This window comes from Peromyscus maniculatus, chromosome 19 (assembly GCF_049852395.1).
Source record: "Peromyscus maniculatus bairdii isolate BWxNUB_F1_BW_parent chromosome 19, HU_Pman_BW_mat_3.1, whole genome shotgun sequence".
NCBI classification, from domain to species: Eukaryota; Metazoa; Chordata; class Mammalia; order Rodentia; family Cricetidae; genus Peromyscus; species Peromyscus maniculatus.
This window is the reverse complement of record NC_134870.1, coordinates 10,489,988-10,542,834: the sequence shown is the minus strand read 5'-3', so window position 1 is coordinate 10,542,834 and position 52,847 is coordinate 10,489,988. Positions and strand designations below refer to the sequence as shown.

The window sequence follows — 52,847 nt, the reverse complement described above, 5'->3', positions numbered from 1 at the left end:
AGGCTGGCCTCGAACTCACAGAGATCCACTTGGCTCTGTCTCCCGAGTGCTGGGATTAAAGGCGTGTGCCACCACCGCCTAGCTTATTTTCTGATTTTTAATAACAGAGTTATTTTAGGGTCACATGAGATGCTTAACAAATTATTGTCAGTTAAATTTGCTGAAAGATTAGGAATTTGGGTCAAAGTCATGCTCTCCTGTCATGACTGTCCATGAAAATCATTTAGAAATTTAAAAAGATATTAACAAAACAAACCACCAACACAGAGATCCTCGTTGGACCAACCACTAAAGTATTAGACAAGTTCTCTAAATACTTTCGATATGTGTGTCTAGACTAGTGTTTGAGAGAGCTAGGTGTTGAAGCACACACTTGTTTGCTTTCCACGATGGTTGGGTAGGAAATAGACCAAAGCATCCAGCTGAAATAGCTACTATGTCCAGTTACACAGAGAACAAAATCATACTTATACTGGGGAAACAGTTTGAATTTCAAGCTGCTTTCTTCTAGGTTTTCTGTTGTCATAATTTCATTATAGACTATGTAAGAAAGCCCATGAACTTCTGATAGTAAAAGGCATGAATCATTAAATATTCTCTGGGGGGCAGGGCCTCGTGTAGTTCAGAGTGACCTCTACCTAGTGATCCTCATGCCTCTGCCTCCCAAGCGCCATGACCATAGACCATGCTGCCATACCTGTCTTGGCCATTGACTTGTGTAGGTCCTTACAGCTGGTACCCTGTACAAAATGGCTGCTAGAACATTAAAAATAGTGACCTGGTGTTTTGATTAAGTTCTGAATGAATACCCAACAGAAACCATTGAAGGCCACTCTTATTTTCAGGGTTATAAGGATCTCATGTTGTTTTGTATCCAAGAATAACGTTAAAGGACAGAGACCACAGCACTTGGGATTGATCAAATGCTACCAATAGCCTTGTGCCAGGCAGAATCATAGGCCAAGATTGAACTGTAGAGGGAACATTTCATGGAGGATTTTGTGAACCCCAATGATCCAAGACCATTTCTTTTCTCATCTTAATTGTGTCCTTGCTCATTAGTTCTGTGAGATCCATAATAAAAACACCAAGAAAGATATTTGTGATTGTGTCACTTTGATTGTGTGAGTGTGGTGTATGTATATGTTGTATGCATGTGTGGTGTACATGAATATGCACATGGAGGCTAAAGTAGGGTGTTGGGTGTCCTGCTGTCTGACTCTCCATCTTGTGCTTTTTTTTTTTTTTTTTTTTTTGGTTTTTCAAGACAGGGTTTCTCTGCGTAGCTTTGCACCTTTCCTGGGACTCACTTGGTAGCCCAGGCTGGCCTCGAACTCACAGAGATCCGCCTGGCTCTGCCTTCCGAGTGCTGGGATTAAAGGCGTGTGCCACCACCGCCCGGCCACCTTGTGCTTTTGAGGCAGGGTTTCTCACTGAAACTACTACTAGGATGGTGTCCTTCAAGTCCCCGAGATTCTCCTGTTTCTGTCCCTGCCACCATCACTGTGGTTACAGGAACATGTAGTCACACCAGGATTGTTTGTTTGTTTGTTTTTGTTTTTTTTGAGACATGGTTTGTCTGTGTATAGCTCTGCTGTCCTGGAACTCACTCTGTAGACCAGGCTGGCCTTGAACCCACAGAGATCCACTTGCCTCTGGTTCTCGAGTGCACCAGGCTTTTTACTTAGGTGTTGGGAGCCAAACTCTGGTTCTCATGCCTACACAGCAAGCACTCTTACCTTCTGAGCCAACTCAGCAGCCTCTGGGTCACTTTGTGACATCCCAGTTAGACCAGAGGAGTAAACCTTGGACCCCCAGGAACATTCATTAATGATGGTGTGTATGTTCTCTCCTTAACCTTCTTCATCTCCTTGAGATCACTGCCCTCCCCTTGCTGACCAATTCTCCTTCTTTTTACCTCCATGGCTATAGGATGATATTTTAATTATAATATCCTCATCAAGTTGTGAGTGGCTCAAAAAAAGAAATGCAAAGTCTTCATACGATGGATTTAAATAACTATTTAAGAATATTCATTTCTCTACTGGTGAAGGCACAGGTTGTTCTGTTATAGGAGTGACTGGGACAAAGAAGCACAATAGCTCCAGTCAACGGCGGAGTCCTTATCCTGTCACCCATGGGCCTCTTCTCTCTTTCCTAGTTCTATGTTCTGTGATGTAAGTTTTTCTTTTCAACGCTAACAGTATGGACTGTGTTTCTATAACTTGTGTATAAATAAACATTCAAAATGTCCCGTGTTTCACATCCTACTTGGGGAAAACCCACAATCTTTACTTTTCTTACATAATGCTGGGGAGAGGGAGAGATGGCTCTGACAATTCTGTTATTGGCAGTTCCCACAGAAGTTTCTATTGCTGGAGAGTCTGCAAAGACAAGAAGGCAAGAGGATGGTCACACAGCTGCAAAAGCATCTTTGACTGACATGTGGATTCAGCCAAGAGGAGAAACGAGACAGCCGGTCCCAGTGATGTCACCATTCTGTAGTTCGTCGTTGTCATTTTGTACAACCAGAGCTACAGTGGTAATAGAGTAAATTAATACTGTAATTGAAGTCCAAAGTGCCAGTAATTGGGGATATGATTATATTTGATGTAGCCATGTTAAGCATTTTCTTTCTGAGACAGGGTCTCATGTAGTCCAGGCTGGTCTCATACTCACTGTGTAGCCAAGGGTGACCTTGAACTCTAAATCCTTTTGCCTCTGCCTCTTGGAGGCTGGGATTACAGTTATCCTTTGCTGGGAATGGAAGGCAGGGCTTTGTGCATGCCTGATAAGCACTCTAACAACCGAACTGCATCCCTATCACACAGAACAAATGTTTTCTACCTTTCAGACAGTAAAAATGTCCACCTAAGCCTCAGGTGTTGACAGCAGTTTAGCACACTTGTAGGTTTTGGTGACTGGTCAAGTGAAACTTGGGATGAGCATGGTGATGCTGAGACACGGTGTGTTTTTATTTGGATTAATCTGGTTGACACAGTCTTTTTCAGTTCCTGTGTCTGTAATCCAAAAGCTTGAGTCATTTCATAGACCCAATCCATTTTTCTTTGAGTTTGCTGAGGTCCTGTTTCTTGCGTCATATGAAGACATGAATAATATGTTGTATGGCCACAGCTGCTGCAGACTGGAGTGCCAGTTTCTGCTTGTGACTGGCATGGGAAAATCTACAGGAATGTGTTTGCATTTGTAGTCACCAAATACTGAGCACACACAGTATGCTATGCTTGGCATTTGACAGAGGGATTGTGGGATGGCTGAAATGAACATGGGGAATGGTAGCTTTATGTTAACACACACAGCCTCATCAGAAAACACAAGGTTTATTTATACTTTTCATTGATTTTGATTAGAAGTTTAGAAAAGGAAAAGGTAGTCCAGATTGATTTTTCTGAGAAACACAGGAATTTTGAGGTACTGAAATGAGTGATGTATCAGGCAGAACAAAATGAAGATTCCTGGTCCTGGGTGCTCCTTGAAGTGGAAACTTCCTATATAAGAATATGCTGATGAGGAAGGGGCTCATGAGTCTCACCCTAGCCGAGGCACTTTTCACAGTCTATGGCTGCCAGGGAAGGGAGAGTCAGTTTTCTTTAAGGAGGTGGCCCTTGTAGGTGGACTGTGCTTCAGTGGATGGCCCCATATCCATTCAAACACATGCAGTACTAATTGAACTTACTGGGATATTAGGGAAAAAGAGAGGACATGAAGTTGAGAGGGGTCTAGGTAGGAAGTGGGTCCAAGAGGAGTCAGGGGGCAGATTGCGAAATGATGCAAACACATTGTATGCACCTACAAAATTTTCCAAGAATGAATAAAAATATTATAATAAAAACTAAATTAGAAATTAAGATTAAATGATTAATTTGGCAGTATTTGGCCTGAAGAGTGGCAGGGAAGTCTGTCTTCTGAGGCTCCTCATTGCCTTGTAGGCTGTTTAGTTAGAATATTCATTGTGTTTAGCTGAGATGAATCTGAACAGAGAGCGTTGGCCCTCTCTGGTTAAGTGCCTGCTGTCTGCAGATGCAAGGATGCTCACTCAACCGGGTGAGTAGGGAGGAGGAGCACCGGGGTCTTTGAAGCACCCTGAAATTGTTGGGGAGCCCTCATGCTGCTGAGAACTTGAGAAGGTGAGCATGAAACTTTGATAGTCCTACATTTATTTGGAGCAATTCATTGTAAAATTTTCTTTCATTATGATCAAAAGGGAAGAAATGAATGAATAGAGACTTTTAAGTTCTGGAACATTTCCCAGGCTTCTTGTAGGGTACAGAGATGAATGTATCCTCAGGTATCACTGCACTGAACCACTCCAGAAAACTATTTAGTGGGTACCATTTTTTTGCATTCTTTACTGGATTTTTGGACAGGGTAAGCACAGCTGGCCATTGACCACCATACACTGTTGCTTGCTAGTTCTTTTCTTTTAAAGATGAGTCTTTAGATGTGGAACTCTGCAGTTACATTAATCTGTAAATTTGTACCCAATCTAGAATACTTTTGGGAATGTCAAGGCCTAATATCATAATTATGTGCCCCCCAAAAGTATATACTAACACTATCTGTGTACACCTGGACTTCTGATCACCATCACTTAAGGGCATCATGGAGTTCTTGCTAAGAGCAGACTCACTTAGAGACTGGAGAGTCATTGTACCCAGTCCCCACTCTCAGGACCTCTGTCTCTGTAGTGTGGGGAAATGTCATCTTACAATTTGTGCTGAAAAAATTTTCCCATTTTTCTAAGGAATGACTTTTCCGAGAAACTCACCGGGGTTCTGCACAGAACTCCAAGAAAGAAATCATTTTTCCAACAGCCCCAGAACAGAAGTCAAGATGTAGTTTAGTCATAGTGCCTCTGCTCATAGGGTGGGGCTCCCTTTGATGGGACATTCCCTCAGTTTCTCAAGGTTGGATGGGCCAGGAGTGTTATTTAAACTCTATTGAGTCCCCTGAGATTGCTATGCCTTCATATCTCCGGAAAAGGCAAAATGACTGTAGAATCCCTTTGAGGTCCCTGGTGAGAGATGACTTGATAGTGTAAAGTACCATTATAACAAATAGACCCTGAGATCCTGTCTATGAGTGATACTAGAGTCAACATTAACATCGAGAGGAGAATGACTTCAAACCTCCATTGGATCAGGTTTTTCCTAATGATGCTCATTGTACTATATCAGTCAATGTTTTCTCAATCCAGAGTGAGGATTACTTTTTTGTGAAGATGACTTAAGGGGAAACTGAAACCTGTTCTATCCGCAAAGACGGGATGAATCAGGTTCTGACATGGAGTAATCACTGACACAGGCAGAGGCTTGTTCAATGACACATGCTGGATGAGGCCGACACCACACAGGAGACTCTAAATTTGTCAGCATTTCCCAAAGGACCCCAGATTTGATAATATTAATGTGCCAGAGCCCTTTAACATTCATAAGCCTAAAAGAAATTGTAATGTTCTGTGTTAAATGGAAGAACAAGGAATTCAGTGTTGGCTTTATTATACAGGTAATTATATATATATTCAATTATAGAATGCACAGGGACAGAATGAATTGATTATTTTAAGCAGTCTATTTTCTTTAATTCTTATGATTCAGCTTGTAGATTTGAGAATCATTTCTCAGATTCCACTGTGTTCGGATGCTCTGAAGGGGTTTGTTGACATGATGAGTGACAGAATCATAACATACCACTTAACTTAGCAACAGATATTTATGCCATGAACTTTTTTTTTTATGGTTTGGTGTGAGAAAAATATTTCAAAGTGCAAAGTGTATTTTACGTTAATTACTTGGTCAGAAGGCTGTGTAGTGAGATGTTCGCAATAGTATTTTTTACGTTGAGAAAGACACTTTAGATAACCTTGAAATACTAACAGAAGGCTGTGTAACAGCAGACAAAAGGACTTTCTATGCTGTTAAACTCTCTGCATATGGGTTCCGTGGGGGTGTGGTTAGTTACACCGATCCTTTTTATAGGTAACTTTCCTTCTTATCAGTAGGAAATGAGGCTGGGTTTTCCAGCCTATTTCCCACAGCAAAGGGGAAATGGTCCACAAGCTCCTTCTTTTTGAGTGTAACCTGAAGTGTTGGGGATTTAGCTCAGTGGTTGAGCATTTGCCTAGCAAGCACAAGGGTCTGGGTTTGGTAAGGTCCTCAGCTGGTTGGGGTGGGGGTGGTGGGAAATGACTGTAACCTGATCCCTGGAGTCAGAGGAGAACTGCCACCCGGAGACCCTTCCCCTCTGGAGCCACAGCTGAACTTCCCGAAGAACAAAGAACGGTTGCAAAAGCTTCAGCTTGCATCAGTGCTGCTCTCCAAACTCCAAGTTTCCTTGATCTGGCCCTTTCCCATCTCAGCATGGCTCTTTTTGTCTGGCTTGAGAGCAGGAATTTCTGGTTTTCTGAGAGCAACTGGTTGTTTCCCAACGTGCTTAATCTAGATGCTACTCAGAGAAATGCTCCAAGTCATCACACACTAGAACCTGGGCTAGGGAGTCAAGTGCAATGCCATAAGGTAGCAGTGTATGCTGTTTCTCATCGCTCTGTCTATGGTGTTGGGAAACCTGTAAAACAAAGGCTGGGAAGTTTTATTTGCTTGTTTTCCTGCCTCATTTCTTCAGCTCAGGCACGTACACCCTAGCTTCACCCCTTCAGGTTAGACCCTGCTTATCCTCATCTCTTCAGAATGCTATCTATTGTGATTTTACAAAAGTCCATTTCCCAGAGTGAAACTTCAATTACTTTAGAATATTCTTGGAATGTATTTCCTCTCTCATTTGAGAGAAGGAAGTTTAGTCCAGTGGCTAAGTCACACTGCCTGGATTCAAATGCCTCCTGTATCATCGACTGGCTGTGTGTCCTCTAAGAGTCACTTTATGCCCTAGGTTTATTGTCTTTAAGGTGGGATAATAACAGCATCTATCCTATGTCTGCTAATATATCCACTCCTCACAGTTCCCCAACTTTGTGAGGGGTGAATAAATTAACAGGTGCAAAACATCTGGGACACGGAATGAACCTGTTAAAATCATGTACATGTTACATATTATTTGTTGTGTTTATAAGACCACTGGGCCATTTCTCTGGCCCTAACTACTTGATGTAAAGAGTTTTACTCTCGGATTTAGGAAAATGAAGAGTATTCTCTTCTTTAATCTTTAGGAACCATTGACTTATTTACAGAGAGATAAAGATATAAATGCACTACAGAAAAACCTCAGCCAATCAATACACAGAGTTGTGGAGTCCAGTCCCAAAGGACGCACCTACAAAACACTCCCATGGGAACACTATGGAAGAGGCACAGAGAGACTGTAAGAGCCAGACAATCAGGGGCTTTCCTGTAATAGTATGTCTCCTAGGAATATCAGAAGCTACACTTGTAAAAAGTCTCACTGCCATGATCACCCAAATGTGAGCTGAATGAAGAAGACACCATCAAACCCAAGGAAAAGCCCACAGGGCCTCAACCCTACACAAAGAACTACAGGCAACTGAGGAAAATTGGTTGTCTAGTGCCAAATGGTCAGCACTGAAAATATACATACAAGTGATATTATAGGCTACATTTAGGAATATGTATGCATGTACAAATACATATGTGCATTCAATAACAATTGATGAAAAAATGAATTTGAAAGAGAGCAGGGAGGGGTATATGGGAGGGCTTGAGGGGAGGAAAGGGAAAGGAGAAATGTAATTAAAATACAGTCTCAAAAATAAAAAATGATAAAAATAAAAAACACAATGAGGTTAAAGAAATCTCGGGAGAAGTGTGACAGCACAAACATGTTATTTGTAAGTGAAGCTGAGCCTTATTTACCCACATAGAAAAGTGAATTCAGAAGATTCTCATGCACACAATTTACCAGCTACTCCTAATAACACCGTGTTTCATTCATTCATTCATTCATTCATTCATTCATTCATTCATTCATTCGGACAAGGTCTTGTTACATAGCTTTGGGTGACTTGGAACTCACTATGAGAACCAAAACTAGCTTTGAACTTGAGATGTTCCTCTTGCCTTCATCTCTTGCTTGCTGGGATCACAGGCTTGAGCCACCACACCCAGCATACTTCCTGAAACGTCTAAAGAGAAGTGCACTGTCTTATCATTAACAACGTTTTATCAGTTCCAAAGGTAAATAACTTCATACTTATCTGATTGTCTCCTCAGGGCCTCTGCGGTGGTGCCGGTGCCTTCTCCTTGGCGCTGAGATTATCTTTGCATTTTTCAAATTAAACTTTGCGTTAAGAGTGAATACCTTTGTTTAGGGGAAGGCCTTGATAAGCTTATTGGTGACATAGAAGGAGGATTTGAAGAAACAAGAGTAGAAATAGACAAGGAAACAAAGGTATGGGTAACTCGCTCACCTCTTTCCATTAGCTATAACCGCATATCACCCCTGCTCCCCGCAACCAGATGGCAAGACCCCCGTTGCTGAAGATAGCACTCACTGTTGTTGTGGGACATGGAGAAATAAATGTGCACTGAACCAGAAGCTTCTTCCCGGCTGCATAGCTCTCATAGTACTGGGGGATGCTATGCAGGCTCGTGGGGAAAAGTCATCAATGACCTTAACCAGCGGTAGACGCCGAGTCGGCAATACATACCTGCCAGGCTGGAGGTGCTCACTGGTGGGATAGTGGTAAAAGCTCAACCAACCTTTCTGACAGACTTGAGGCCTACTTCCCACTAGAGAATTCGTATCCGGTACTGTAAACCCCATCAAAAGCCCTTGGCTCAAGAGAGTATAGGCCCCAGGGGAACGTACTACTGTTGTTTTGTTAAATGGACATGTTGTCAAACTGCCTCATAAATATTTGTGTTTATAGCCGTAAATTAGTGCTGATGTCAGCCTTGGTCAGAGAAGTTTCTGTGTGTAGTGGGAGATGGTTAATGCTGAGATGGTCACGGTGCTGAGAATACGTGAGTGTTGAGTACTCAGTTTTAAAGAGGGCCTCTAGGTCACCCCTCCAAAACTCAGAGGGTGTCATAGATTTGAAGAGCTGGAGCTTGAGGAGGAAGGTTGTGAAATGGTGTCTGTGGATATGATATGGCTGGTGAACTCACAAACTCACAGCAACTGTGGTTGTCAGCACAAGGCTTGGACAAGATGGGGCCAGTCAACAGTCCATCATGGATGGGGCCATGGTTCATAATGCCCCATCCTTGGTGGGGAGCCATTGTTAGGCCACTCTTCCCCATATACTTTTGCCAGGGGAAGAAGAATCATTTTATTCAGTATTATAGCTGAATAAGTTGTCCTTGCTCAAGTAAATAAGCCCCCACCAAGCTCCTATAAGCAACTTTAATTGAACTCAGTAGGTCACAAAACAAGCAAGCAAACAAAAAAGAACAAAATAAATAAGAGGGGGACTTGTTGGGCTGGAGAGATGGCTCATCAGTTAGGAGCACTGGCTGCTCTTCCAGAGGTCCTGAGTTCAATTCCCAGCAACCACATGGTGGCTCACAACCATCTGCAATGAGATCTGGTGCCCTCTTCTGATCTGCAGGCCAACACGCAGCCAGAACACTGTAGACATAATAAATAAATAAATAAATAAATAAATAAATAAATAAATAAATAAATAAATAAATATCTTTAAAAAAAGAGGGGGACTTGTTGAGAAATAGGACCTCAGCAGGATTTGGGGGGAGGGGAGAGCATAATGGGGTGAAATGACAGAAACACACTAAATACATGTATGAAAGTGCCTATATGCTGTGGATATCACTCTGTATAAATAAAATGCTGATTGACCAGTAGCAGTCAGGAAGTATAGGCGGGACAAGCAGAGAAGAGAATTCTGGGAGGAGGAAGGCTGAGACAGAGAGATGCTGCCAGCTGCCATGATGAGAAGCAGATGTTTAGATACCGGTAACCCATGAGCCATGTGGCAACATATAGATTAATAGAAATGGGTTAATTTAAGATATAAGAACAGATAGCAAGAAGCCTGCCATGGCCATACAGTTTATAAGTAATATAAGTCTCTGAGCATTTACTCAGTTGGGTCTGAGCGGCCGTGGGACTGGCAGGTGAGAGAGATTTGTCCTGACAGTGGGCCAGGCAGGACCAGGAAAACTATAGCTGCACCTGTATTAGTTCCTTTACTGTTGATGCAATAACATTCAGTGACTAAAGTAACTTGGAGACAAAATTGTTCAGTTTTGTTTAGAGTTTTGGAGAAATAAGAGTCTATCATGGCGCAGAGGCCGGGCAGGCAGTCGCAGGAGGAGAAAGGCTAGAGACCACATCTCCGCTACAGACAGGAAACAGAAGCCTGGAAATGGGATGAGGCTAAACTCCCAAATCCCAACCCCAGTGATTCATCCTCCAACAAAACTCCATGCTCTAAAGTTCCATGACCTCCCCAAACAGGCCACCAAATGAAGATCAAGTATTCAAGCAATGAGCCAATGGAAATTTCTCATTCAAACCACTACAGTGTCAAAGAATCATTACACACACACACACACACACACACACACACACACACACACACACACACACACACACACACACACCATGGAACCAGAGGAAGAGAGAAAACAACAGGAGCCCAGAACCTCAGTAGAAAAGTGAAGAAACCCCTGACTAAGAGCTTGAGAGTGGCATAAGCCAGCCACTCAGCTGTCCCCAAGACTGACTGGGCAGATTGCAGGATTTTCACAGGTGTTCCTAATATCGAAAGGTTTTTGTTTTGCTTTCTAGTGCCCATCAACTACTCTCATCTCTCTAAACTCCTAGTGAACCCTGATATAGCCCTTTCTCTGCCCTTCCCTCAGTAGGATAATTTTGTGGTCTTTAAAGAGACCAGACTATGGAAGACTGTACCCTTGACCACACCCTAATACACACACACACACACACACACACACGCACGCACGCACGCACGCACGCACGCACGCACGCACGCACGCACGCACACACACGCATGCACAGAGACTGCAGACTGATTCTGAAATTCCAGGTGCTAAATATCTGGGAGGCATATGACAGGTTAAGGAAAGACTGGGAGCAGAATGGAAAGCTGCTTCCTGGTGGTCCTGCAGATGGGAAGGCCACCTCCCTTCTTCCCTGCTTAGTCAACCACACATAGTGGCCATGTACTTCAAGTCACACACTAACCATATAATTTGCACATATTATCCCATGTTCCACAAAAAACACCAGGTGGAGGCTATTATTATGCCTTGAGATGGATAAGAAAACAAAGGCAAAGTCACATTAATTCTTTAGTTCAAGATCTCACAGCTGAGAAGACCCAGGATGGCACAATCAGTGTGAGAAGAAGCGCTCCCAGATGTCAGATACCCGTGACACTCTTGGCACCATAAGCCTTTGCTGACCTTGGGGATGGGGGGAAGACAATGACCTTTTCGTGTCTGAGGGCAGGAAAGTTGAACCTTGAGTAGAGTGGGCTTCAAGTTGGAACCAGATCAATATATATATATATATATATATATATATATATATATATATATATATATATATACACTTTGTGTATACAGGGAGCCTGTTCAGGAAGTATGACTAGTGGCCAAGGCCATCATCCTCATGAAACCCATGGTTTGCTCTTTTCTAGGCTTTTGCCTATTGCTGGGTCATTATGCCATTGAAAAACAACTCCATTTAGATCATTCCAATGAGGAAGTACTTAAAGGTGAAGCATGGGCATTAAGATTAAAATAAAAACAAGTGAGACAGGCTTCATTTCACTGTCACTTAAGAGTATTGTGAGAGATGAAAAAGACTCCAAACAAAATATAAGACAGAAAATTGGAAGAATTGAAAAGGAATACAGAAAAGGAAACCTTCTATTTGTGACCGACATTTAAATCATCACATTGCTGAACACTGAATCAGCAAACAAGAGAGTGCTTTTTACAGAGGAAACTTTGTTAAACATAGCTTTATAATTTATTTTATTTAAATATTTATATTCAGATGACTCTAGGTCTGATTTCTGCACACAAGCTTAGTTGATCTCAATATTTTCTTTTGTCTTCTTTACAAAGTTCTTAACAATATCCTCAAGGTACTGTTAATCAAGTACTTGATCTTGATGGGTCAACATTAACCCTTCATATTTTTCTGTTTTATGGTAGACCTTTGTCCCAAGCAAATATCATCATAAACTGAAAAATAAAAATATTTCCAGTTCAACATCTCTCTGTCTCTGTCTCTGTCTCTCTCTGTCTCTCTGTCTCTGTCTCTGTCTCTCTCTTACTTACACACACACACACACACACACACACACACACACACACACACACACACACAGACACCACATGTCATATATATGGTGGTGGGGATCAAAATGCTAGGCAAGTACTCTGCTGACTGACCTACATTCCCAGGGAAGTATTCTGGTCTAAGAGACATCTTTACAGTTCTCCCTAGCCTAGGCTGTGGAACACAGTAATAAACACACACACACACACACACACACACACACACACACACGTATACATATATGTGTGTAATATATACATAATGGTATCTAGGTGGTTTTGTATGAAACAAAACAAAAAAAAAAAAAGAAACTTACTTCTAGGAGACAAAGTTTCCCACCAGAACAAAATATGATATAACAGTATAGCCATATCTTCTGTTCACCCCCACTGGCTTCCTTTACACAGGGACAAACTCAAACATATTTAGTTTATATTTAGTTTATAAATAGTCACTATAAAATAGAATGAACATAAAATGACCAAAATAAAAAATATACAGTATCTATATACAGAAGATTATGCACACTTACTAGTTTTTATAAAATTATTGGTTGGCATCATAGCTTATTCTTGAATTGGAAGATGGAAATGTCTAAGAAGTCAATTGTTTGTGTAAGCATCGATGGAGTAAGAAACTTTGAACCAAATTACTGTGTTCTACAGCTCAGACTAGGGAGAATTGTAGATGTCCCTGAGACCAGAAAACTGCCCTGGGGATGTAGGTCAGTTGGTAGTTATGGTCTAGTGTTTTGATCTCTATCACCACATGGTAACACATGGGATCTGCCTGTCTCTCCTCTCAAATGCTGAGGTTACAGACAAACATAACTTTTTTTTTAACATGAGTTCTGGGGATTCACACTCAAGTCCTCATGCTTAGCAAGTGCTCTTACTCACTGAACCACCTCCTCAACCCCGATCACAACAATTTTATTCCAGTTATGGAGGCCTAGCTGGTATCAGGAGGATCAGATTCGTGTCACCACTTACCAGCTCTCTGACTGGACATTAGTTCAATTCTATGGGTCTCAATTTACTTCCTATAAAATGTGATAATAACAGGACCCATTTCATGGACTTGTTATGAGCATGAATTGAGATAATACATATAAAGAATTTAACAGTGTGTTTGATGCATAGGAGTCAAATAATAAACGATAGTCATAATTAGGGTGGTGTTTGTGGTAGTGGTGATGATTTTAGTCTAGTTCACCAACTCTCTTACCTTTGACCCTTGGTTTCTGTTGAATATGACCAAAAAACCTCAAATATCCATTTACCATCTCTTCATTTCAATTGGGTTATTGAGTAACTCTAGACATAATTACTCAAACAGAAAGTATTGGAGCTTCTGCTTTTTATGGTCCCTATCTAGAGGAACTTCTGTTTTTCACACAGTGGTTGCGGCAAAGATTCACCATATTCACTGTCTTCTACATTATCTTATTTAGAAGTGAAGCTATTATTCTGAGAAAATCTGAAATCAAGACTTCGAGGACCCCAAACCATCTTCGTTGTTTTGCTTCAGGTCCATAGCATCTACATCAGTCTCGCCATGTCCTATGATCCAAGTTTAAGAATTCAATAGCTGCTCTGTTCCCTGCCTCCTCTGGTCTCCTAGCAGTACTGCATCAAAGCATCGATCCTGTCATTACTTACATGTGCCAAGTGTGACAATCTTGCCTCTAAAGACCTCCCCAAGCTGGCTGCTTCAGTTTGAACCTCTGCTCTGAACCTTCCGTCAATGTTAACTATAACAAGTCATTTCTTTCTTGATGTTTTCAGTTAATCTAGTGCCTGTAAAGTGCTTAGAACATGGCTTAGATTCTAACGGCTATGTAAGAAACAGCTCGTCTTCTTCATGTAGAAGATATACTCCTTGAGAGGCCTTGTGGGAGGCAGAGCAAAATGCAGACAGCTTCTCTCCCCACCTTCTGGTATCCTGAACGAGCAGACAGTCAATAGTTTTGAACAAGTTGCTATTGGAACTCCAAGCTATGAGCCTGGGTTTGGGATGGCAGTGTCAAATGTCCTGTGTGATGTTGCTAGTGGTAGCATCCTAGACAAATGGTCTCAGTGGCAGATCATCCTTTCTACTTTCTTAGGGTGAAATCTCCCTGGCCACCTCCAGTTTTATGAACCTAGCTCATCTGCTTTTCTACTGTGATGTGCCTGAAATTATGTCAATGAATTACTTTTCTAGTTTGCTAGCGCTGGTGTCTACTTCTCTGTTGGAGCCAGCAGTCTGGACAAGCGCAGTGGCTAGCATGGCTTCTTTTACTGGAGAAAAGTTCTCGTGTAGCCTAGGTTAGCTTTGAGCTTGCACTTTTGATCCTCCTGTGTTCAGCTCCCGAGTCCTGGGATTAGAGGAAAGTAGTGGTACTTCCTGGTGTTGGGAATCAATCCCGGACTTCCTGCATGGCAGGTGAGCACTCAGCTCTGAGCTTTATCCCTAGACTCCATTAACAGCTTCTTGAAACTTGTTTAGGACACACGATTTCTTTATTCCTATCCAGATGCTCCTTAGCTTCATGTTTCTGTGGTGTCTCTGACAAATTTATTTTTTCTCCCTCCTCCATCTCTCTCTCTCTCTCAGTCGTCTTAAGAGAAGTTCTCCTTATGTAGCATAGCTTCCATCTGCCAGTGCTGGGTTGATCTGTCCAGTCACGTAATTTCATCCTGTTTCTCCATCCCCTTCTTAGATTTAACATCCCCCCAGTCCATCAGAACCCTCCCTTGATGGAGTTCATCCATGTCAAAATCTTCAACTACCTTGACTTGACTATAAACCATGCCTTGTAAGTTTTGTTAACTTCCAGAGTCTTACTAGTATCTTATCTTCCTCCAGGATGGTACGTTTCAATTGGGAACAAATAGGTACATATATGGGTCTTTAAATTAATAACTTTGGAAGGTCTCTACAACTGATTGAAATATTTAGATCTGATGCAGGTTATTCATGGACACTACCTTGGTGCCACACAAGCACACTGACCTGAGTTTAGACCCATGGCATAAAAATCTGGGCACTACAAAGCATGCCTATAATTCCAGTGCTAAAGAGGTGGAAACACAAAGATCCTTGGGGCTTGCTGGACAGCTAGCCTGGTGGAAGCAGCTCCAGGTTCAGTGGGAGACTATATAAAATCATAAGGTGGAAAAGTGATTAAAGAAGACATTCTGGCCTCTACATGCAGGAGTACACACATGCATGCACACTTGCACATACACATACACACACAAGAAGATGAACACACACACTACACACAGAAGAATTCACATTCCTTGCATATTGTTTTGAGAATCTGACTCAGTAAGTCTGTGATGGATCAAGGAAAGCTATACTTTCCACAACCCAAACCTCTCTGATTCTGTCTCTGGGAAACACTGGCTGAGGCTATCCCATGCAAAAGGAACATAATGGACTGAGGCTATCCCATACAAAAGAGACAAAATGGCCTGGTCTGCTTTGTTCTGAATGACAAAACTTTCTCAAACTCAATTAAATTTTCATTTTTCTACTTTATGTGTATTCTTGCATATTCATAGTTTGTCCATTGGTTCCCTTAAGAACATTCTAAATAAATTAATGATGTACGTGTATGTTTTATCCACATAGAGTCATGTCTACACAGGACATACAAACAAAGACTTAGGTTGTGGTCAAATTTGTGTGTACTCAATCACTCACCACAGTAAGCCACCTCCGAGGTGCTATTTTGTGGGAGTACCATTGCTTTCCTTTTCATCTTAGGACACTTCCTCATCCATTCTGAATCAGCATCTTCCTTTCAAATGAGCATGGCATTCTTGGAGTCTGATGGCACCGTGTACAGAGCAGCAGGCAATCAAGCGTGTTTGCTTCTTATTCTTTGAGTCTCGCCTCTGGGTCACCTCATACTTGTTCCCATTTGGGAGGTAACTGGGAAGGGCAGGGAGGTCCATTCTGCTGACTAGCCTCTTCAAGGCATCCACCCAATGGAACTCTGCTCAAGGCTGCTTCTTTTTAGACAGTTTTCTGTCAAGTCGAGATTAAACTGCAGCTGCCAAGTGCAGGTGAGTCCGGCAGGGAAGCGAAATTCCTTCCACCTTGTCATAGTCTAAATATTTGCATATTGGTAGAAGAACTGAGTGGCCATCTTAAACCAGACACCAGGTTCCAAGTGCACAAAGCTCTGTAACATTATTCCTGCATGCTTGAGAACAACACAATGTTCTGCACCACATCCTGAACTCTTTAGAGACCCCACTGACAGAACAAAACCAACCTTGTCTTCCAAAGAAGACCCTAGCCACCAGCCTACCCACACGGGGCCTCTCCTTCCCCTCCTCCTAGTCCAGTAAGGCCCCTAATCTAGAAGAGAGGCACTCTGACTAATTGCATGGTGTGAGTCCTTCTCAGGTTATCCTAAATAAGTCTGTCTATGCTAATAGCTGATTCCTGTTCCCTGACTCACATGAATGGTATCCTAATTCATAAATCTATTCATAAACATTTGCACTCTAGAATCAGCATGCAAGTCTAGAAACATATATTTCTCTTTTAAGATGGTAAATATGTAGTGACTGGTCTAGCCATGGAAGGCATTTCACACTTAGCCAACACACAAAAGCAAATGAATAACACCAAGCCAAGCAAAACAGCTCAGTAACGTGTCTTGGGATGACAGAATGTGGGCTCTCCTTCTTTGCTTTTCTTTCTCACTCTAGTTGTTGCTTTGTGCTCACAGCTGCTTTGCATTTAGCTATCCACACCATCTGCTGATCCACTGCCTTTTTTACGTACACTCAATGCATGTGTTTATTCTGTTAATTCTAGAGGAAAGAGAAGCGTGTGAGTGTTAGCTGTGATATTTGTCTGTGTGTTTGTGTGTGTGTGTGTGTGTGTGTGTGTGTGTGTGTGTGTGTAAGGTCACTATTGGAGACAGAAGAAGATTATTACAAAGCATATGAAATGAATCATCAATGTTATGCTGGTTAATGTTTAACAATCAACATTTTAGGAAAATTAGAGACAATTAGAGAAAAGTCCCTACTCAGGATGTTTTGATTAATGTGGTGTGAGTTCTTGAGTGTCTTTCTGCTTCTGTGTTTTAACTAATGTCTGAAAACACTGATGGGTGCCAGACTGCACCGAAGGCTGCTCTTCTTCTGGCTTCCTTTAAGGGCTTTACATCTCTGAAGTGATCTCATGAGCTTCTTCCTGTGACAGAGTGAGTGGAATAGCATCACTTTCCTTCCCTACCATGCTGGGTTACCGTCTCCCTTCTCTATAAGCACATGAGGTTTGTGTATTACAGTTCCCCACCCCACACTGAGATTCAGCCCTTTCCTTATCTGTTTCTGTCATTACACTCTGACTAGAAGCCATGTCTACATCCGAAAGGACTAGAGCGGCTCCAGAGACATAGAGCAGAGATGCTATCTGTGGTTGAGAAAAGTTGGTCCTGCTTTGACCAGTTTTCTCTTCAGCCCATTTTGACCACTTCCTTATTTATACACCTTCCCAGCTTCCCTTCTTTCTAGAGTTCTCCATTCCTCATGCAATCTAGATGCATTCCACACTAGATGTCAGTCTCCATTAAAGGACATACCCTTATCTTTCTTAACCTCAGAAACATTTACAGTGAGGAAGACAAGAATGATTTGTTTCTCTTTGTGCGTGCATGCGTGCATATGTGTCTTATGTGTATTTACTGTGGAGGACAGAGCTTGATGCCAGGTATTCTCCTCAACTGATTTCCATCTTATTTGGGGAGATTAGGGTCTTCTGCTGAACTTCAGCTCATCTATTTGGTGAAACTAGCTAACCAGCAAGCCCTAGGGGTCCTCTTTCTGTTTCCCTACCTCTGCACTGTTGGCATTACAGGCACATGCCATCATGCCTGCTTTTTCTTTTTTCTTTTTTTCTTTTTTAATATGAGTGATGAGGAACTTATGTTCTGACTCTCTGTGTTAAACATTTTACTCAGAGAACTGTCTCCCTTGCCACTGTCTCTCCTTGTTCTGGTGTCCTTTTGGTTCATCTGAATTCAAGGGCCTTATTTTACATTTGCACGCTGCACAGATCACTTGTTTTTCATTTCATTAACAAGGAATGATATTCTGGCCTCCTGAGTACCCCAGTCTACCTTGAACTCCTGAAACACTGCAATTCTGTGCCTATACACACATGTGACTACATATTCCTTGTGTTCTTTCATACATAGACTCCTTTTCTATTTGCCAATACTGTACTCATCCTCACGCACAGTTTCTTCACTTTTCTAGTGGCATTTTAGACACAATAAATGATTATTTATCAGTTCTAGACACATTGTGGACTAGCACTATCCAATGACTTGCAACATGTTGAGCTTATTCCAACCTGAATCTGGACTCTGAGAGTGGAATCCGGGCGTTCCCAACCTCAGCATTTTTTTAGATTCATGTTCTCTGATCTATGCCAATGCAGGAGGGTTGTCTGCTACCAATGGATTGCAGAAGCATCGTAGCATAATGATAATTGGAGGCCAGTGGCTAATTGAGGCTGTTTCATAGAGGGTGTATGCTTTAATGAGTGTAGTTTCTTTTGTTTAATGGTAATCACTCTTAATCCATTTGCACAAAAGAAACTAGTTAACACAACTGTAAAGTGGAGAAGTGTGCTCTTAATAGAACTTCTTCTAAAAATATTTCCAGATTACTACACATGTACTTTTTCCATCGTGTATTTATTCTATACATTATATTGTGCATATCTATATATTATTATTGTATCTGTAAATGTAAGGACCTCATATACCTCATTAATGAGAATAGAAATAGAACCATGTAGGAAAATATTCCTTTCTAATGAAGGTTTTGCTATATATGACACAACTATGAATATTAAAGATTTTAAGTGTCATTTTTAATTGAAATTCACCAAGAGAGTGCATAATTTACAATTATGAGTGTCTTAGCTTATCAAATACTCCAACATCAGATTCTGAAAATGTTTAACTTAGAGGGGTTAATTTAAAACATTACAAACATAAAGAACCTCTAGCTCAAGAAATAGTTCTATGTATGAAGGTGGTCTTTATAATGAGTAAGTGTTAGGAATGACTTAAATGCTCAGTTAAATCAGTTGTGATGCATTTTCATGAAGGAGGTCATGTTTCTCTTAAGCCAGCTTGAATTAAATGTGTGTTCTAAATTGAGAGAGCCCTAAATTGCCCTTGGATGGGTGCTGACGTTTCTTTTCTTAGGCTTGACAACAGTTTTGATAATAATTGGGAGTGGTCACTTTATGTAAAATTAACTAGTAATCTCTGTAAGAACCCTTAAGAAATCATTCCTAGTAATTTTTTCACAAATAATTTTTCTCAGTTTATTAACCTTTTACCCAGACAGTTTCCAAGTTCAGTGGAATGGAAGGGCTTTTCTCTCTAGGCAGTGAAAATATATTCTCATGTTCAAAGTCAGCATTTAATAGCATGCCGCTTAATACAGTAAATGAACAATTAACAGGAAGGTTATAATTAAAAATAGGTTTTCAGCCGGGTGGTGGTGGTGCACGCCTTTAATCCCAGCACTCGGGAGGCAAAGCCAGGTGGATTGCTGTGAGTTCGAGGCCAGCCTGGTCTCCAAAGTGAGTTCCAGGAAAGGCGCAAAGCTACACGAAGAAACCCTGTCTTGAAAAACAAAGCAGCAACAACAACAAAATAATAATAATAAAATAAATAAAAAATAGGTTTTAAATATTCAACTTTGAAGGTCATCAGAGAAAATACTAACCAAAGGAAATGGCAGAAATGAATTTTTTTATTGGTTTGTTTTGGGTTTTTTGTTTGTTTTTGTAGTACACTAAGCTCAAACGACTCAGGACGTTGCTTTCAACTGCTAAGACTTCTTTTTCCTCTTGTTTATACATTTTCTCCATAAGATTGCAGCCCATTTTTTCCTTTACCCCAGAATTTGGTTCCTTCCACTCATATGTATTCTATCCAAAGTAGTTTCTTATAACTTTATCAGTACAATATTCCTGCACATCTAGTCTTTTAGAATAAATGAGGTCACCTGACAGACACCTTAGTGTTGTTTAAAAAAATAACTGTTTTAAGATCATGAATTTTTATCTTGGTTACCTCTTTCTATAAATTGGCCACATATAACCAATTTCTCTGAAATGTGTTGCCGTATCTCCCCTTAAAACACATAATTTAGTATAGGGATGCCTTCTTGATGTACCTTAAGCTAATGATTAAAGAAACACACAAACCATGTGAGGCCTTACATGTCAAGCTTTTCTCTTTATGACTGTAAATTTGTGGTAAATGAGTGATTATGCAATATTTATATAACGCAATTAATTCTTCTCCTTAGTCTCCGAATTATATACACAGGATCTGTTATTTACTTTGCTCTCAAGTGCTGAGATCTTTAATATTTGTTCTAGTGTCCTTTTCTTATCCTTTAAACTTTTATGTGGTCTCTAAAATGTGTACTTACTTTTGGCTTCATGAGCTTTCCAGTGTTCTTTTTCTCCTTGAATGGTGTCCCTCTTAGCAGAGTCCAAAGCCTGGCATGTGAATCTTTCCGTAGTTGTTCAATGAGTACATCTGTTGGCACACCTTTAGGTAGCCTCAGCAAATTAAGAGATAAAATAAATAAAAGGTAGGGCTTTGGTGACAGGCAGACGTAGGTTCCACTGTCTGCATTTTCACTTTGGTTTTGAGACAAGGTCTCCTGTATCCCAGGCTGCCCTTCAACTTTCCAAACAGCCGGAGATGACCATGGATGTCTGACTCCCTTCCTCCACCTCCTGAGTGCTGAGCTTACAGGCATGTACCACTACACCTGGTTTGTGTGGTGCTGGGGACTGAACCCATGGTCTACACTCTATCCCCAGCCCACTTTCACACATTTGTTCATGAACACAGGGATAAGGTTTACCTTCCCAAGGTTCTGTCATTTGCTAAAAGAAGCCCTTGTTGGTCTATTGGGAACACTGACTTAAATGTCTGCTATGGCTCTTGGTTCATAGAATAGTCTGGAAAATGGGAATTTAGTTTCATCCATATATCTAACACTTAATACCTGGCAATATTTATCATCTTCCCCAACTTCTATCACTGTCATAGAATGCAACTGATATGGAACAACTTGAATTAAAACAAAAGAAAAGACGTTAAAGTCTCCATTGTGAGAGTTATTGTTGTTTACAAAGCCCATGTACTATGGCATCATTACAACAGTACTCTAGGTCAGCTTCCGTATTACTTGTAATGCATAATTAGGGTAAATGGGATGATTTTTAATGTGATTAGTCTAGGAGATTTTAGTTGTCCTGCAGGGGAAGGGGATAACAATACATCCAGTATAAGAAAAAGAAAACAATAAGAAAACTATGTCCCTTGTTGCTTTATTATTATTATTATTTTGTTTTTATGAGGTTGATATACTTTGGGATATTCCTTGTGACGTCTAGAGGACTGACTCCTAGGAGACAGAAAATAATAGGGGGTAAACACAATGTACCCGTGGCATCAACTGGGATGTCATCTCTCTGGCAAAGCTGTAGCGCTTCGTGGCACAGGCTATACCTGAATGCTTTGATGGGGAGATAACTCCAGATGGAAGTGATTGCACAAGCCTATGTCCTCTGATTTGCCAATGCATCCAACCAGGCATCTCTTTTTTTCTCTTTCTTCTTCTTCCTTTTTTTTGGCATGGGGTTTATGCAAAATTCCTGTTTGCACCCGGGGGGCAAGGCAGGTTAATAAGGCCAAGAAGGAGGGGAGGCTGTGGGAGGACATAATAACTGGGAGGACTTCACTGCCTCTACCTGGGGGTAAAGGGAGGAGGGCTGGGGATGGAGGGTGTTGTCTTCTGCTTCTGACTATGTGTTAAGTGGCAGGAGAAATTTTGAAAGCTGCTTTGAGGAGGAGCCAGTGGCTGGGCATGGGGTGTTTTGTGCCTCCCTCTCCTCACTTGTAGGAAACCTCTCTACATTCACAGGGAGTTGGACTGGAAGGAGGAAGACTGGCCAGGGAAGGAGGCCATCTGTCGCTCCTCCTCCTGTTTCTTATCACTTGTCTCCTGACTCTCTTCCAAAGCCTCCTCATCTGTGCCAACTTGGCTCCAGAGCATCTTGACAAGTGGCGGCATCTGCTTAGCCTCCCTGTGCACTCCAGGCCACTCCAATAGCTGCCCACCATCCCTGGCCATTGGGACCTCTTCTGATGGCTGTGGCCCTCGCTGCCCCAGGGAGCACCTTCTCTAAGCAGCTCCTTTTCTCTCTCCTGGTGAGTAACATCCAAAGGATTAGGGAACTAGGCATGCTTTCACCTGCTTCCTCTTGCCAGCTGGGGCTTGAAAGTGAGTCTTGGCAGGAAGGAAGGCAGCCAGGATAGACAGAGGAAAAGAAAAGCTGATTTGAGAGCAATTCAGAGAAGAGCAGAGGGGCTTGTGGTCAATCCAGAATTAGGAGGGATAAGCTTACTCTCCAAGCTCCAATGCCTGTGTCGTAATGTCTTTCAAGGGAATCCTTCATTCAGCTTTCTGTGGTGATTTTTTTTTTTCCTAAGGAGTGGTGAAATAAATTTTTGGAATTTGGCCCAGAAGTTTCTGAGATTTGTTTTAGATACTAGGCATTTTCAAAGCTCATGCATTTAACATGCTAGTCCACTGAGCAGCAAAAAGAAAAAAGGATTCTGGTTGCAGCTATGACTTACTCAAGATGTTCTTAGTTCACTCATGAAGCCTTTAAAGAAGGGTAGACCTTTCCATGTGAGGCTGCAGTTCAAGAGGAATGGGAGGGTCACTGGAACTGCCAGGAAGCTGCTGCTCACTTGGGTTGTGACCACTTTGAACTGTTTAAAGGATGCTATGTCTGCCTTTGATGGGAAAGCTTCCCAAATCTCCATCTGGAAATTCTGCATTGTGACCCCCTGGTTTTTAATTTAGTTTTTTTTTTAATTTTACCAAAAATACTTTAGTTGTAAATTATCTTTTCAGAATTTGGGGGTTTTCATGAATGAGCACAAACATTTTCTTCATATGAATAATTTATAGTGCAGGGTTGATGGTCCACTTCTAATCCTGTGACTATCTGGGAGAAGAGCACACAGAGACCACCTGGGGTTAGTGTCCATTAAGTAAAATGTGGTTAAACCCAGTTTCTTCTTGCTTTTGGTTCTGGTCCCCACACAGCCCTTTATTCCCTTGATTCATCCTTTGCTCTTTCATCCTTGAATCCTATACTGACTGGAACTCCTTCCAAGTCATTTAGACCCCAATTTTAACTTGGAGGCAGAGGGACTACTGACGTTCTGGAAATTTCCATTGTTTCTGTCTACAGAAGGTGAATTCCTGAGGTGGGGGTCTTAAGAGAGGGAGGAACTAAAATGAGGATAGTTTTGGAAATGTGGATGTATTCTATAAAATGTATATACACTCATATATGCATACCTAGGTATATGCATATATAAATGTGTATGTACATGCATCTATTTCTAATTATGATGGGCTTTTCCCACACTATACATGTAGACAATTACCTACCTAAACTTTATCTTCAAGAAGGCTGAGGCACAGACTAGTGCAATTCTTGGCATTAGGGATGATATTTCTAAAAAGCCAAATGAATAAGAAGAATGCCTCTTGTTTTCATAAGTGGTTATTTAAATTGCAGCTGTATGCAAATGTGACCTATAAAATGGCAGCTTGCCACATTATATGCCTAACAGATTTGTAAAACAAATTTACAATCTGTTTTAAGCTGCTATGATACATCTGGTAGACTTGAGTTGAGTTAGAAGGATACAGCATCCTTAATATGAACATTAACCATTTTGCTCATCCTCACACAAATAGCATATCCCATGACTTTAGAACTTGGTCTTTGAGAAAATCTGACCACAAACTAATCTGTGTGATTCTGGGAAATCTTACTGTGGTCCTTTTTTAAAAAAAATAAGCATGAAATTATTTTAATAAAGAGAAAAAAGCAAATAAATATAAAGTGCTACAAAAGAAATAAAATTGCTTTGAATTTATAAAATTCTTTGAGCTTATAACTTTTACTTTTTAAAAATAGTTTTCTGTCTGCTTTGGAGTTCCTAGATTTTTATAACAATAGCTGTGCCTTGAATATAATTGAAATTCAGAAAATTCTGTTAGTTTAAAACATTTAGCTAGGTGGTTTGAAAACATACTTTGAAGATTTTTTTTCTTTTCTAAGACAGTCTAAAAAGTGATTTAATGACAGTGGGTTGGCTCTAAGTATTATTTTTATGAACCTCAAAAAACTTCAAATGTTTCTCGATTCCTCAATAGTAACCTCAAGTAGTTAAAAAAAAAAGTTGGAGAGAGTTAGTACACCAATGCTTATAGAATTCTAGAATTCAGTACTTTTCCAGGCCAAAGATCTGTGAGATTTGTGGAGAGTCTTGGAGGTAATACAATAAATTCAATGGATCATAATATATTTTGCTGTAATTATATAGTAATGTTGTAGTCCTAGGAACTGTTCACTTAACTTTTTCATTGATACTAAATGACCCTGGAGTTCCCAAAGACTATGCCAATCACCTTCTAAATGAATAGGAAAAAGTAGAGGATTAAAAGGGTTCATTTGTTTCTAAAATTGACAATAATTTTAGCAACCACACAAAATTGCATTGTAAAGAAAAATGTAATCAAATATGATACTTGAATTTGTTCTTTTTTTTTTTTTTTGAGGTTCTGGTATTATTTTGCAATGCCTGTCAAAAAATTTCTCTTCAAATTCCCTCTCATCTTAAGGCTGGAACACCTGTAGGCAAAGGTGAGAATCTGTCCTGGGAATTGTAACTTACTGCAATTAGTTTTGGGCTGCTCTTGGAAACTTTGGGATGAAAGTTATGTAATTGCTACTTAGTTTTAAACCTTGCCCTACATTGGAAAGTAGCTACCTTTTTATTCATGGTGGTTGAAGGTAGTCAAACTATCAAATTTGGTTGTGTATCTTTCTTGCTGGAAAAATTAGCAAACCTCAGGGAAGGAAGAAAATTCTTTTAGTTTAAACAAAACCAAGCACCAGCACTAGAAATGTATTTTAAATCATGTCAATTCTTCTGCTGCCAGAATCCCAGGGTCAAGTTTCTTGGCTGATGAAACATGAAACAAATCTCAAAGTTGAAATGCTCCATATAAAATCTGCACTTGTGGTGGGTAGCAATGAATACATATTTATTGAGAATTTATGTGGTCTACTTCACAGAATAACTTGTGAAAGTTAAATACAATCTCAGTGGATTTTACTATCACAATCATCAATATGCATTAAGCACCGAGTTTTTCAAACCTCAAATAGATTTTACATGAAGATTATTTGCATTAGTGAGAAATATTGCACAAGAACAGACTAGGCTTCTCACCTATTGCAACATAACTTTTATCTCATTGCCAAATAAATTTTAACTTAATCTCAAAATCTACTAACACCATCTTATAATAAATGCAGTTTAAAACTATGTAAGTAAAAAATGTACTATGAAACAGAAATTCATGTATTTATAATTGTATATATACTTAATATATAAATTTCTGTTTCATAGTGCATTGTATGTACATATGTATATAGTGCATTTATACATATATGTGTATATACATGTTTATATATGTTTTCTATAAACATATAAATACATACATATTAACCTACCTACCTCCAGATAGCTCTTGATTTATGATGGAGTCACCACATCCTCTTAAACCTATTATAAGTTAAAAGTAAGGGGAAAATGCATTCAGTATACCTAACCTACCAAGCATTGTATCTTAGCAACAGGGTCCACTGTACAGTTTCCATCATGGTCCCTTACTATCTCCCTATTCAAGGATCACTAGGAGCAGTTCATAACCCTGGATAGCATCAGGAGGGAGGCTTTTACCACATATCCCTAGTTTGAAAAAAGATCAGTATTAAAGCCCCAGGCTCAAAGTCAGTTGCTGCCACATGGATATCACTTTCACACTCCCATGAAGTTGAACCACTGCAAGTCAAGGACCTGTGTACACAAACCCCTGGATACTAGGGAAAGTAGAAGCAAACCAAAACCAATAAAGCTACGGAATAGTTTATTTCTTAAATTAATTCATGATGAAAGTAATGGGAGGGGCAGGGATGCAGCTCAGTTAGAGGCTTGACTTTCCTGAATGAGGTTCTAGGTTGTATCCTCAGCACTGACTGCCAAGAAGGAAGGAGGGAGGGATGGAGGGAGGGAAGGAAAAAAGGAAGGAGAGAAGGAAAGAAGGAGGGAGGGAGAGAAGGAAAGAGGGAGGGAGGGGGAGGGACCAAAACTCCACTAGTTTAATTTTCACAGCCCCTACATTTTAGAACAGCAGGTGTTCAGGTGTCCCTCCCTCTTTCTGCTCCTCTCATGTCAACTGGCAGTTGTAATTCCTGTAAGACTCGTTCCCTTCCGGTTTAACCTGACATTGCTGTGAAATACCCTCCCTGCAGTGAATCTGGAGGAGTGCCTCAAGTCACCCAGCCTGATCCTGTCCAGTGACCCAGCCTTCAGAATTCTAGAAGATGGCACAATTTATACAACACATGACCTGCATTTGTCTTCTGAGCAGAAGAGGTTCTCCATCTTCCTCTCAGACAGTCAGAGGCAGGAGCAAAAGGAAATAGAAATTGAGTTGTCAGCAAGAGAAAAAAAGGTAAAGCAGGCTAGGGCAGGATGTCTTACAGGGCTCCCATTGCATCTGCAAGGCTAAAGCCATCCTTGGGTGATTTCTTTGTCTTTTGCACTCAACATTCTCATAACTGAGGACTGGACTGTTAAAAGAGTGGCATATCTGCCATTTACCCAGTTAGTATTGAGAAAGAAGACCATGGCCAGTGAGCAACGTCGGAATATCAAAGGCTTCAGATAAACTTGGAGGTGTGGTGGGAAGAAGAGCCAGCTTGAAGAACAAGAACAAGGCCGGGGCGGGTCTCAGAGAACAAACAAGCAGGGCAAGCAGGGCCACTCCACCCTGTGGCTTCCTTCCAGTGGAGCTTGTGGTACTCATCAAGGGACCCATTTGCATAGTAGAAAACTCCATAGGGCCCCTGTCTTTAGAGTGGATGTATGGCCTGGCCAAGAGGGGTATGGGTCTTCAACCCACCGTCTTGTAAGGATGATGAGTCCTTGGCATGAGAAGATGGCCACACTTCGCATCTCATGTTAAGTCAACTCAGCATAATGACTGAGTCTCATAAAACTACTGATTAAATTTATAAACAGATTTCCTAACTAAACCTCTTTTGATTGCAAAGACTATTCTTCTTTGAATTTAAAATATAATTCATGCTTATAAAGCATTATTCTTTTTATCCAAATTGCATGAAAGCTGCTTGAATAAATGCTGTTCACGTTTTTTGTGGTGGAACATAAATATTTATAGACAGGGTTTGCATGGATTTCACCTGCACCATGCTTCATGAAATGAAGCCAGTTCTTAAATATTTGTTAATTGATTATGTGGGGGTGGGGGTGGGGCAGGGAAAGTCTATAGCTTCTCAAAGATGCTTATATCAATGACCAACCAAATTCTGATTGCTAACTAGTTACATCAGGAAACTGATAGAACTAGGCAATATGATGCAGTAAAAAGTTAGTGTGTGTGTGTGTGTGTGTGTGTGTGTATTGAAAAAACATAATACAAATTCTTTAGGGGATAATTCATGATATTGTTATGTATAACTCTTATTTTCTCCATCTTGGAGTACACAGAAAATCACAGTTTTAATAATGCTAAGTAAAGCTGTATTTCATTGCTCGTCAAATGTAGGTTTTTAGGAAGAGACATACCAAAGATGCAGTGCACACTCGCAGTAAGAGAAGATGGGCTCCTATTCCATGTTCGCTGATGGAGAACTCATTAGGTCCATTTCCACAACACGTTCAGCAGGTCTGTCCCATGGTTTTCGTTAAAATTTCATATGTGTTAAAGTTTTTATTTGTTTGTTTATTTTACATCCCAACCATAGTTCTCCCCCCTCCTCTTCTCCCAGCCCCAACCCTATAACCTCTCTTCTGTTTCCCCCCATCTACTCCTTGGTTCCTGCTGAGGAAAGGGCAGGCCTCCCAAGGCTATAAGCCAAACATGGCATATCAAGTTGCAGTAAGACTAATTACCTCCCCTTGTATTAAGGCTGAGCAAGGCAACCTAGTATGAGGAACAGGGTCTCAAAAGCCAGTAAAAGAATCAGAGACAGCCCGTGCTCCCACTTGCTAGGAGTCCCACAAGAGGACCAAGCTACACAACTAAGGTGCAACTTTAATGGGCTGGGGATGTGGCTCAGTGGTAATGTTTGCCAAGCAAGGTCCTAAGTTCTATTCCCAATAAAGTACATAAATAAATAGTGTACACTATATTAAATAAGAAAGTTACTGAATTATTGTTATTAATACTACTGGTATCATCTATTCACTATAATGAGGAACATAGAGAAACTCTATATAGAGTTTCTTCATCTAAACACTATTTTTTGAAGATTTTTAAAACATTTTATTTATTTATTTATTTATTTATTTATTTATATATTTATTTATTTGGGGCAGAGGGCATGCATGTGCCATAGAAATACATATGCATGGGACCACAGATGGCTAGGAACGGTTGGTTCTCTCCTTCCACCACATGGGTGCCAAGACTTGAGCTCAGGTGGTCAGGCTTGGTGGCAAGCACCTGCACTCTTGAGCCATCTCTCCAACCCTATGCTAGATTTCTAAGCTCTCCTCAGCAGAGAGTAAATATACTGATTTTGCAAAGCTCAACTCTGGCTTAAATGAACACTTATCTCCTAAAAATTGGTCACTTTTGGGGTTAGTAAGTGAGCTGCCTCGTGCCACACAGCTGAAATGCAAGCATAGGGCAGCTTTGCAACAATCTGAGGTCAGTAGAATTAACAGTACAAGAAGCTGTATTCAGTGTTAAATAGTTGGAAATCACAGAAAGGTGTCCTGCACTGTGTGCAGGAGCAGAACAGAACAGTGAAGGCACACTGCTCCACAGGCCTCAGAACTGCACAGACATTAGGGATCAAGCAAGGGACAGAGTCTGTGGCTTCACACATGGAAGGATGGAGATAAGATTTTGAAAAAAAATGGGAGATGTTAGAGGAAGGAACAAAAGAAAGAGAGAAAGTGATTAAAAGTAAACTTTCACAAGAGGTGAGATTAAGATAGTGATCAAGATGTACTTGTTCTGTCTCCAAATTGTCTCTTCTTGTTATAGATCCAATCTGATGCTGCCCAGAATTACACCATCTTTTACTCCATCAGTGGACCAGGAGTGGACAAAGAGCCTTTTAATTTGTTCTTCATAGAAAAGGACACTGGGGATATCTATTGTACCCGAAGCATTGACCGTGAGCAGTATGACCAATTTTTGGTAAGATCACTGAAATATTTATTTAACATTAGGTGTTTGTTATTCATGTATTAATATTGTAAACATTGCTTTTTTTTACAAATATTAAGCATCTAATAATTCACTTAGTATGTAGAATTTTATTAATATTCAATATAAACTTCAAAGTTCCATTGGTGCTAGGCTGAAAAAATGGCAGTGGGTACAATACGGGGAGCATATAAGCAGAGGATGGGAAGATGTGCAAAAATGCAATGACATATCTCAAGAATAGATGTTTATCTATAAACTGGAGAAATAACAGAGGTTTTCTTTGGGTTCAAAGTTCTCTATAATAAAATACTTCAGTTATTGCCACCCATGTTTTTATGTTGTAAAACATATAAGATCTAAAAAGCAAGGTAAGTAAAACTGATACTTGGGCCCAGGCCCAGAAAGTCTGACCTAGTTGTCTGAGCTGGGTTCCATCACCCAAGGGATTCTGAATGTGTATCTAAGTTAGCTGGGTCCATCGTTCCAGGCCTTGCTTAGTGCGATGCTGCTCCCTTCTCCCCCCATTCCTCAGAGATTTAACCCCTGAATAGCATTTTATCTTCCTGGGCATCTAGAATTTACTTACCAATCTATCTTATTCGTCTACCTAAGGACAAATCCAAACATCTGTTTAGCAGTCTAATCTTTAACTGGTATATAAGAGATATCCCCTTAGCTGAGGAGGATGATTAATGACAGACATTAGTTATATTCTTACAATTCTCAACTGTAAGCGATAACCATATTCTTTGCTGATGGAGTTTAACCAAGAGAAATGTCTATGAAGGAAGTTCAGATTTTCCAGCCAGGTCACTCCACTATTGTGGTTTAGCAAGTTTTTTTTTTTTTTTCATCATTAAATTTACCTAATCTTATAGGGATTCATGACAGAACATTTTTGACAGTTTATCAAATAAGAGGAGAGCTTTCTATGTAATTTTTTTATAAGATGGGAGATTTCTTTACCCATTCAAATTATTCCACAAAGACAATTGCAAAGTGTTTCTGCTCGAGCTATTGGAGATTTGCACCTTTGAAAAAAATCTACAAAACCCTGACCTCTTCTTCCCTTTTTAACCGGAAGTGTCCTGTGCAGTGATGCTGATCTTGTTCCCAGACATGCAATTCTGCCCATTGTGTTTCCATGCATGTTGCTGATGGCCCTTCCGGCCCACTCAGTTTCATCATGCTCTTCTCCTTCCTTGCTCAGTCTACACCAGTTACTCTCACTGTGAGGCCAGACTTCAGTTCCAAATCCTGGATGAAGCTGTTCGAATGTTCGCAAAGATGACAGACATTTCAACAAAGGAAAACACAGAAGGGCTGAAGGAAATATATTCCTCCAGACAAAAATTGAAAAGGGAAAGACTGAAAAAATAACAGATCCATGACACTGAAATAGTATCTTTAATTCAGTTAAATATGACTAATATTACTATTATCATCATACTAACGTTAATGCGTTATATTGCTTTTATTATATAACAATGGCATCTAGATAGTACATAAAAGCATTACTTGAGGTTTTTAAGTGTGTATATAAGGACTAATTAAGAGAATACCTATATTTAGTTGTTAATAATTATTTAAGTATGAACAGATTCTCTGAGAGATTGAGGCCAAGCTTCAATGTTAGATGCTTTCCTAGTTTTTTTTTTTTATTAAGAGATTTTCTATTCATTTTACATATCAACCATGGATTCCCCTGTCCTCCTTCCTCCTACCCCCAGCCTTCCCTCCCACCCACCCCCATTCCCACCTCCTCCAAGGTAAGGTCTCCCCTGGGGAGTCAGCAGAGCCTGGTACATTCAGTTGAGGCAGGTCCAGGCCCCTCCTTCCTGCACCAAGGCTGAGCAAAGTGTCTCAGCATAGGCACTAGGTTCCAAAAAACTGGCTCATGCACTAGGGACAGGTTCCGATCCCACTGCCTGGGAGCCCGCTAAAAACTGCAAGCTAAACACTGTCTCACTTATCCGGAGGGCCTAGTCAAGTACCATGGGGGCTCCTCAGCTATCACTCCTAAGTGGATACTAGATGTAAAGTAAGGATAACCAGCCTGTAACTCACAGCTCCAGGGAAGCTAGCTAGTAAAGACGACCCTAAGAAAGACACAGGGATTGCCCAGAAATGGAGAAATGGATGAGATCAACATAAGCATACTGGGGCTGAGGATGGGTAATGGAGGACAAGGGTCGAGGGAACGAGAGCTTAGGGGAGCGGGAGGTCCTAGGTGGATCAGGAACAGATTGGGAGAGCAAGGAAAGAGATACCATGATAAATGAAGACACCATGGGAATAGGAAGAAGCAGAGTGCTAGAGAGGTCCCCAGGAATCCACAAAGATGACTTTACTATAAATTACTGGCAATGGTCAAGAGGGTGCCTGAGCTGACCTACTCTGGTGATTGGATGACTGAACACCTTAACTGTCATGATAGAACCCTCATCCAGTGACTGATGGAAACAGATGCAGAGATCCATGGCCAAGTCCCAGGAGGAGCTCCAGGAGTTCAACTGATAAGAGAGAGAGGAGGGATCATATGAGCAAGAGATATCAAGACCATGATTGGGAAAAGTACAGAGACAACTAGCCAAACTAGTGGAAACACATGAAGTGTGAACCAATAGTTTCCCTAGTTTCAATCATGTTGTTTGAAACAATTTCTATTAGGATTTCTTGGGTGGATTCTAGACTCATTACTACTGCTAAAACCAATATAGCATATGATACAAGATCATTGAGTTCAAACAAGTGGGTGTAAAAGCATCCTTATATGCAGTCAAATATCAATGGATGAGATGTTATTATTTAAAGCTCCTAGTGTTTCCTACATGTAGGAAACATGATCTCCAATGGTAGAGTAAACAGGCAGAAGTCACCATAAGCAAATGGTAGGTATGCTGTGATACCTCTGTGATAAGGTAGAAGAATTAATATGGAAGGCTCAAGCATAAGGAGTAACTTGTCTTTATAAAAGAGAAAATGACTGAATGGAATAGAAAGTATTTTTTGTTTTTTGTTTTTTTTTTAACTTAAAAACTTATCAAATATAAGACACTATGTGACTGTGTTAGGTGTTTCAAGGAAATACCTGTGACTCTCCAGCTTCATGTTTGAGAGCATTTGTAATCTAATGATAATTTTATGCTTTCATTTAATCTTAAGACCAGCGTTTTGAGAAAAAATTCATATAACCTAGGGGGAGAAGAGGGGAATTGTTGGAAGGCTGGATTGTGTGACATTTGAATGTTCTAAATATGGCGGTAAAGGTGTAGTGTGATGATGGTGGTGGTTATGTATGATGATGTTGGTGATGGTGATGACGATGTTGGTGATGGTGGTGATGGTGATGATATGCCATGGTAGTTATGGTGGTGATGACAGTTTCTCAGTTAGGGTTATTATTGATAGGAAGATACAGCATGACCAAGGCAACATATAAAAAAAGTCATTTAATTGGGGGCTTGCTTACAGTTTCGGAGGGTTAGTCCATAATCATCATGGTGGGGAGTGTAGCCACAGGCAGGCAAGGGTGGCACTGGAGCAACAGCTGAGAGCTCACATCTGATCGGAAAGTTGCAGGCAGAGGGAGTGAGACTAGGCCTGGAATGGGCTTTTGTGACCTTGAAGCCCACTCCAGTGACAAACCTCCTCTAACAAGATCACACATACTAATCCTTACAATCCAGAAACTGGGACCAAACGCTCAACATAGGAATTACTGGGAGCCATTCTCATTCGTACCACCACAATGGTTACAGTGATGGTGATGATGGCAATGGTGGTGATGGGGATGGGAGTGTTAGTTAGCATAGTGGACTGTTTAATTCAATAACTACTTACTGAACGTCCGCTATGCACCAACCACATAAAGAGAGTACAAAAATAATTGTATAGAATTAGAGGGAAAAAACATTAAATCCTGGCAGTTGGGATCAAGATTATCCTATTGTGTAGTTTAGGATAGGAATATATTTTTATTAGCATTTTATTAGAAACATATTAGTGATAGAAAATACAGGTAGAGATATCACCCAGATATAATTGTGATAAGTGTCTGGGTATATTAAAATCGAAACGTTTCTGTTGGTTATACTTGGTCCTGTGCTCATTGCATGAGTTGGCTATTTGAAACCTGGGGCTTATGCAGGGACGCTTGGCTCAGCCTGGGAGGAAGGGTCTGGACCTGCTTGGACTGAGTTTACCAGGTTGATCTCAGTCCTCAGGGGAGGCTTTGCCCTGGAGGAGGTGGGAATGGGGGGTGGGCTGGGGAGAAGGGGAGGGGGGCGGGAGGGGGGAGAACAAGGGAATCCATGGCTGATAGTAGAACTGAATTGTATTGTAAAATAAAATAAAATAAAAAATAAATAAAAATTTAAAAAAAAACATAAGTTTTGATAGTAGTTGTTATAAACATAACTACAATGAGTCTGCCTATGTTCTAACAAGTCAAAAGACACATGATTAATTCTGAGAGCAATTGGAGCTCATGGTAATGGGAGTGCATGGGACTTTGGTAGGAGAATAATGAGGAATAACTCTTCAAGGTGGCTGAAGCTACATGGTGTGTGCTCACACTGACTACACATTCTGTACATTGCAACATTTCTTAGCTACACATGCCTGTGCATGATGTTTGTAAACAACACCCTTTGTCCTACTCTGGGCCTCCTTTTGTGGGGAATTTGTCACATAAGAACTAGCTGGTAATGTTTTCTTCCTTCCAGGTGTATGGATATGCAACCACTGCTGATGGCTATGCCCCAGACTACCCTCTGCCCTTGCTGTTCAAGGTTGAAGACGACAATGACAATGCCCCATATTTTGAAACCAAACTGACAGTTTTTAGTGTGCCTGAAAATTGTCGATCTGGTGAGTTCACATTAAAAACATTTATAATTTATGTGTGTGTGTGTGTGTGTGTGTGTGTGTGTGTGTGCCCCTATGTGTGTGCATATATGTGTATGTGTGTGTCTGTATATTTGTGTGTATGTGTGTGTGCGTGCGCGCGCGCACACATGAATGAGGCTGTCAAGAATGAGTTTCCTCCTTGCACAGTGGATCTGGGGTCTTGAACTCAGATCACCAGGCTCAGCAGCAAGCCCCCATTACCCACTGTGCCATCTTGCTGGCCCGAGATTTTATAGTGACATAATAAGATCATTTGCACTTCAAAATACTGCAAGGTATGGTGGCACATACCTTAAAACCCAGCACCCAGAAAAAAAGAGGTCAGTGACGTGTGTACTCAAGGCCAATCATGACTTCATAAGGCCAGTCTTGGCTACATAGAGAGACACTGTCTCAATAAAAGTTTAATTTTATAATTTCACTTCATGTTGTTTTGGTACTTTGGATTATATTCATCTTTTGTTTCCCTGTAAGAAATGGTTTTTCTATTAAGGGTCAGATTGGTCTGAGCAAGTTTTCTTAAATTTGATCTTATAGTTGAAATAAGTTCATATCTTTTCCTTTTTATATCATGACCATAATTCTGGTAAACTTTATCTGATTCAGTTCTCCCTAAGGTTAATTTTTGATATCATAGAAATATTGTAGTGTAGAAAGAATTGCTGAGTTCTCATTCACCTGGGAGAATTCTAGGAGAAGGAATCTAGCATGAATTCAGAGAGACTACACAAAGCCAAGATTGTGCCCTAAGCCTCTGGAAGAACGTAAGAAAACTGGCCATTGTTTAAAACACTTCTAAGATATGTTAGTTATGGCTCTCTGCATTCTGTTGCTGGGTCCATGTGTAGTTTTGATGCTGCTCTCTCAGAAGTGACCGGAAAGCTTTCATGTTCAGTCTATGAATATCCTCTGAACAACAGACTATTGTATTGCATTCAATTCTCTCACATATTAACAACTGCTTTCATCTATGAATAATTCAGCACTCTTATTAAAACATAAAATGTAAAGTCTTTGCTATACAAAAACATTGCACTAAGTTGTACTGCAAGAGAAAAGTCACCATTTAAAAGCAGTTCATGAACTGCTGTTAACTGCCAATTGTTGATGGGAAAAAGAGTTTGGGAGTCATTGTAAGTCTTTTGTGTAAAATATAAGCCACACTTTTCACAGTATACACTTAGCTGGAATTCCAATAAGAGGTGCTTGGGGAAGTTTGCACGAACATTTGAACAATATTCAGATTATCTGTAAACATTACTGGTTTGTGTGTGTGTGTGTGTGTGTGTGTGTGTGTGTGTGTGTGTGTGTGTGTGTGTGTGGTGTGTGTGTGTGTGTTGACAATATATTGCAATGATGCCTGTGTTTTTTGTTTATAGCTCAATGATGTTATGATTTAAATTTTTGACAGTACTAGCTTTATCTAAACAGGAACTTCAGTGGGACAAGTGACTGCCATAGACAATGATGAACCAGGAACCTTACATACTCGTCTGAAATACAAAATTCTACAGCAAATCCCAGATCACCCAAAGCACTTTGCCATACACCCAGACACAGGTGTGATCACTACCACCTCACCTTTACTGGACAGAGAGGTAATGGATCAGTGCATTAGTTCGTCAGTCACTATGTTTAAGCCGGTAATTACTGCCAGGATGATTACAGTGCAGCCAGTGTGCCTACTCCCTAAGCATTCTTCCCAGGCTGTGCCCAGGGATTCTCTGGAGACGTTTTTGCCTCTACAGAGATGCTGAGATAGTACAAGGCAAAGACAGGTTTGACGTGCTCTCAGTGTGCAGATGCAAGTTCCTGATAACGTTGCTCTAATTTATTTCATTTCTGATTTTGAAAGAGTAATTTCATTATAATGTATGCCATTTAGAAAAATCAATAAAGTGTTGTATTAAAGCAGTTTTAGAGTTGCTGGTAAATAGAGCAGAGAGTCAATGGATTCCCATTTGCTTCCATTTCCCATGCTGCACAGGTCACTGCTACAGGTCTATTGTCTGTAGCTACTCCCCTCTCCTGAACCCCTGGAATTACATATATATATATGTGTGTGTGTGTGTGTATACACACATACATACATACATACATATATAGAGAGGAAGAGGGGGAAGGAGAGGGAGAGAGATTCTTCATAGTTTCACCTTTCTCAGAATGTCACAGTCTGAGCCATACAATATGAAGCCTTTGAGACTGGCTGCCCTCTCCCAGTAATCTGCACTTCCCTTGTGTCTTTTCATGACATGACTCAATAGCTCATTACTTTACAGTACAAACTATTCTCCTGTCATCTGAATATACCAGTCTATTTACTCATTTGTCAGCTAAGGAGTATCTGGGTTTGTTTTCAGTTTTGTCAAGTATGAATGGATAAGTTTAAATTTGACATGTAAACATCTGGGTAGTTTGTTCTTTTTTTTTTTGTTGTGACAAAACCCTCGACAAGAGTAACTCAGGGAAGGAAGGTGTTATTTGTGCTCAGCCCTGAGGGTTCAGTTCTGCCCTGGTGTGAAGTTGCTGGTCACACTTCACAGTCAGGAACCACAGAGAACTGAATGCTGCAGTCAGCTGTCTATCTCCATTTCCCCTTACATAAGTCTGTGATCTTAGCATAAAGGATGGTGCTGTCCCTTAGCATACAGGATGGTGTCTTCTTCCTCAGTCAAACCTCTGGACATGCCCTTTCAGATACGCACAAAGGTGTGTCTCCTAGTTGATTCAAGTCCAGGCAAAGTGACAGTTGGAATTAGCTGTACTATTTGCTCAATTTCTTGTTTTGTATTTGTATGTATAATGTTTTTATCAAATAATATTCAGGGATGGGCATGCAGCTATGTGAATACAGACATATAAATTTTTTAAAGAATATTTGTAATATAATCACAGCGTAAGGAGTATATATGATAACTGTGAGGGGAAATAGATATGTTTTCCAGTAACATCCCTTTCCTTCCTCCCTCTCTTCCTTCCTTCCTTCCTTCCTTCCTTCCTTCCTCCCTCCCTCCCTCCCTCCCTCCCTCCCTCCCTCCCTTCCTTCCTTCCTTCCTTCCTTCCCTCCTTTCTTTACAGAAATGTGATACTTACAAGCTAGTGATGGAAGTCCGGGACATGGGGGGCCAGCCCTTTGGTCTCTTCACCACAGGAACAATCACAATCTCACTGGAGGATGAGAACGACAACTCACCGTATTTCACCCAGACTTCTGTGAGTGGACCTGTGTATTGCTTATCTAGGTTTCCTCATATTAAAAACATCTAGAATTTGACAGCTCCCTGAGAACATTTTGTTTTAAATAATAATCATTTAAAAACAGAGTGAGAAAAACATGGCTTGTCTAAGAAGACTAGGCAATGTGCTGCAGGCTTTGGATGTAAGGAAGCGGTCTTGCTCTTGGCCAGTGAAGAATCCCTCCCCTCTTATGTGGGTCATGTGTTCAATGTTTTCTTGGTTATTAAGGTTGCTCCAGTTTTGGGGTCCTTGGACTTAAATTCATTTATCTGTTGAAGAAGAGGCTTTCTTTCCAGTGTCCTGTGTATTGATAGTTCTGAAGAAGGAAAGGGATTGGCCTTTTGTCCCCTGCTGGGGTCAGAGTGAAGTCCTACCCCCAGCTCAACTTGTGTTGTGCCTTAGCTAGTAAACTATGTGAGGCATAATATATGATGAAATTTCCAAGGAGTGGTTGTTTTTCTGACCTTTAATGGGCAACTTTTCATTTTTTCATGATCTACACCAGAGTTTTAGTGAAAAAAAGAAACCTAATACAGTGATGGACAGTTCATTGTCAAAGATCTCATTCATTAAGACCATAAATCAGGAGAAGTAGGATTTAAATCTAGATCCAATTCTTTTCATCTTCCTATGAATTCATCTTACATGTCTTGCAGATTATGACTTATCTTTTTAGTCTTTTATTATTAATTTTGTAATTTAATATTTTAATTAATTTATTATTAATTTCAAAGAGTGATGTCTATGATTTAAGTTCTCAAATAAAAGAGAGAAAGCTTTTTCTTAAAATGTTTGCTTGTGAATCAAAGTCAGTAGAAACAAGATTATTGTGAAAACTGGTAATTCTGAGCTGCAGCCATAGCTCAGGTTTAGAGCTCTGGCTTTTCATACCTGAGGCACCAGGGTCAGCCCACAGTACTGTGAAGCTCAAAACCCATCATGTATGTTCTTATTATTTACAAGTATTGTGTGATTAATATGTTAGTGTAATTTGATTGGTGTTTGCTATGTCTAAAGAGGAAACAAAATGTCAATGTCATATAGGGTCAGAGAAGAGATAAATCTGAGGGCTAGAGAGACAGAAAATCACCTCAGTGATGTAAGGTCAAGAGATGAGTCACTTTTGGTGAATGGAAGAGATGTGAAAAGAGAATTAGGAAGAAAGCAGTTAGCCAGGCATGAAACATAAATTCTTTTCCAAATTATGAGCATCTATTACCTCCATATTACATTCTTTAAATATAATTTTAAATAAAAAGTCACTTTGTTAAAGCTACAGATGTGTAATTAGAAGGACATTTCCCCCCAGTATACTACAGAAGTAGAAGAAAACAGAATCGACGTTGAGATTCTAAGAATGATGGTACAAGATCAAGATTTGCCCAACACTCCTCACTCAAAGGCAGTATACACGATTCTCCAAGGAAATGAAAATGGGAACTTCAAAATCACAACAGATCCGAATACAAATGAAGGAGTCTTGTGTGTTGTCAAGGTATGTAATATCATAAAGGTAGTGTTTAAGGGATTCAAACCCACGCTTCAGCATTGGTATAAAAATTACCACCTTCTAGGAGCCGTTTTCAGAGGTACAGGCACTTAAAGGACATACAGGGAGGGCGGTCACTCCTCAGCACCCATGACTAAGCTCAGGAAGAGCTTTTGGGAAGAAGAAGGGATTTTGTGGTGGGGAAAGGGGATAAGAGAAGATAATGGAGACTTTGACAAAAAGACATCATATACACGAAGTTGATGTATAGTATATAAATTAAAAATGAATACTTCCTGTATACCACAATAGGGCAGTATCTTATATCAGATACAAACTTCAGTCCTCTGTAGATAAGAGATGTTGAACCTGATGCTTGCCTCGGTGGACTGCACTGAGTGTGCATGCTCCCGGCTGTGCATGCTCCCGGCTGTGCACGCTCCCGGCTGTGCACGCTCCCTGGCTGTGTACGCTCCCTGGCTGTGCACGCTCCCTGGCTGTGTACGCTCCCTGGCTGTGTACGCTCCCTGGCTGTGTACGCTCCCTGGCTGTGTACGCTCCCTGGCTGTGCATGCTCCCTGGCTGTGCATGCTCCCTGGCTGTGCACGCTCCCTGGCTGTGCACGCTCCCTGGCTGTGCATGCTCCCGGATGTGCACGCTCCTCGGCTGCTCTCTGAATCACTGTTTCCATGTCTCCCTCTCACATCTTTCCTCTTTAATTTCACAGCGGGAGTTAAAAGCTTTCGGAAGAAGTTAGTTTTTGATAAGATTCTCATAAAATTATACTGTATATTCTTCCTCTTCCCTTTTGCTGGTCTTCTGTACTTCTTTCCTTCTCTTTTTTTCCTTTAAATGTAACTTGTTTCAGGAGTCTTCCTTAGATTAGAAACAATTATGCCACATTCCTATTAGTGTATAAAGTTACAATAAAAGATGAAGATAGGATCTTCCAAAACAAAGTAGGAAAGAAAGTGATTGAATCTTAAAAATTGTCCATTTTAACCATTTTAAGAAGCTAATAATTGACCCTTTTGTTAGTACCAACTTTGAGTAGCATTTTAAAACTAAGAATGACATTCCTTTCTATTAAAACTTGGAATCATTAGTGGTTTTTTGATAACAATACATTGGCTGATCAATGTATATTTATTGAACAGCCATTGAACTATGAAGTCAATCGCCAAGTCATTCTACAAATCGGTGTTCTGAATGAAGCCCAGTTCACTAAAGCTGTCAATGGACAAACCCCCACAATGTGCACCACAACTGTCACTGTGAAAATTAAAGACAGTGATGAAGGCCCTGAGTGCCAGCCACCAGTCAAAATCATTCAGAGTAAAGATGGACTGCCAGCTGGCCAAGAGCTTCTGGGCTATAAAGCCACAGACCCAGAAACAAGCAGTTCTGAAGGCATAAGGTAATGCACTTTCCTAAAAGCTCCTTCATTTTCACTGGGGCATGAACTTATTTCAAACTTAGGCATGGTCAGTGTGTCTCCTCTTTGGTCATTTGGTGTTTGCCTTCTAAACCCAGGTACCAAAAGGTAGGAGATGAAGATAACTGGTTTGAAATCAACGAAAGCACCGGAAACTTGAAAACCCTCAAAATATTAGACAGAGAGTCAAAGTTTGTGAAGAACAATCAGTATAATATCTCAATAGTGGCCATGGATGCAGGTGAGTGACATTTTCTAAAAATAAAACGTGAGTATAGAATGTGTGTCTAGGAAAGTGTGGGGTAAGAGCTGTCTGTGTCAGATTTTAGTTCAGTCATTGTTTACTTGACGTTGTTTCTGCACGCTAGGCAATGTCTTCAGTGTGATGGCCCATTTTACTCAGATCACCCATTTAGTTCTCTATCCACCCCTCAAGCAAAGCTATCTGAGAGTAAATGACCAAAGTCCAATTTTGAGTACTGGGCTATTCATTTCTGCTGAGGGATCTCCGGGTTGCTTCCTCTTTCATTTAGATTATGATGCCTTGAATATGCTGAAAGGGCTCAACCCTCCTAAAACAGTCCAGCTTAGGGTAGGTTTATTCTGAGCATCTGTTAAAGAAATAACTCAATGTTGGCTCACGCCTTTGCTGGAGCTAGTGATTGTCAAGATTAGTTCTATAATCACCCACATGGGAAAAATGACTTTCTTCAATGGAGTCTCATGGTGCAATACAAATTGATACGTTTTAGGCCAGCTGAAGGCCTCTCCACCAAAGCAACAAACCGAATCAGACTGAATCAGGAAAAGCCCAGGTTTAATGGGTAAAGCACTCCTGGGAGAGGAGACGGGAACAAGACTGGAAGAACCACCAGTCTGTTCTCTGGGATGCTGTTATATATCCCCTGTGGGAGTCCTCCTGAGCCTCTCTGGGGAAGGAGCTGTGTTTGGCGGCCTTTGAAGTGGTGGATTTAGGAAGAGAGATGGGAAAGGAGCTGAGGTGAATCTTCAATCAAACGCCTTCCAAACATTCCAGACTCTTTGGGTATAGGGATGTCAGGGTGCCAGGGGTTGAGGTGGAGCTCCCACCCAAACATAAACCACACTTAAGGGTAGTCCCCATGCTCAGCAGCAGGTGGCCAACATAAAACAAATTGGTATTTTGGAGATATATATATAACATATATATATATATGTTAGGGTTATTATTGCTGTGATGAAACACCATGATCAAAAGCATGGTGCCTCCAGGACCCTGGAGGGAGGAGTGGCTTGCTCAGCCTGCTTTCTTTTAGAACCCAGGACCACCAGCCCAGGGATGGCACCACCCACAATGGGCTGAGGCCTCCCCATTGGTCACTAATTAAGAAAATGCCCTACAGGCTTGCCTACAGCAGGGTCTTACAGCATTTTCTCAACTGAAGCTCCCTTCTCTTTGATGAGTCTAGCTTGTGACAAGTTGACATAAAAACTAGCCAGGATGTTTACCTTACAGGTCTTTTGCTTATATATTATATACCTAGTTTCTGGTTTTGTATTTTTATGGGATTTTTGTGTGTGCAAATGTGTGTGTTTCTGAGTCTATATGTGTTTCTTATGCTTTTTCTTTGGCTCTTTTTTCTGTTTATTTTGTCCTATTTTGGTTTGTAATATTTTATATTATCTTATTATTATTTTTATATCACTGTATGATATACTGTATGACATACTGTATGTAGAAAGGGTATGGATTTGGGAGGGTGGGAAGATGGGAAGGATCTCGGAGGAGTTGTGGGAGAAATAGTAATCAGAATATATTGTATGAAAAAAAACCTGTTTTCAGTTAAATAACAACAGTAACAAAAGATTAGTTCTATAATCTATTCTATAGAGAGTCTGCTTCAAATACAGTCAACCATCAAGTAGTGATCTTGAAGCTCTTAAAATGAACCCCTACTGGAACCATGTTAGATAGGTTAAATAAATATTTGCATACAAAATGCGTTCATGGTGTTTCTTAGTGTACACATGTACTATTATGTCATACATTATATAAATCCATTATCACAGAAATAAGGAAACAAAAGTTACACTTTGATTATGTACTTCTCCATGTAAGACAAAGGAGAATAAAAATGATCTGGGGCTTTTCAGACAGAGCTAATTCTTTTGCCTCTCTGATTAACCCAAGAAGGTCTCTGCTGTTTTTAGAAACACAAGCTGAGTGTGTAAAACATACTTCTAGACAGTAACATAGGCTATTTCTACACATGTCTTGAATTTGCTTAAGTTAATAACATACAATGATTCCCCAGGTATTATGTCCTTATTTTGGCTATAGTGTTTTTACAATTTTTTATACTAAATTGTGTGTGTGTGTGTGTGTGTAGATATGTGCATATGAGTGCAGGTGACCAAAGAAGCTATAGGTGTTGGCTCCTCAAAGAGCTGGAGTTACAGGTAGTTGTGAGCCACCTGATAAGAATGCTATGTCTTGAACTCAGATCCTATGCAAGAGCAGTACATGCTCTTCACCACTGAGCCATCTCTCTGGCCCTTCTGCTATGGTTTTAAAGCAAGTGTTATATCTACTGAAAGAAAGACAAAAGTTTAAGTCATTAAAATGCCAGCTGCCTGCTGTTTACGGAGACGGGACAAGCTGACTCATGCACACTCTCCCAAGTCAAGGCTTTTCTCACCTCTCAGTCATCCTGCCTTTGGATAAAAATACCACATCCTCTTCAGGGGCCAGCAGCATTAAAGAACCCTCTTCCCAGATAAAGATATCTAGGTTTCAATAACTGAACTCCCTCTAAATGTGAACGCCATTACCGAGTAACCTATCTGCATATTTTCTTTCCTTTTGCTCCACAACTCAAACATACACTCTTATTTTATAGTTATTTTGCTGGAAGTTCAAAAACCCTACAGAATAATGGTGAGAGCATTAGCTGAGAAACATGTTAATATAATATACTTTATAATTCTGGGTGATTTGTTACTCTTTCTTTAAAATGTTTGCCATTTCTATAAGTAAAAATGAAATCTAAATGGCTTACACATAGAATTATGGTGGGAAACAGGGCTCTCTCTCTCCTAACTACTTTTAGATATTGATTGTATATTAAATTCCAAGCACAAGACCATGGAAACTAGGGGTCATGCAATGAGGATTTGGTCTTACTAATAATGAAAGTTTAACTGCTTTGTATTCTCAGAAGAAAGTCTATGGTATGAAAATTTACCAGTAGGGAATGTTCAGATGTCTTTATGCATGGAGAGTTCAGAAGCGTTCATATTGTAGCACAAAGAGGGAAAGATTATAGAAATGCTGGCACTGGATGAAAGAAGAATGAAGTTATAATTTAGAGAGGGGGAAAATAAAGAAAAAAAGATATAAGAAAGTAACTTTGTTGTTTCATGCTAAAAGATACTGAGTGTAGCTATGACGGGGTTAGCATAAAAGAGCAAAGCTCAAGCAAACAATGTCCCAGAGTCATACATAACTTAGATGTGCTCTAGAAAAGATGAGGATGCTACATACTTTAATGAGAAAATCATATGGCAATATGAAGAACATTGTTATTTGAGTTTTAGTCTCTATGTATGTATGCATGAGTAATATATAATGAAAATTTTGTTTTGATGCTCAAAGGTATTTCTAGATGACAATTTAGAAAGTCCTAATGATTTTTTAGCATCCAGTTTATTCCTTGTATTTCTCGTGTGCCTCATTCTTGCCTGTCAAGCTAATTTATCTGCTGTTAGTCTAGAAGACATGTCTTAGACTCCTTCCTCCTAGAACATGAGAACACCAGTGTTCCCTCCAAACCTGGTCCACAAACTCATGTTCCTTAAGTTATCAAAGTGAATAGCAATGACAGCTTTTTTTATTGTTCCCACTAGTCCATGTTTGAGTCTTAGTACTGCAATTTAAACATTTGTATACACTTGAATTAATATTCTAATTATCACATATGCTGCATTGTTACTCTGAAAATGTGCATTCTCTCTTTCTCATCTGTATTCCTTTTTGTCTAGATTGGTTATGAGCTCATTTTTTTCCACTGATAAACTTTTCCTTTATCAAGTATCAAGATAAGAACTTGGTACATTATGTTTGATGCAGATTTTGAAAATTTATGTATGTGCTTGTGCATATACATGCACTGTGTTTAGAAAGCTAGAAGAAAGCATTTAATTCCCTGGGACTAGAGTTAGAGACAGTTTTGAGAGGTCTGACTGTTGAGAGCCACGCTGATCCAAGGCTTTCTTAGAGACCCTAATGAAAAGACAAAGGGAACCTAGATCTGTGTTCTTGCCCAGGGACAGAATTGGCAAGATGGAGGCTAGGGCTGGGACCAGGGTGTCAAAGGAGTTAAGTTCTCAGTTCCTGAAAACTTGGCTTTTCCCCCTGAAGAGACTGAGTCACCAGTCCCAAGGTCTCTGAGTGCTTGCTCTGACACTTGTAAGATATTCTATGTTTGCCTTGTACAACATTGCTTTATGAGATTTCTGCTAAATTTGTCCAGTTTTTCCCCTAAAAACTGTATACAAGACACTGTACTTCTTAGTAAACTTGCTTGGCATAAAACAGCTTGTGCAATAACTCCTGACTCCAGGTTTCCTATCTTCTTTACCTTCTCATCCTCTGGTCCTCCCCATTAGAACCCTGTCACTGAAGAATGACCTGCTTGTCCATGTTACCTGACATGTATGATGTGATCTAAACTGTGGTCCTCTGAAAGAGTGACAAGTACTTTTTCCCAATGAGTCCCAAATAATGCAAATGTCTAGATTTAGTATTCCTCTACGGATTGAGAGGCTCATAAACCTCCAGGTCTAGATTGTGAAATTCACTACTGAGGACTTTGGAACTTTGAGGTGTACTTGGAACAATTGAGCTCAAACTTTATAAAATATCTTCTCCTTTTTTTAAGCTTCTTTAAAAAGTCTTAAAGTTATTATTGAGTAGCTATCATATCAAAGTAGTAAGTATTTTATTTGATCCTAAAAGTAACACACACAATGTTGGGAGCTAATGGGCATATCACAACTTGAGAAGAAACAATGTGAACTCTTTCTAATAATAAAGAACTCTATGCATTCAGGGGCTGATTGTAATATAGTGAGCTTGCAGATATGGAAAACACAGTAATGAGAACTGCCAAATTTTCAGAGGCTCTTCCTAGAAATGCTAAGAATTTATATTTTATCTGCCCCTTGTACTTATTAGCTCTGTGACTGATAATCCCCACTCACTGATACTTATAAACAGATAATTTAAAGTAAGTTGTTGAGCTAGATAAATGTATGGTGCTGTTTCTTCATGATGTTCTGCCATTTCCAGGAAATGATTCTAGAAAATCAGCCATTGGTGTCTTGGAAAATCTTCTAAGAGTTTATTTTCAACTCTGGTTTTGACTAACAAACTTCCAAGTATTGTCAAGTATCTCTCATTCTGTTTATATCAGGATGCTTCAAACTGAGACTCTTATAGGAAAAAAAAACATTAAATGATAAATGTTTTTAAATACAGACTTGAGTGGATCTCAGTTTGCTTTGCTATGGGAGTAACTTATGTTTTATTTATCCTAGTTGGCCGCTCTTGCACAGGAACACTGGTAGTTCTTCTGGAAGATTTTAATGACCACCCACCACAGATTGACAAAGACCTGACCATTTGTCAGCAGGAGAAGGATTATGCTATTTTGGAACCTGTCGATCTAGATGGGCCTGATAATGGTCCACCTTTTCAGTTCTTTCTGGATAATTCTGCCAGCAAACATTGGACTCTAGAACCACAGGATGGTAAGTGCTTATTCTAAATCGTGTGAGCAAGCCTGGTTCATGATTGCTGAAGGCCTTGCTTCCATCTTGGTTAGTCATAATAAATACATACATACTGTAGGAAGTTATTGATCTTTGAAAAAATAATAAGTCTTTAATATTTATCTTCTATCTGTCATCTATTATATATCTATCTAACATATATCTCTCATTTATCTATATATCTATCATCTATGTGTTAACCAATTATCTACCTAATGCCTATAAATTAACAATTATCTACCTATGTATGCATGTGTCTATCTATGTATCAATTATCATCTATATATATATTGTGTATGTTACACTTAGACTCTTGTTCTGAATATCTTTTAAGAAAATTTAAAAATCAATTTTAATCATCTGAATAACATTTTAAATATAGATCAGTCTATTTTCATCCTTTCTTTTTTTTAAATTGTTTTTTGAGACAGTGGCTCTCTACATAGCCCTGGTACTCCTGGAACTAACTGTGTAAACCATGTTAGCCTTGAGCTCAGGGATTCACCTACCTCTGCCTCCTGAGTGCTGGGATTAAAGGCATGTGCCACCACTCCCAGCCTGGAGATCAGTCTATTTTTAATGTAAAGTAATGTCAACCCTTTTCTTAATTTTCTGAAGCATCAAAATCATTTTTGTGAAAGAAAAATGAATCATTAGAGTTTTGATTGCAGATTAATTCCTTGAAGGCACACAAAGTAGGAATAATGTTGCTGTTGGAATGTCATATTAATATATACTCTATCTATCCTTTTCCCACTAGGTAAACGTGCCATTCTTCGTCAACGACACAATCTCAATTATAACTTCTATTCTGTGCCAATCCAAATACAAGACAGACATGGTTTCTCTGCAAAACATATGTTATCAGTGAGAGTGTGTGACTGTACAGTTCCAGAAGAATGTAGAATGAGTGTTAGGGAGGAGAGGGATGCTAAACCAAATGTAGTCCTTGGGAAATGGGCCATTCTCTCCATGGTCCTAGGCTCTGCATTGCTACTGTGTAAGTATTATGATCCAAAGTATATTAATTCAAGTGTTATGTAGTACTTATGTGTTAATTTTCCATCATTTTAACAAAAATCCTGGAGAAAACAACTGACACAGAAAAGAGGTTTGCTTTACTTCAATTTCAGAGCTCTTGGCCTATGGCCAACAGGCTCTGTTGTGTTATGCCTGTGACCAGCAGCTCACGGCCAAGCAAAGCTACTTACCTTAATGGCAGCTAGAAACCAAAAAGAGAACAAGAAGAGGTTAGGGTTCCACTCTTCCCTTTAAAGGCATGTCCCCAGTGATGCAACTTCTTCTCATTAAGGCCCACCCTTTGAAGATTCCACTGCCTTTCAATGGCACTCTGAGGTAGGGACCAAGACATTAACACATGGACCACTGGGGACAGTTTGTCTCAGCTACAGTAGTCTAGAAAGATGTACAGCAGTTCTTTATATTGATGACATGTATAATTGTCAGCATAAATGCAATTGTTGGCACATGTGCCCTCTAAAAAACTTGTACTTCATCTGTAAGTGGGGTTCTGAGTCTTAGATGAAACAGCAATAACAGCAGATTAAAACTGTTTAGGTAAGTTTCAGAGGTCATGTTTAATCCTTCAGAAGTTACTTATGAGACAGTGTAGATTTCCAAAAAATTGTACAGATGTTTTAAAAATCCTATTTTCAAATTATTTCATTTTTTAAAATTTTTTGGTTTTGTCAAATTATTTTAATATCTACCAGAATGCAAAACAGTATTATTTTGCCTTGCTTTCTCATTTTTTAGGTATTCTGTTTACATGTTTCTGTGTGACTACTACTAAGAGAACAGTAAAGAAATGTTTCCCAGATGATGTAGCCCAGCAAAATTTAATTGTATCAAATACAGAAGGACCGGGAGAGGAAGTGACGGTAAGTTATAATTAAAATCTCACTGAATCCCATGGTGATCTAGTGAACATAATTTATCACTCACAGTAATAGCAAAATGTAATACTTACTGCACCAAGCAGAAACTGAAGTGCCCTGCATGTTGTCTTTCAATGTCCACTTATATTGACTTATGTATTTGAGTCACACTGAGTGACTCAAACAATAAAAATTAGAAATCAGAGGTAAGATATTGACAGGACCATGTGTCCCCCGAAGGCCCTGTGGATGGATGTCCTGAGCTCTATTCACTTCTTGTCCCTTGTCTTGTAGCCACATAAGCGATTTTTCATGGTCTTATCTCCTGTGTCATACAATCCAAATTTCCCTTTTAGTAGGAGCACTGCTTATATTAAATCAGATACTTACTCACCTAATCTGGCATGGCTTCCTTGAAACTTAATGTGATTGACTCTGCAGTGATCCTGGAGTGAGGGCCTCAGTGTGTGAATTCTTGGGGGCAGGCAGAGTTTGACCCAGTATGCCCATGATACAATTCTTAACATTGTCCTGATTTTACATGTGAGGGACATAGATAGCATGTGACTTATCTATGGCAGGGAAGAGTTGGTTTCAGTGCCATTGGTTCATTTTCTAACTCTATTTTTAGGAGGCAAATATTAGACTCCCCACACAGACATCCAACATCTGTGACACAAGCGCATCTGTTGGGACTCTTGGTGGCCAAGGAATCAAAACACAGCAAAGTTTTGAGATGGTCAAAGGAGGCTACACTTTGGAGTCCAACAAAGGAGGTGGCCACCACACCTTGGAGTCCAGCAAGGGAGCTGTGCTGGGAGCAGCAGATGCTGGCCGATACGCGTACACTGACTGGCAAAGTTTCACCCAACCCCGGCTTGGTGAAGTAAGTCCTCAGGTCTTTGGGTGCCCACTACACGAAATCCCAACATGGTTTATAAACCAGGATACCCTAAAGTACCCCTCATACACCTAAAACACATCTTTCCATCTCCTGTACCAGCATAGACACTGATTTCAGGAGCAAACTCAGAGCAAAATACTCATTCAAAGTTCAATTTAAAAAATATGATTTATGAGTCTTTAGGACTAATTTGTGTGGATGTCTTTGGGATATTGAAAGACTGATGTCTTCTTCACTAAATATTATTGGAAAAATATCTGTGAAAAATTAGTTATAGTATAATGAACAGATCATAAATTGCTGGTATTTTGCCAGTGTGCTGGAATGCTACAGGTGATTACAAAATCTTGCCTACCTAAATCAACCAGATATGTTAGTGAGCTTTAATCTTAGGTTCTATCTCAGGATTCTGAGTGTTTTCCTTGTTTGTTTCAGATTACTCAGGCTAATGTAAGCCTAATTAGTGTGTTAGATAATTATAGCTACATAACATGTTGTATATGATGTTACACATGTTATAGATAACATTAATGTATTAGACTCTTACAACTATATAACAGTATAAATGCAAGAACCCCAGAGTACATTGGTTTTCTCCACATATATGAAGAAGCCATTGAGATAAATTTCAACTAAATACACCTTCATTCAAATGGGAAGTTATAAGTTATTTCTGTGATATATGCATAACTTTAGTTCTTATAAATGTGTTCACTCTGACCATTTATTTATTTGCTATAATTTAAAAATGAATATAATATAGACCAATCATGTGCATTTTTTATATGTAGGAATCCATTAGAGGACACACTCTGATTAAAAATTAAACAGTAAAAGGTAAATCCAAGAATCATTTTTATGCTAGTCTGTTTAGGTGTCTTTTAAAAGACATAATAAATTGTGCTCTTTCTCCACACAGAAGGTGTATCTGTGTGGACAAGATGAGGAACACAAGCACTGCGAAGACTACGTTCGTCCGTATCACTACGAAGGCAAAGGCTCCATGGCCGGCTCCGTAGGCTGTTGCAGCGATCGGCAGGAGGAAGAAGGGCTGGAGTTTTTAGATCAATTGGAACCGAAATTTAGGACATTAGCAAAGACATGTGTGAAGAAATAATCATTCTGGTTAAGAGAGTGACATCTGCAGATGGATAGAGGTGTCACTGGATGTAAAAGGACTTTGCTTATTGAAGGTGAAGTCATTTATAGATAAGGATGCTTTACCAACCACAGCTCTTCGAATTCTCCTTGTCTCCGGAATTTCCAAGTTGTCTAGACAGGAAATTGTCATTGTTCCTTTTCTTTCTGTGCATGTATACATTGCCTTCTCAGGATTGGACTGCGTCTGCCACTGAAACTGGTGATGTTTGAAACTTAAGCTCTTTTGCACGCTATGCGAGACTCCATGGTGGAATTGGGTATTGTGGAAGCTTAAAACATGAATGTGCGTTGTGTATATACAAATTAAATATTTTCTTCAAAGTCGTGGGGAGAATTCTGCTTCTAAAATATTTTCTTTTGTGGCAAGATATTATTTTCTTTCTCCCAGAGTAGCTTCAGATGGATTTCTAAGTATTTGTAGGTGTCTCCTTTTGTGTGTATAAACAAGCTTGATTCTTGCTATACTTTTCATTGCCCCAGAGGAGCACCTCTTCACTCAGGACCCTACAAAGCTTAGTCCTCAGATCTTTACCCTGTGTTATCATCAGGCTCCTGGAGATTCTGTTGGAATGACATGGGTGAAAACATTGTGCTCACAGTGCCTTGAACTGTAGAGATTAGTTAAGGATTCCATCAAAACTCTGGAATCTTGATCTCCATAGGCTGGCTTAGGCTCACAGATATATTTTGTTTGTCCAACCAAATGTGGTATTACTTTATATATAAGTACTGTGGGAAGAATAATAGCTACTTAACTTGATGCTGATCCACTATTTCAGTGGCTTTCAACTTTATCTTCAAGCCTTTTTCCAATCAGCCTTAAAGGCATCAAGCTGTAATTGGTATGGGGTTTAGTGCTTAACCATACGTCAACACTGAGTTAGCGACCATGCTGGAACTTAATGCTCAGTCTACCTTGGTCATTACTCAAAGAAAAGCTGGAAGGCTAGAAATAATTCTCATTAGAAATGCATTAAAATTTTTAATCCATTGAAGCAACACCTACCAAATATTATTGAATTATGAATTCGTAAATATTTTAACATGAGTAGATAAATGAAGGTGTGACATTTTAATGAGATATTATTTTATTGATTTATAAAAGGACTATATATTTAAATGATATTTTATTAGTTATTTGTGGAAAACTACAGTTATGTGTTAAGTTACATCTTATGGAAACTTTACTTTAAACTAAACTGACTTTCTTAATCTACTACTTTCTCTCTATTGGCAAAACAGACTTCTGTTTCATTTAGGTTTTGTAACTAGTTTTATTGTCTCAGTTAGGAAAGGTGTTTTTTTATTGTGAAATTGGATACAGGAATAAAATGAAATATGGATTTAATAAGCCAGATTTGATTTTGTAAATTTTATAGTCATTGAAAGATAACTTGGAATGGTGATGTAATTTTTACTTTTTGAAGTAAATGTGATTCTGACAATGTAGATTTCAACATTTTAGGATCTAATAGTACCAATTTGGAAAATCGTCAAATGCTGCAGTAAGTTATATTCTTCAATATAGTTACTGAATATTCTATGAGCAGTTACAACTATTAGCTTAACAATAGTTTATATGTGTTGTTTGTCTTCATCTTGCTCTTATACTTACTGAATTATAGATGAGAAAATTTATGTCTAAATTAAAAAGTACAATTGATATCCAGGGGTATATTTCTCACTTATCAAGAGAGATTTCCCTGAAGTATTGGAGGAGATATTAGAAAGTATGGGAAATTAATCTATATTAAGCAGTTTTAGCTATTTCAAATGTTTTCAAGGCATTATTAAAACTTATCTCAGAGGAATTATATTTATTGTTGGATTTATTTAGGCAACTGCACGTAATTCTCTTTTTGCATCAAAATTTAAATATTAATTGTATGATGAATTAAATCTCTGAAACCCTACCAGACTGCAAATTTAGTTTGTTAATAAAGTACTATATTTCATACAAATTTTGAGTTACTTGTTGATTTAATAAATTAGTAGTTTGAAATGTTTTCTATATTTCAACATATATGAGGGCCATACAATCCAGCTTTTCTCTTTTTGATTTAGGCTTCAAATATTTCATGAGGAAACAATCCCATGGTAGGATCGAGAGAGATCAGATGACGCATTTCCTTTGAGCATGCTTCCTCCAACATGCCCTAACATGCTGCATTTTAATCCCCAATGTTTAAAAAGTATTGCACAAAACTTGAAGCCCGTGTGTACATTTCCTTGTAGAAATGTCATTTGAAAACAGATCAAAACAGGTGTTTTAGGTGTGAGGAGTTTTATTTTCCCTTTTGTAGTTTACCAGTCAAAGTGGCATTTG

The 52,847-nt window shown here is 39.7% G+C and overlaps 1 protein-coding gene across 4 annotated transcripts; it reads left to right on the top strand.

Annotated features, from left to right (window-relative positions):
• The first annotated feature begins 22,179 nt into the window (after window positions 1-22,179).
• Window positions 22,180-52,484, top strand: Dsc1 (desmocollin 1). 4 transcript variants are annotated; one of them, XM_076554778.1, is made up of 17 exons: window positions 22,180-22,540; window positions 24,978-25,062; window positions 26,740-26,951; window positions 28,059-28,178; window positions 29,508-29,663; window positions 34,403-34,547; window positions 36,018-36,184; window positions 37,665-37,799; window positions 39,133-39,318; window positions 40,470-40,729; window positions 40,846-40,988; window positions 46,325-46,537; window positions 47,319-47,558; window positions 48,335-48,459; window positions 49,088-49,342; window positions 50,152-50,197; window positions 50,280-50,415. In XM_076554778.1, exons 1-16 carry the CDS (start codon window positions 22,478-22,480, stop codon window positions 50,185-50,187), a joined length of 2,541 nt encoding a protein of 846 aa, XP_076410893.1. In that variant the 5' UTR covers window positions 22,180-22,477; the 3' UTR covers window positions 50,188-50,197; window positions 50,280-50,415. The 4 variants fall into 4 exon arrangements, with proteins under 4 accessions (XP_076410893.1, XP_076410892.1, XP_076410894.1 ...); XM_076554779.1 differs by having other exon boundaries at window positions 22,182-22,540; window positions 26,740-26,942; XM_076554777.1 differs by lacking the exon at window positions 50,152-50,197 and having other exon boundaries at window positions 50,280-52,484.
• The last annotated feature ends 363 nt before the right edge of the window (window positions 52,485-52,847 follow it).

Bases quoted from the DNA above. Each gene is read 5' to 3' on its own strand.
- Dsc1 (XM_076554777.1), top strand. From the start codon at position 22,478: ATGGCTGTGGCCCTCGCTGCCCCAGGGAGCACCTTCTCTAAGCAGCTC. The intron at 36,185-37,664 runs GTAATGGATCAG...CTTTCTTTACAG, and splicing joins CACCTTTACTGGACAGAGAG to AAATGTGATACTTACAAGCT. The intron at 49,343-50,279 runs GTAAGTCCTCAG...TTCTCCACACAG, and splicing joins CCCAACCCCGGCTTGGTGAA to AAGGTGTATCTGTGTGGACA.